Source organism: Maylandia zebra, linkage group LG14, assembly GCF_041146795.1.
Source record: "Maylandia zebra isolate NMK-2024a linkage group LG14, Mzebra_GT3a, whole genome shotgun sequence".
NCBI lineage: Eukaryota > Metazoa > Chordata > Actinopteri > Cichliformes > Cichlidae > Maylandia > Maylandia zebra.
This window is the reverse complement of record NC_135180.1, coordinates 6,447,866-6,519,954: the sequence shown is the minus strand read 5'-3', so window position 1 is coordinate 6,519,954 and position 72,089 is coordinate 6,447,866. Positions and strand designations below refer to the sequence as shown.

Genomic DNA, 72,089 nt, shown 5'->3' with positions numbered 1-72,089 from the left:
AAGCCATATTAAATGCAGACTACTTTAGGCCCGGAAGTAGGACTCGTCACGTCATCACTTAATAATCGGACTGGCTTTAGCCAAACTTCAGACAGCATTTGTTTTTTTGCTGCAAAGACCAATGGAGGGTTTTCCTCTCATGTTATGTTTTACTTCACTTTAAAGTGCCTATAGTGGCACTCAGTTTTAAAAAGTGACATGACAATGGAACTCCACTTGCACTTTCACGATGGGACTTTTGCTAACCAGCAGGTGACATTAAATTCAGAACTTGTTGTGAACTTCTGAGAAAGTTTTACAGTGTTTTACATACTCTATTACCGATGCAGATAAAGTGGAAGAGGCAAAGAAAACTTTAATTTGCTGTCCAATAATAGCAATGGTTTTTGAGATTGCATTTTGGCAAATGAACTGTTTACTTGCATGCAGCCAAAGCCTGCTCAAACATGATAGTTCAATACAATTCAGGCTCCAAGCAGTTTACACACACATTAGAACCTCTCTTTAAAGCTACACCAAGAAATATCTGTGCTTAACAAAAGTACAGAAATATTTTTCTATTTTCTTTACTAGTTTTAGTTATATATGTTGATGTTTTACAGAATTTCAGCAATTTCTACTGCCATTTGTTGCACTCTAACAAAAATGTCCTACTTCCTCTGGATGATCAGACTCTGACTCAGTGATGTTGAAGGCTCATACCATGTGTTTCAGAACTCATTGTTTTGGGCTTGTTGTCCTCCTGAAGTATGAATTTGGAACGATCAGATGGCTCCCTGATGGTATTGAGTGATGGATAAGAATCTGAACATCTAAAGTACAAACAACACAATGTGTCGTTCATCTTGACAGGTCTCCTGGTGAACTCACAAGCTATCCAAAAGAATTTCTTGCTAACTAGCTGTCTCATATAAATCTCTGAGCTACTTTTCCTATTGTCTTAGTGTCATGGTCCATTATGTTTCTTAGTGCTCTTAATGTTCATCCACATCACACTGGCATCATCACAGGCTAAAGATGAAAATACCATATCAAATGACATTGTTTAATGCTTTAATTATTTTATGTGAAATATTCAGAAAAGTATGTGTTGTGTTACAGAAGTGCTGTTGCAAACTGGCATGCCTGATGACAGGCAGGTTTTATTTTTGTCTTTGAATCTGCACACGGCGAGAGGAAAAGCAATGTGATGGAGCAGCTGTGTGTGAAAAACGTGCTTAGTGAGAGAGTGTGTGTGTGTCTAGACAGGAGATAAGACAGCTAGGCAGACATTGTTCATGAAGTATTCTGATAATGAATGACAGCTGCACACTGAGCTGCATCTTCTCCTAATTGGTTTTCAGTGTCTTCATTCTCAAATCTTTAAAATCCAGTGTTGTGTTTTGTTTTTTGTTTTTTTCCTATAGCAGTTTCCTTAGCAATTACTGACATCATGTGTGGTTCAGTTCAGCATAAGAAATATTATGTTTTGTTTTGTTTTGTTTTAAGTAGAGAAAACAGATCACCATCCACAAGCTTTGGGTAGTGACCGAAAGGATGAGATCATAGAAACAAGCGGCTGAAATTAGCTTCCTCCAAAGGGTGGCAGGGTGTAGTATTAGAGGTATGAGTATGAGGAACATTCAGCAGGGGCTCAGGGTAGAGCTGCTTCTCCTCCATATTGAAAGGAGCCTGTTGCTGTAGGCTGGGTGAGGAAGGGCTGAGTGTCTCAGCTTTAGACTGCTGCCGCAGGAGATGGATGGATGGATGGATGGATGGATGGATGGATGGATGGTTTCATAACATAATATATAAGTGGACGCAAATATTCCTTGTAAGGTTGCTGGATATAAAGTCCTTGTCTGACATCACTCACAATTTATGCTCGTAGTCTAAACCTCATTCTGCCATTAAATCTTACAACACCACTCCCAGCATATTTCAGAGTATTAAAGAAAATCTTTGTGTGCCTACAAGATCTTAATCTGCCCCTCACTAAGGAGTAAACTACCGGTTGTCTGTTAGAACTGGACCAATGAATGAAAGAATGAATGAGGGAGTAATTTCCATCCCAGCAAGTAAACCAGTCTATCCACACACCAGGGGATTTCTCTAATAACACCTCTAGCAATACATGATGTTAACACTTCACACACTAGATCATGCAATGAATTATCCTGCATTCACACGACACTTGGCATCATTACTAGTTATGCTTAAACATCCAGTACAATGGATTCTTGGCATAAAAATATGTCAAGTTAATGCAGGATAAATGCAACATGGTGAAATTGAAAATTGATTATATTTGCTGCTGCTGAGATAAATTCTAGATTTTTTTTAAACCCGCATAGAACTGAAGCTCAGTCTGTTCACATGTGTGGCTTGTACTGCTTTTCCACACTGTCTTTGAATTTTTAAAATAAAGGCAAAATCACAGTTAAGCTTGTGTACCCAGTATAACAGAAGGGCTGGTGAAGGTAATTACCACCAGTAAAAGCAATCAATTTGAAGACAGATGTGGCCTTGCACTGCACTGCAAGCTGAAAACATGACTCAAACCCATATATAATTCAAGCTTTGGTGCTGACTGATCAGTGGTTGTCATGTAGTGGAATACAAACCCAGTCATGCAAAGAACAGTGTTGGGGTCATTATGAATAAATAATATTTAAAAAATGTTTTAAAAAGGGAAATGTAATAAACAGTATTTCTTTGTATTACATTCCCTAATTACTTCTTATATGATTCAGAACACTATTTTTTATATTATATTTGCATTGCTTTGTACTTGTTGAATCCAAATCCCTATCCCAATGTTAGCACTTAGTTAACAGCTGTCAAAGAGACTGACTGTTGTATGTTTAGCACTGTATGGGTCTGAGTTTGGTCAGGATTTGCTGGCTCATCAACTCCTGGGGAGATTGCGGCATTGTGTTAACTCACAGCTGAATACTACACCTGAATTTCTGCTTTAATATAGGTGGTCACACTATAAGTTTAAATTTCTTTGTCTTCAAAATTGTGTACATTCTTGTTGTGCGGTTTTATGGAGTTTCTAGTATGTTGGCCCCTCCATGATTTCACACTGGTCACATTGATGGCTGTCCAAATCTGACGCAGAAAACCATAAAACTTTTGGATGCAAGATAAAGTGACTAAAATGGACAGTGAACTGAAACAGCTATTTTTGCATTGTATTATAAACAAGGAGGTGTTATATAAGTCAGTGCTAAAAAATTAACCAAGTAGTTAACTAAAATAGTTAGCTTTGTTAGGACAAAAGCATTGAATCTGTTACGGTCTTGGGTCAGTGACCCAGGCTTTTGGAATTTGTATTACTTTTATTATGACTATTATTGATCTTGGGTTTATTTATGGTTATGACTTCTAGTGTTATGGTTTGTGTTTTGTACTTCCAGCACTCAATTTTTTTCTGTTCTATAAATTCTAGTTCTTAGGTTTAGCTCTGGTTTATTTTGAAGGTCTTGTTGCCACGTTTCTATGTGTTTTGTTTACACTTCCTTGTTGTGTCATTATGGGTAATTGTGTCAGCTGTTTTCCCATGTGTGTTCACTTTCCCAAATACCCTCCACTGTACTTAGGTCTCGTGTCTTTTACTGTTGGTTGTCTGGTCGTCTGCTTATGTTCTCACCCGTAGTCATAGCCACAGTAAAGGTCATAGTTTGATATCTCTATTTGGGTCAAGTCACAGTTCAGTTTTGTTCCTGTAATCAAATAAATGGTTCGGTATTGTTTCGCACCTCAGCTTTCCATCTGTGTCTGCGTTTGGATCCACACCTCTCTCTCTCCACACAATTTGCCTCCATGACAGAATCAAAGACAGGTTGTCGGGTGGTTGGCATGAGACTCAACATAAGAGTTTCGTTGTATTTTTTAGCCCAGTTGTTTAGTCATTTTGGTTTTAATTTTAGTATTGCTACTGTATTAGCTGTGAGACCTGAAATGTTACAAAACAATGTAAACTTTTGTTTGCTCTTATTAACTTTAAAAACAATTATTGTGTACAGCATTGTGTAACACAGCGTAATTAAGTTTCATTGCAAAGCCTGGCCAAGACAGTATGATCTATAAATAACATTTGAAATTCCTTAAGAGGTTATTCCAAAATCTCATCTCAAATTTAAAAAAAAATGCCAGAAACATAAATAAGATCTTCAGTGGTCCAGTGCTGTTTGAGAGAGAAAGCACTGATCTGTTGATTGGCATAGAACTATTTAACTGTCTTAAGTGCATTCATTCAGCATCTTCTTTAATCAGTTCTACCTTTTTTGCCTAACAGTGTGAAGTTTTTCTTGGTTCTTCCATGACCAACCATTAGGAAAAATTTCATGCAAATTCATTCATGTGTTTGAGAGACTCTCCGCAACAAACAGAGAAGAGACAGAATAAAAACATCACCCCACCCAATGTTTGCTGGCAGAGGTAATAAACCATTACCACATTAATTCTGGAACAAGGGTATAATCAACATAAACAAACAAAACAGCTACTGAGAAGACTGGCAGCTGTGTCACCGCTTTTCATAATGTGTCACCTGGTTTGATCTTATTGGTAAGATGATGGATTGCAGGATTTTAGGAGCAAAATTAGTATCAGGTAAAAGGAAAAGCAAAGAGGCTTCAGTTAGTGAGGAATGCTTCAGCAGCAGCAACAACAACAACAACAACAACAATAATAAATACTAGCAAAAGAATAAGAATCATAAAGTTATTTAAACAGAAAAATACACAAGAAAACAAAAAAATGGCACAAATCACACAAAAAATAAAATATGACAAGATATAAGAGCAGTAAAACAAATGATAAAAAATAAAGCAATCAAAATGCAAGTCCATGAACGTGTGATTCTATAATCAGCTGGAAGCAAGTCACTGATTTTATGATCCTTATCTGTTCAGGCAGGTCATTCCAGTGTGGAGGAGCCCTGCAGGTAAAACCCACTTAAAATTTAAGTTTAAACTTTGTAACATCTTTTACAAAGGTTCCAATTTGGCTCATAAGGATGTCAAATTTTCTGCCACATGATGTATCTGTATGGTTCAAAGGTTAAGATTTGGGTTGTGATCGTAAGTTTCTGTCAACAGTCTTCACATTAGCCAAAGAAGAGCCTAGGACACATTCAGCTGACTGGTGTTAGTTGAATGATTAAACAGTAGGATCAGTTTGTTAGTGAAAAGTCCGTGCCACCCAGCAGCCGATATAACTGAGACAGTCGAAAACAGCTTTTTGTTTTTGTTTTTAATGTCCACCAGGTTTCAACAGTAGTTGTATATCTGTGTCATCTGGCTAGCAGTGGACAGAGACATTTAAAACTTGGAAGATTTGAACTGGATGAAAAGGAGAAATATAAAATAAAATGGGACCTAAAATCAAACCTTGTGGTGCACCACAAGTAATGTGAGATATATAGTAACCCATACTGCCCTTATTTAAAAAATTATAATGAAACAAATCAGTAATGATGATAACTGTGATATTTAAAAAATGAAGAAGTATAATGTTAAGAAGACACCTACAGTCTTCTTAACATGATACAGCTTATATAAGCTCTTATGGCATTAATGGAACTTATCCTTTTAGCCCATTCTTGTCCCTCTTATAGCCACTCACTGAGACTTGATTAAGTTACGTCAGTTTGGTTCTCTTTGAGTTCTCCATTTATCAATGACATTTGTTGTGTTTTAGTGTCCTATATACACTTTCTTTGCCCTTCTTAGTTTTTTAGTTATCACATTTATTAATCTTCTTGATCCACAAAACCAGAAATAAATTAGATGATGATTCTGATGGAATGCTTAAAACATTCTTACAGGTATTTGTAATTATTGCTAATTATTCTGGCCATAATTGAGTTCAGATATCATAACATCTTCATTTTAAACCTGAATGCAAGCTTTTCCTTAGCATTTGTACCTGTGTGGTTTTGCAAAATTTCCCCAATTTGTGCTCTGGACTAGACTCACTTTAACAAAGTGTATCTCAGAAGAAAGAATACTGTGCTTCACTGACCACTGCTCGTGTGATCAGGTAGATACAAAAAGGTGTTCATGAGCATCGATTGAAGTGGCACACTGAGAAAAACACCACCGCTCATCCATTTCCCATCTCTCTTCCCTCCTCTGCGCTCACCTGTTAACCTCTTTTGTGAAATCCAACAGTGCCTTTCTGCCTCACTGCTTACACTGTCGTCTCCCGAGATGGGATCTGTGATGCAGGCACAGCTCATATTTACTGGGTTGGATTGTGACAGGAAGTGAAGGAATAGAGAGCAGTATAGGCCAAGTGGTGGAATGCAGTTTTCTCAGTAGGAGTCAGAAACTGATTAAATATTGAAACTTATCTTGTATAAACCTAAAGTCAGTGGATAGCAATATGAATAGGCTGCTTTTGGATTGAAGCTACTTTGCATACGGGTTGATTTACCTCATGAACGGTTTATATACTATACCAATGAGCTTTTCAGTTTGCAAAAGTTCATCATTCAGATATATATATATGATAAACTTTATCATATCTATCATGATTTTGACCACACTAACACTGAAAAGTGATTGTTTTTAAGAAATAGGCTGATTAAATATTGGAAACTGAAAACTACTCCTAGTTATTTGCATTGCAAGATATAAAGAAAGAAGGAGAAATGAGGAGAGGGATGCTGGCCACAGCAGATGTATAAAGGACAGGTTAAGAGATTTGTGGACAAGGAGAGAAAAAGAGAGCTATAATAAGATGGGGAATGACTAGGAGTGATAGAAATGAGAGAAAAAGAGAGACAGCAGGACACATAACAACCGAGTGCAATAAGAAGAATGGGACGGAGACAAAGAAAAAAGAAGAGAAAGAAAACAAGAGAAATCGGGAGATGGAAAGAGAGAGAGAGGAGGAGCAGGGAATACCTAATGGAGAGTGGTGGAGTCTATCGATCTGCTCGGCAGCGCAGGCTGTTTCATTTGGTCATTCAATTATTCAGTCATTTGGTTGATGTTGTTTCCCCATGCGAGGGTTCAGGCCGCACACTCAGACATCCCATGCAGAGCGACCGAATCACACTCAAAAACAGCAAAGTTATGATTCTGTGGGTGAGTGATAGAGCAATACAGAGCTGTAGACTGGAAAAATGGATGGCTTTAGCAGGTTTAGATGTGTCTTTAGACGTTAGTCCCCAAATCGCTCCAATTCAGAGGTTGTCATAGTTTCTCTTCTTCATACATTTTTCATTTTGTCTCCCATTTTCTGGCTCCTCGCATTCAGATTACCGACGAACAAGTGTGTCTCTGTAGTGAATTGAAATTCAAAAAAATCCCACAATCGATTTGTGACTAAAAGCTTTCTAATCCTTACTCACAAAAATGACAGCTTTAATAGAAACACTTAGTTCCAAATAGTTGCTTGGAGAACATTTTTGCTTTAATAAAGAAGTGTTTATGAAAGTTCTCAATGCTCTGAATAAGAAATACCCTGCAAATATTTTGATGTTTAATGATCATTAACTGAATGTGAATTTAAAACATTGCGTCAAGGTTAAAATAAAGGTATTATCCTGTTGCCAGGTAGAATAAACAGTGACAAACAAACTGTACCAAATAGGAACATGAAGCTATGCAATAAAACATTCTCCCAACCTGGTCTCATGGCAGTTATATATAGTCACATTTGGAGGTTGGAGGGGTGGTCGAGCATCAAGTCAGGTTTGACTCATGTGTGCCACACCTTCTCACACATCATTTGTCTGATTTTCGAATATGTTAATAATTATAAATATGTTACTTTGTTGGGATTAAACAGCATGTTAGGTTTAGAAAAAGAAAATGGTTTGGTTTCATGAACTACTATTAGGTTCTCTGATAAGCTACAATCATTACTGACATCGTGTCTTAGACTACTGAGCTCATCACTGTCAAAGTAAATCTGCTACGAATGTGCTGATTTTGAGCTGTCCCAGATGAAAGGTGACGGGTGTTGAAAGAACTGTGAGGCGATATCTAGTTTGGCTCCAAAAGAATTGTTTAAAGATACTATAGGACAGAGTTCTGACAATGTCATAAATTTAGGGTGCCTAGTTTATAATGTGACTACTATAACCTTGGTTTACTAAGTGTCTGTGAAGATTCTCAATCATCCAGGTCATCGTAGTCTAAGGAGCTTGGAAAGAAAAGCATCTGGACTTCTTTAAGTTGCTTGACAACGTTTTATCTCTCATCCGAGAAGCTTTTCAGTTCTTCAGTTGCCTTAATGCCCACTCACACCCTGGGCCACCTGACCTCAGGAAATCACAGACAATATTTCACAATGAGCTCACCTGAAACCCTGGCTGATTGTGACCCACACCCATTTTCACACCTTGGCTCATGTGATTAGGTAGAGATCATCAGAGGGTCCTTTGTCCCTCTTTTGGGGGTTACTCCCAATGGGTTTAAATCTGGGACTCTCCACCATTTGACCTTTAGAACTGAAGAAGCTTCTCGGATGAGAGGTGAAACGTCTTCAAGTAACTTAATGGAGTCCAGACGCTTTTCTTTCCAAGACTTGGTTTACTAACCAATCAATAGAAAGACAGCGTGAATTGACATATTGGTCAACTTCTGAAGCAGCACAAAAAAACAAGTCTTGTTTATATCTTGTATCCTCCAGCTGTTATAATAATTGAGAAAAAAAGAGGCATACACAGAAAGAAATTCAGTGACTTGTAGCAGTAACAGGAGAAATGATCACTAGCTATGCAAAGCAGGCATTTCCCAAGTTAAACTTTTCCTAGCTGTGAAGTGACTTCCAATGGGAGGAAAAGGATACCGTTGATTGATATATGAGGGGGTGGTAAAGACATTAGAGGGCTATAGCAATGGGATCCTTGATATAGAGTGGAAGCAAATAGCAGGAAAATCACATCCATGTGTTTGGCGTGGGTCTTAGGATCCAAATGCAGATGCAAAGGCTCAAACAGAAAAACGAAAGTTAGCTTTGCTGAAAAGCCAATAGACCAGCAAGAATTAAAGATTAGCAGAAGGCAAAGCACCAAAACAAGCAGAAACTAAGAACTGGGTAGGCACAGAGGATGAAGAATTATCCCCAATGCCTACCTGTGGGCATTTTTCTTCTAATCTTCAATGTAATACAAAGGACAAATAACACCAGGACGTGAAGACTAATACTAAACAGATAATAGAGACAAGTCAAAACAGAAAGTACAGGAGGAAATATCACAAATGACTAAAAGGTCCACTGCAATTATAAGACTACATAAATCAAACTTACATAGCTTCCCATTGTAATTATTTCAGATCCATGTTACAGAGTGTGCTTTGCACTGCCTTGCTCAAATCATATAGTGTGTAGGAGCCTTTAAGAACCAGCAACACGGGTTCATACTGCTGATATATAAATGGCAAATAGAAGTTTGACTGTTCACATTCCCATACAGTAGAAATACACTCTCCAATCCATACACAACAGGATTGGAATATTACATGGAATATAACATGTCCTGCAATGTCCTGTTCCCTCAATTACTTACTAAAACCATTAAATGTGTGTTGACAACCTGCTGACAATAGTCAACAATAGTTTTCCATTTTTTATTTATATTTATATTCTTATTCTGTGTAAATAATCATTCTGTACAATACGATAATTTTTAATTCTACAACTGTTTATAACCTGCATAGTTCAAATTTCTGTATAGCTGTATATCTCATATTTCTGTAGTTTTTTTATTTCATATTCTGTATAGTTTTTCATATTTATATCCTGTTCATAGCCTGTACATAGCTTGTACTCAGTACAGCCTCTACATACTTATAGTTATAGCATATTCATAACATACTTCATACCATGTACATTATAACATACCATAATAGACCCATTTCTGTAATATACTCACATATCTATATTATTGCTAATATATATTGTAATATATCTATATCATGTCTAAAGCACTTCTGGATGGATGCAAACTGCATTTCGTTGCCTTGTACCTGTGACATGTGCAATGACAATAAAGTTGAATTCTATCCTATTCTATTCTAATTCTATTCTATTCTATTCTATTTTATTTACACCTTTAGGATGAAATCAACCTGATAAAAAACAAATGTTTGAAGCAACCTTGTCCTTTACATTCGACAATTCCCAGGCAGTTTCCTCAGTTATTACCAAAGTGTTGTTTCCATTTTCTTATAACACCAACAACCGGATTGGAGAGTTATTTATTACTTATAAAAAAGGCTGAGATACAACACCTCCTATTAAAACACAACATTTTAAAATTCCACCTGGCCAGTGACCCTCCCAGTGATTACAACAGGTGCCTTGAATACCTGAAACAGCACATACCTAAGCTAATCAGCCGAACATAACATGAAAAATAACTTACAGCACTCAACCTAATCATATAGCACTAACAGTAGGCCTGAGGCACAGACTGGAACTGTGCCAGCACTCACAACCCCTGGACACGATGCCAGCCACCATTTACATTACTGCCCTAAACTACACTATAAAAAATATGTAAAAAACAAAAAAACAGAAATTAAAAAAACACCTGGAACTCCTGGTAGCTTTCTACAAATGCATTAATTTGATGTAAGCTAATGGGCATTTATGTAAATGAAAGTAAAAGAGAAAAATGTATATGGACTACTCCCTCATTTTAAAAACAGCCAGTTAGGTATCATGGTCTGTGATAGTCTGATATTGTGAATGTTCTTCAAGTTTAACCTTTAATTTAGGATTTTCTGTGAGGACTCCTAGTCTTAGTTATTGTTTCTTTGAAATCTACGTTCTTTTAGCTTAGTGTCTGTGTCAGCATGTGTTTCCTGATTCCTTGAGTTTTGGTACTGTGCTTTAGTATTGAGCAACAAATTTTTTAAATCAGTTCGTAGTATAAGAAACATAGGAAGAATAAAAAAAAATCTGCTTGTTCCAGCCTTGAAGCCCGTGAGTGTCACTGACCAACAGGTGATATCTGAAAATCTTCTGATATCTGTTGGTTTGAAAAAAATATGCAATATAGAATAGAATAGAATAGCCTTTATTGTCATTGTACAGAGTACAACGAAATTGGAGTGCCACTCCCTTGGTGCAAGATTCAATAATAAATATAAATGTAAAATATAATAAGTACAATAAAACAATCGCAAGTACTCAAACAATAGTAAGTACGATATATACAGGATAGCAGCATTAATATAATGACAGTGACGGTATGGTATAGCTAAGCAGGTTCAATTGTTTTTGTGCTTATTTACTACGGTGATAGCTCTGGGAAAGAAGCTATCCCTGAATCTGTTTGTCCTGGTTTTATGTGACCTGTACCGTCGGCCTGACGGTAATAGTTCAAACAGTTGATTGCTGGGGTGAGAGTGGTCCTTGATGATATGAAGACAATGGTCTGGTCTATGAAGTTGTAATATTTTTTAAAACTATTTTCTGACATCAAATGGTTTATCAACAAAATGTATGCTTACTTTTAGCATTTAAGAAAAAAAAAGACTTGATTGTGATATTTTCTAATCGGCAAAATTATCTGAAAAGAATCTAGTTTACAGGTGGCATTGTTCTGGAATAGTGGCTGGAAATGGCAAAATCAAACTAAAACTGAATTAAAGTGAATTGTTTAATGCCTAAGAGTCTTAAGTTTTTTTGTATTTAGTTGACCTGGTCCAGATGTTCTTTATCATCGGCTGTCAGTACAGAGCTACTTCCTTCACTGTGGAACTTATCTTTATGTGTGCAGTCCCTTTCGTTTATCCCTAAACTGTGCACTGACATACTCCCCTGACCTTGAATACACATGCTGCCTTAATGTTTAACTTGGTCCTGTTGTCATTTGCCATTAGCTTCACATCAGTCCTGTGAGATTTGTGAACTGACCCCTCATCAAATCATTTACTTCAATGAATCAGTTTCTCCTGTCACACGCAGTATATTAATCAGCTGGCTTGGCTGGCTTAATGGCTCAATCAGAGGCAAAGGAAGGGGCGAGAGAATTAGAGCGACTTACTGAGGTCATGATGGAAAAATACTATCCTTAAGTAACCTTCTGCTGTCTGCGTGTATATTTCAACAGCTTTGTAATGTCTTAGATTGCAACCTGAGATGAGTTTTTAAAAAAAGACATTTTGCTTATAAGTGCAGAGCGGTTTTGTCTCATATTCTTTATGAACCATTTTGTGGTGCATGAATGACTAAAAATGTTCATATTCTTTTCAAAGTGTCTAAATTATTGTCATTCACATGTCTTATAATAGATCTGCATGCAGAGAAAAGATCACAGTAAAGGCAGTTTAAAACGGGCCAAATCAAGCCAAAACTATCAACTGACCTGCTAACAGTTGTTTAATTAATAAATAATTTGAAACTTATTTAGCCTGGAAGACTTAAAGTTAGTGTGAAGTGTCCTGACAGCCAGAGATAACTTTTATACTGCTCACGGCTGTTAATATTGTGAACAATATTACTACAGCACTTGACCCCAGAGGCACGCTGCCAAACATCATACCTGCTTAATATGGAGCTGAGATGAAGAAAATTATTTGATGCCCTGGGATGAGAAAATATGAATAAGCCGTATAAACAGTTCTAAGAGGAAGATGTCTTTGCAACTAGAAAATCGAGCTGACAGCATGGAAAAAACAACGTTATCAGCTTTTTCAATGGAGGAATGAATGATTAAAGCAGACTACGTTATGATGGTCCCACACTCCACATGGCAGCTAGATTATCCAAAGCTTTTGCCTTCAGTGCTTTAAAGACATGAGTCAGAAGGTGTCCAACCAGACCCAATCTGAAATCTGAACATCATCGTCTTTCTCATGCTACTAAAACTGCTTTACAAGCACCACCAGCCATTTTCCATCCTTGGAACATTTTTTCAGCTCATTCATGCACACAATCTCATCTGTGCCATGACTCCAAACTTGTTATTTAAGGTGCTGTGAAGAGACATTTTTTAAACCAACTTTAAACCTATGTTTAGTGCAAAAACTTAACCAGTGAGTTTATGTGAACGTAAAAATGAAATCAATCAATCAATCAATCAAATAAAACTGAGAAAAATGTATGAAAAGAAAAAGGGTCAAGGATTCCAAGAGAAAAGAGACCATTGTGAATGATCCCCCAAACTCTTTTAAACCTCTTAATGCTTAATGACTTTGTGGTGCCCAAACAAGCCCACCCAATGTCTATACAACCCTCCCATTTCTGGGCAGCTGACTACAACAACAACTAGTTAGAAGAAACATTATGCCAAGTAATCTTAGGCTTGAGTGACCTAAAAATCTCTCTTTCATTCTGAGAATGTTTCACTAATGCCGGCTAGGAGCAACTAACAGAGGCAACAGCTCGGGATATTCTCAACAGTTTACCTCAGCATCACTAAGGTAACTCGCTCATCAACTAATACTCACGAGTCCTTTCATAAAGTTTTACAGCCTCCTCCAGAGTAAATACGTGTGGACTCTAGTTATATTGACAGCAGAGCACAGAGAGCCTACACTCACTATAGGTGAATTACTGTCGGAGTTGTTTGTTCTACAATGACCATGCTACCTAAGAATAAGCACTTGAATTTGGAGGGACAAAAAGCAAAATTCACTGCAGTCTATTAACATCTAGAGGCGAGATTTTACACACTAAACCTTTTAAACCACCCTCTAACCTCAGTATGATTAATGTCCAAACATTTGTAGACCAGTACAACAGAATAAAAATTTAAAACATTTTCATTTTTGATTAGTTTCAGTCACTTATCAAATCAAATTTCAAGCTAAAATAGTTTACTGTTGACAAATGTATAAATGGATCTAGCATGTAAGGGTTAACACATTGGGACCCCACCATTTTGCCTTTGGTCCAATCAAGTTGACAGGTCAAAACATCATTGAAGTAATCAGGTCTTTACATCTGGACAAGCATCATGGCTTAAAGCGCGCTGTCATTGTAGGACATAATTTGCACCTAATGTGTAAGTAGTCAAAGCTTTATCTCTTCAGCCTAACTAAAGCTGAAAACTAAGGCACCACTATACAAACTACAACTTAAGCTAAAAATCATATATTTTATCTTATATGTGTTATTTATCAGTTTCTTTATCTGCTGTATCTGAAGTTATCTGAGCACAAAAACTTAAAAGTGATGTCTCAAAAAGCCAGGACCTGCAGATCTCACACGCTGTGGAGCTGTGTAAGATCTCCAGGTCTTGTTGACAGCCTGTTCCTGTGCTCTGTTATTTTGGTCTCTCCTCCCTCTCCTTCTTCTCAGCATCCACTCCTTGACACAAACAAACATGGCTGAGTTGACTGCTGGCAGCAGCGGCAAACAAAGTCCTGTGTTAACACGCAGCCTCGCACGCCACCTCATCACGGGCCGTTAATTCATTGACTGATGGTGGCGTTTAGCGTCGTCCATCCATCCACAAGCCATCCGTCATTGCTCTCTCCATCTGTTCTTACACTCTCTCCATTCTTCTTTTCCCCTCCTGTGTTCTGTCTGGCTTTATGGAGTTTTGGAAATGCAGGGCTGGTTGCAACTTTGCCAACACATCTATACGAATATCCACAATTTTTCTCACCAGCCACCCCCAACCTCCTCCACTTGCCCTGTCATTTTATTCCCATCTTCATTCTCATGCACCCTCCTCTGCTTCTATAGTGAATCCCTTGCTTTCTTCCTCTCATTTCCTCCTCCCCGCTGTTGGAGAGGCATCTCACAGACGTGTGGAAAGCCCCTCTGTCTGGCGTCTGGCTGCACTGCTTTCTTTGTGTACAACAAGCCTTCACCATCCTAATCTTTGGCTCGCACTCCGTAGGGGCCCGTTAACAACACATGCCTGCTTCCATGTAACACCGCTGTGAATAGGGGAGATTACACTCACATTAACACTGCGAGCTAAGACACTGGCTGGCTTTCAGCACTTAGACAACGTAGCGAATTCCTATCCAGCAGCTACAGTATTCATAAACGCTTTGTCTAAAAGAATGCTTACTGTAGGTGAGAGGGTGTTTTTTTTCCCAAGTGTGTCTTCAGAAGGTTGAACACCGCTTTGTTGGCATTTTACTTTGTTCTTTGCTGTGTTGAGATACTAAATGCAGTAAAGATATTTAGCTACTTTCTCTGTTTTCAGTCCTGTTTGTTCATCTCTTTCAACGCTGTTCCAAACATGAACTTTGGGCAATGACAAGAGAATGAGGTTCTGGCATTTTCCAAGGCTGCCCTTTCTCACATGTGGTACACAACAGAAGATCTGTGTCTGTGTCAGGGGGGATTCTCAATTCTAGAAATACTCATTTAGGTTTTGGCAAGAATGGAGCACACAGGTGGGAGGACTCATGGCTTAAAGTCACCGGCTTGGAATTCAGCGAACGATTATCTGTGTTCCTACACAGGTGCGATCAGAAATCACAAAGACTTTGCATTACGGAGCAAACGTTGTTTAATGTTAGATCTATTTGGACATTTATGCTGTCCACAGTCAGCAGAAGACCAACCGACTTTGACAGGGGGGCATTTAACTCAAGTCACTTTGCTGTTACAAAAAAGTAAAGAAAAAAGCTATGCATATTTATAACCATACACACAAAGTACAGTCACAGAGAAATATAGCCAAGTGTGAAAAAACATCTGTGTAAGATTATAAAGACAAACAGGACATTGGCTCTGGGTGCAGACGTGGATCGATGAACTCACCACACACACTATGACAGTTGACTGTGAGACTGTGGGCTTCATTCACTAACAGTGTGTGCGCACACATCTGAGCTGAAATTATGCAAATGGTTGTTTCACACAAAATCTGTAATTTATTAATGTTTTTGTGCCTGAGTTTGTTCTTACTTTAGGAACAGCTTCCTTCTGACAAATGAGGCCTGGCTGCCTTAGGAATTTAAGCACAAGTCTTTAAAATGAATACTACTACTTCTACAACAAATAATACAAAATAAAAATGATTATTGTTTTTATTATTGCCTTTAGATTAATTATGTACAGTTTTCCAAAACACTTTAAGTCACAAAATTCTCATAATTACATTAAGAAAACAAAATACTAAGATTTGTAATATAAACATGTTAAATAATTTTTATTGCACTCTAAATGTTCTTATCTTTAAATAAAAATGACTTCAATATGATTTCTTGACACTGTCCAATGGATCCTGGGGAATCTGATTTTTTCTTTCTTTCAATTGCAGTAAATTTCTGGACGAGCTGTCTCGGACTGACAGATCAGCTTCTCCTCGTCCTCCACCTGTTTTCTTCTTTTTCTTGTGTCCTAGTATTTTCCATTTCAACTTTTTTTTTTTTTACTTGGGCTATCGTGAGTGTCTCAGGGGAAATGATATTCAGCACTCCTGTTATTTCAGCCTGAGCATCCCTTTTTAAAAATGTATTTATTTTATATATATATATTTTTTTAAAGCTGTCATCACTCCACTCCACTTTGGGAAGCTGGCTTCTTCCTTGGACCTCGGATACTATTATTATTCAGTTTTCTCCAGTCACACTTAGACTTTCTTGACTTACAGTGCAGGCCTCTCTTTTACAACATTGTCACATCTTTCTCCGCTTTACCTTCAGGTAAACACGTATAGAGAAATGGGGATGCAGCAGTATGTAGATAGCATGTAGCATGCATACTGTATGAACATTGCGATTAATAAATTCAACTCATTTTTTGCACTGGGTAATACCGATTCCATGCAAATATTAGTAAATAAGAACCAATATCCTCAACACATTTCCATGTGTTTTGCAACTTTTGAGTAGTATCTTGCTTTAAAACTAGCTCCAAAAATTGATAAATGGCCCCTTTAAATTCAAAGAGACACAAGGGGTACGTCCCATTACTTCCAATGGTAATTTTCATGCTTTCTTAAGGTATTTATACATTTATACAATTGCTCACATCTGAGCAATAGAGGGAATAAAAAGTCTGTCAACAGCTGGCAGAGCACTCTGTGCTCCAATTGGTGAAGCACAGAAGGTTAATCTCCATCCCCCTAAACCTCATTCTTGTCCACTGGCAGATTTTTATCACTTTTTCCAGTTTGTTCACTTTTTTTTTCTTTTTTCTTGTTTTTTGCATGATCCCATAATTGGATCTAAAAGAGACCATAAGAGCAATGGGAACCACAGTTCTATATGATTAGCCTTAGTCTAACTGTGGACGTTATTACTGACATGAATATGCAAAATCAACATTACATAGTGACAAAGTCTGCGGTCCACTAAACATGAACCTTTAACAAAAAATACTGATGATCAGTTTGAAATTGAAATGACTGACAGCATTAAGTGTTAAAGCATGACTAATGTGAACTAGTGGTTACGATAATCATCACAACAGGTTAGGACCTCCGATGTTAACAAAATAGCAGTTTTAGCTACGCTGCCTTTAAGTCGTCATAGATGGTGAGAAGTAATCTTACTACTGACCCAATGTTTTAGAGAACAACAAACAGACTTTCTTAATCATTTCAGTTACTTTTTTTGTGTGTGTTTTGTTTTGGTCTTTTTTGTTGTCCTCTGATTGCCAAGACATTAAATTAAAAAAACACCTATTTAATATAAGGTTAGGGGACTTCACAGGATTATGTTTTTCCTAATTTAAGGTTTTGTAGAATCCGTCTTTATTTAGATGCAGTAGACATATGAGGAAAGAGAGCAGAGGAAGGTGACTCAGCTGTGTCCAGCTGGCCTATTTTAGTCCATGTGGTATTCAAATATAATCACCTTTACCTCTTCCACATGAGATTTCTCATGTGGAGATTTCTCTCTTTTTAACCTAAATTTAATCAACACTTTTTGTCAGTCTGCCCCAGGGCAGCTGTGGCTACAACTGTAGCTTGCCTTCACCAGTGTATGAATGTGAGAGTAAATGAATAGTGGAATTGTAAAGCGCTTTGAGGGGTCCCGAAAAAGCACTATATAAATGCAATCCATTATTATTATTATTTATTTATTTATTTTTTAATCTATTTTGCAGCAATGGTGTGTAAAGATTTTCAAAAGCAAACGATGCTGTCCTCTCTTCTGACCCTTGTCCTGTTGCAACACATGCATTTTCCCAGTGTGAGATTAATAAAGCCTGTGTCTGTTTCCTGAGAGGGTCAGAAAATACTTCTATACATTATTCTATACAGCATGCAGTTGTTATCTACAGAAACGTGCTTGTCTTTGGACTGTGGGTGGAAACCTACACCTTACAGAAAAAGGCCCATCGAGCGATAGGCAGTATAAACCACAGTACATGATTACTGGTGAAGCTTGTACTCTGATTTAGATGATCTGATGATGCATGAATCTAATCACAGGTTGAAGATAGCAAACTAATGGACTTGCCCCAAGATTAAGTATTGATGAGCAAAAAATTAATAAATACATAAATAAATAAAAGCAAAAGTGCTCAGACTCAAGAGACCAAATGAAAGGAGAAGAAAAGTATTCTGGAGTCTTCTCATAACCCTTTTCATGCCGACAACCCAAAAATGTCAAGCACCCTCCTCATGCAATCTTAATCCTCCCTGGCACTTCTCATAATGGCTATAATGTTTATGTTGTTCGGCAGCAGAAAGCCTCACTAACTTTGTTACGGCAGGACCATCCATTACAGGGCAGAGCTTGCTGTGATTATTTATGCACACTTAAGCCCGAGTGCGTTGCTGCGTAATTCACTGTAAGCAGGCTTCATTGGAATTGCAAATCAATGCCCTGGTACGCTTTACCTCAATTCCCTTTGGAACCATCCCTCCATCACTGAAACCACACCTCTCCCTCCTTTTTTTCCCCTCCCTCCAGCGATGCATCCCCCTTTTCTGTCTCTATCTGGTCCCAGCCTGTATTGGGTAGTTTGTCTTCCAGCTCCCGTCTCGCCAGCAAAGTCGGCCAGCACTTGTTCCCGGGCAATTGGCCAAGGCCAGTCTGAACAGTTTGCTGAGGGTAGATGGGAGGAAAAGCGATAGAGGGATGGGAAAGAAGCGACCAGAGTACAAGCTGCACCCCGGCCCTCTCGACTTCCAATTTAGAAGTTGATTTTGGTCTTTCTGTTTAGTTTTTGCAACAGGTAGCGCGGAGGTAGCTTCCTATCTGGTGATGCTTGTTAAGAGTCACTGCGAGCGACAGATGGGGGTGGTGTCCTATGATAAGTGGTGAGAGGCGGGCGTGGGAGGTTACTTTAAGTGCTCTACTGGCATGTGGTCTCGTGGTTATGAATTGATGCAACATGGTTTACAGTTAAAATGTCTGGGCCGCAGTCCCTCTTTCCGCTCTCTTTGATCATCCCTCTTTATTGAAAAGACATCTTGCTTTCAAGGTTACCATTTCAATAAGTGCGCAGACTGTAGCTGAAAGAGCAAAATGCCAGAATTAAGAAGAAAGGGGAGCAGAAGACGAGGATGATCTAAAGGCACGATGAAGGGAAGATGCAAAATGAGAGAAAGAAATAAAGAATAGAATGGAGGAAGACTTGGGGTGTTTCAAACAAGAGGAGTAGGAGGAGATGCAAAGAGGAACAACCCTGGGAAAACTGTCTCTCCTCCACCACTCCATCACTTTTTCAACTCTGCCACTTTCCCCCCTTCATCACCTCTAACAGAGTGTATCCTTCAGGCTTCTTTGCAACGATCTCCTCACCACCCGCTGTATTAGAGGAACCTTTTACTGCTGCCTCGGCTGAATCAGTCACACTCGCTTCCCTCGCTCTTGCACATAGTTTCTTCCCTCTCTCTCACACGCACAAACAGTCAGAAATTCTCCTCAGTCTTCCTCTCTTCTCTCAAACACTTTGTTCGTCACCATTTTCTCTCCACACCACATTCTCTCCAATCTTTACCTCATCATTCTCTCCCCTTCCGCTTCATTCTGTAATGCCACCCTTTGGTTCACCTTCCAACGTGCAATATCTTTCTATCCTAAGAACAAGCTGCTATCTCTCCGCTTATCCTTCCTTTAGCCCTATTTACTCTTTCAATCCATCCTGCCCTGAAGACACATTCCTGGTGATCCACCTCTACTCCTTTGCTTCCACTCTGTCTCTCCTACCTTCACATCTTTCTCCCTTCCCTTCCTCCCTTTCGATTTTTCCCCCTGCAATTTCCTGTCATTTCCACACATTCGTTCTCTCTCCTCATCTAGCTTAAGTCCACCATATCCCTGACACTTTTTTACCCTCGTATTTGGTGCCATTTTTACCTCCACCGTCTTGTCTCCCCCCGCCTTCTTGCTGCTATTCACTTTTTTTTCCTATCAAGGAGTCAGGCCTCCAGTCCCGGAGCCAAATGAGATTTGGAGGCCGAGGCCCGTATACTCTTCGCCTTCTTCAGATTGGAGTCAGTTACTGTAGGCTGCATGCAGGTATAAACCATTTATGCTTCCAAGCACTTCTTACTTTGCTGCACACTCAGAGGAGAGAGGGAAGGTATGCTTGTTTTCGTTCTCTTTTCCTGCCAATTGTTTCTGCTCAAGTCTTTCTCCTCTGCATCTCACACATGAAAACTAGCTGCACGGAGCATTTGTGAAAAATAGCTTAAACTTCAATACTTGAAGCCAAATTCTGCACTTGTGGTACAGATTTCAGGACACACACTCTCCAGATGTTTGAAATAAAAAGCTTTTTACTTAAGTTTTAAATAAGTTGGCCAAAATTGTGAAAAAATACATATATATTTGTTTTGCCGTGCTAACTAGTGCTGTGCAATACTGCAAATTTTGGTATTGATCCTATACCAGTATTACTGATATCAATGCTTATACCGATACTTTTTACTTTATAGGCAGCTTATGTAGGGGAGAGCAGTGTGTCAGGATTTCTGAGATGAACACATTTCAATGACCACAAAATTGCTGTGACTTTTACTTTCTACAACAATCAGTTAACACAGCAAAAGATACCTTTATGTATATTTAAACTGGGTTTTTTTGGACACATGGAATCTAAATGTACCTGCCATTGCTAAAGGACACCGGGCAATCTTATGTTGTTTAAGATTTGCTATAGGGTAAAAATAAAATAGATATGACAACATACATACAATACAACAATTATTATTATCAATATGTGTTAAAAGAATGCAAATGTGATGCAACATTTTGTGTGTTTCTCTCATGTGTCTTGTTAAAAAATACACCCTTACGTCACTTAACCGTCATCAAATTTGTTTGGGTCACCACTAAATGGGGAATGAAGAATTTAAACAAGCACCATAGCCCTATGATGCTGCATATGTTTGCTTCACTACAATGCCCGCTATCAATTGAACTTGGATTACAGAGCTTGCCCAACAGGGGGCGCTTGTAATATAACTCATAATGAAAAAAGCTGAAAGGGGAAATGTATTATTTACACCTACACCTACACAGCCCACATTTTGCTTAATTTTCATGAATATATGTCAGCTACAGAGATGGGCAGTAACGCGTTACTTGTAACGCGTTACTGTAATCTGATTACTTTTTTTCAGGTAACGAGTAAAGTAAGGGATTACTATTGCAAAAACGGTAATTAGATTACTGTTACTTTCCCGTAGAACTCTGCGTTACTGCGTTACTAAAACCGTGATTTTTTTGCGAGAATGTCTCATGACAGTCACGTAAGCGAGTGCGACATTCTTGACAACAGCTGTGTGCAGATCAACAATGGATCATATAACGAGTGCGGGAGAGAGTATGAGCGTGCAGCGTTTAAAGCGTGGAAGTACTGACCTTACTTTGAGTTTGATTCCATAAAAAGTGACAAAAACATTAGTGTCCGTTGTGCGTGGGAAGAAAACTTGTTTTTACAGCGAAAAAAAACCCCTAAACTTCCGAGCAAGCACCGAGTGCGCTACCACGTAATGGGAAACTCACAGAGAAACTCACGGACTCTTTAACTGACCACTGCGGCACACCTGCACCGGGGTAAACCTCCGCCTACCCAACTCCTGCTTTACAGGTGAAAATAGAGCAACAGGACCGCTAGTCTTTGATGTTATTTATTTTCTGCTCTGTTTTATATGCATCTATTTGAAAGAGTGCGTGTAAACACAATATATATATATATATATATATATATATATATATATATATATATATATATATATTGTGTGCTGGAATGTGCAGAAAATAAGTTTAAATGATAAACAAATTTCTTCCAGTCAGAGAATGTTGCATATAATTAAATTTTTGCTTGATGCATAAAGTTAAAAGGTTAAAACTAATAAAACAAGTTTTAAAAAGAGACTTTTCCATTTGATTACATTTTGTATGATGGATTATGCAGAAAATGTAGAATTGGGCTGAAAGATAAAGGTATCTTTATCACCTATTCAGGTTGTAAATCGTGTTTTTAAAAAGTAACTAAGTAACTAAGTAATTAATTACTCTTGAAAGTAAGTAATCAGTAAAGTAACGGGATTACTTTTTTGGGGAAGTAATCGGTAATTAGTTACTGATTACTTTTTCTTTTTTATGTCCCATTTTGATCTTTGTGGATCATCATGGCCTTGCCATATTGGTCCATTTGATTGACCTTTATTATAATTATGTATTTATTTTATTTTTGGTTGCTACAAACGGGACAGACATGACTGGGGGATAGGAGAGGGAGAAAGAATGAAAGAAAGAGAGGGAGAGAAAGAAAACCAAAGGGGAGAAGAGACGGTGAGAAGGGGGGGAAGAAAGAAAACAAAAACAAACAAAACAAAAACAAACAAAACAAACAAAACACCTGGATCACCTGTATGGAGAAAAAAAAACAGAAGAGAAAGCAAACAACAAAGAGCAACATAATAAAAAAAGAAAACAGCACCATCACAATAAACTAGCTAGCAGTAGATAACAGTAGATACTAAATAATAAACGATATTGTGCAGCACGCAAGATAGACAGCGCACAATGTGCTTTGAGGCAGCAGCCAAGAAAGGTGTAGTCCGCATCTGTGAACACCCGTGTGTACACCTGTGTGCATACCTGTGTGGATCAGCATGCTTGTATTCCAAAGGTTTCTCCATGTAACGATCTGCTAGGGAGTGTGGGGAGCCACAGCCCCGTCCACCAGGGTATGAAGCAGGTATGGAGGAGATCCAGGCCCCAGATATCCAGAGGCCCCAGAGTACAAGGACCCGAGGAGGACCACCAAAGGGGGGGGAACCGTGCCACCCTCCTGGGAAGAGCTGAGTAGAGCCCCAAAGGAGAGGTCACCCCGCAGCTACGGAGCAGAGACCAGAGGGGGTTGCAGTGGCGTGCCCACGGGCTCTGCCGGCAGCCAGCTGTGCCAGAGAGGACCGAGCTTCAGGCCCAGAGGCCTGAGGGCATCCCACCCCCCGGAAGGAGCCCAGCTGGGCCACAGGCGCCCGGCCCCACCAATCGGCCACCAGGAGTGAGTACATACATGAGCGCCCAGCCCCAGACGACAAAGACCACCAACACACCAACGTCTGAGGGCATCAGCCACCGGCAGGGAGTGTGGTGAGGGGAGATAGGCCTCCGTACTTTAGAGGGCCTGAGATGTACCCAGAGAGGTTGAGTCTAAGACCCAACCTGACATATAGACACAGACGAACAGGCACACGCAGACACAAACGTGCATTCCCACCCCATATGCACAACCAAATACTCGGCACTCACCCAACGTGTAGACAGACACAAATAGACACTGCACAGACAGTCGCACTCCCCAAACATACTCTATATCCCAGGTCCAGGTACCCCCGCCCCCAGAGGGGCAAGCCGCACCTAGACCCAGGAGATGTAACCCTTCTCTCTGGGGTGGAGGCAAGCGGACCACCTCCTTGTCTGCAGTAGCAGGGAGGCCCCACATCCCAGACCTCAATCTGACGGCCAGCACCTCCTCCCAGCCCCCCAGCCCTGACGGCTAACAGAACCGGGGTGAGTGAAGAAACTCAAACCTCCCTATGCCCGCTAGTGATGGGTCGTTCGCGAACGAAATGGCTCTTAGAGCCGGCTCTTTGACGTGAACGACGCGAGCCGGCTCCTTATCGCGAGCCGTCACGTGGGTTTTTTTTTTTTTTTCTTTCTCTCAGCCTCTCTCTCGCACTTTTTTCCCGCTTCACTCTGCACGCGAGCCTTGTGCTTTACGCTGGGCAGAGGGGGGAGGGGCGGTAGTTACACTCAGTAGCACAGGAACAGAGCCAGAGAAAGAGAGGCAGGGACAACAACATTAGAAAGGTATAGTAATCATCCACAACTATTTTCGGTTGCAGATGATAAAGGATTGAGAAAGTTTATTCATGCAGGTCCATATGACAGAGAATATGCATGTTCTTTTAGTTTTCATATTATAATTTATATTTAATTGTGTTGTGGTTTGCAGTGTTTTGTGTTCTTTTCACTTTAAATTTGTGAAAGGAAAAAGCTGAAAATTTAAATAGTTAAAACTTGAAATGTGAATAGTTGATTTTTGTATTATATGATTTATTTATTACATTTTATGTGGAGTGAATAAATAAAAGTATATTTACGGTGGCCCCTAGAGACAAAGCACATACAAACTTCAAATCACGTACAAACTCTGAAGCATGTACAAACTCCAAAACACGTAAAAACACGTACAAACTCCAAAACACGTAAAAACTCCAAAACACGTACAAACTCCGAAGCACGTAAAAACTCAGAAGCATATAAAAACTCAGAAGCACATAAAAACTCAAAACACGTTTTGTCTCTAGGGGCCACCGCATATATTTATATATAAACATATATAAACAAAACCACTTGTTTTTACGTTAGTAATTCCTTTTGTGCATAATTTTATATTATTGTTAATAATAAATTAATTAAAGCAACAAAACAACCTGAAGAGCCGGTTCGGAGCCGAAAGAGCCGGCTCTTTTTAGTGAGCCGAACTGAAAGAGCCGGAACTCTAAAAAGAGCCGGAAATCCCATCACTAATGCCCGCTCATATGTAGTGTTGCTGTGTGCTGTTCTAAAGTGCATTTAAAACTCAGGAGAGCATGTTAAAACTCAGGAGAGCATGGCTGATTGCTGAGACTGATTACTTTTTTCAAGTAACTTGACCAACACTTTTCCGCTACAGCAAATCCAGCATGTCCAAATTAACACTGTCGGATTTGATTTCAACACTATTAAAGTGTCTATATGGGTCCACACCAGAGAGTGTTAATTTAACTCTTTTTGGAGAGTTGGTACGTTAACTCTGATTTAGTGTTAAACACCAAATCTGTCTGGAGTTGATAATTTAACACTTGGTGTTAAGAGTTTATATATTAACTCTCAAAGAGTATTTTAGTTTAACTACGTAAGAGTTTTCTTCTAATTATTTCTAAAAAGCGGGAATTTTACTGTTCTGAACTTCTAGAAATTTCTTTTGGAAATAAACATTTACTAAAAAGATGCAATGGTTTTTGAAAAACATTTATTCTGAACTGTGCACCACAATTTCAAAACATTTTCTGAAAGATGTAACAGTGTACATGTTCTCACTTTCATTAGAATTTTGTTTATCAAAAGGTCTGACATAGGTGAGCTGGCAAATGCAAATAACAGCATTCTCATCACTTATTTCTTCAATACAATATGCATGTCCTTCATTCATCACTTTGTGGAACTTCAACGCACTTCTGCTCTCTCCCATATTCCATCTTCACAAGCATATCCTATGTGGAGATTGAATAAAAATTAGTTGACACTAATTAATGGCAGAAATAATCCAGTAATCAATTGCAGCACAGTAAAAAAAAAAAGAAATCCTTTTTGAGCCATTACTTGTGTAAAGTATTTTTCCAAAAGACACAGGCAACAGGTAATACTGAACTAAATGTAAAACCTCAACCTTTTTCATTTTTACCTAAACCGTGTGCACAAAACTCTGGAGGGATCTATGCTAACGTAGAACCCAGTCAGGACGCCTGCTACTGCTGTTTGCTCGTTTTTTTATGGGAGATCGTTTTCAGACTTCAAGTAGCACCATTATACCAACATTTCACATTCTAGGCATTGTTTTAGGTGTATTTGACCAAAAATTTGACTGAAAATTCACATGCAAGCTTTTTTTCAAGGCTGTGGTATTTGCCTGCAAACAATACCTTTCAGCTAGCTAAAACAGAATATTATGCTATCACCGAGCAACATGGCTAATGCCTTTCACACAGCTTTGTCTCAACTCCAAAGAGCCACAGAAGTAAAAGCTAATAATAATAATTGAAACAATCTTTGAAAAAATGACTTACCAAGCATGGCAAACAACTCAAATATGTAGAGCAAAATGTTCTGAAACGGCTTCACTTCAGCTTCGATTGGAGCCTATGGTGATGGGGGCGGAGTTTGTGAATTTACTCTATTGGTGTCATAGCCCCTGTAGGAGTTCAGAGTTAAGAGGTCAAGAGTTAATGTTTCCATTGTAACACCTCCAGATTTGACATAGAAACACTCATTTTTAACACTCGATTTTAACTACTATCATTTTACACCTCAGAGTTACATTAAAAGAATGTGACTCTGCTTAGAATAAAATTAACTCTACTTTTGCAAGAAGACTACTAACACCAAAACATTTAACACTTTTGAATTTGCTGTGTACATGTCAGAATTTAAATGAAGCAACATTTATGTCTTGTTTTTTAAGGTAATCTGATACTACCAGTGAAATTAATTTTCAGCTAATGCGTGCTGATTGGTCAGGTTAACAACAGGACAAAACTCCCTGACAGCACCTGTTTAAAAACTTGAGCAGCAGGGTGTGGTGATTGGTGGTGACTGCTCTACTGCTTGCTTCATATGTGAAATCAAAATATCTGAGATGACCTTGGCTTAAGATTTAAAGTGTGTCATCTACTAAACAGAAGGTCCAGTAGTTTGATTCCTGACTCCTCTAGTCTATGTGCCACATTACCCTTGGGCAATATGACACTAAATCCTAAGCCCTTGTATCAAAAGCACAACCAATCAAGCTTTTCAGAAGAATTATGCTATCAAAATTTACATTTTGGGGCTATGCCGCATAGGGGTCTGTTCCTTCTGGAAGATCTTATCCGCGTCCCCTATTTAGTCAAGAGTATTTAGAGGTTTTTTGACATTACCAAACCTGAGAAAAAGAAGTTATTTTTACTTCTTAGACAATTAGATATTAAACAGAAGTATAGAGCTAACCTTGATACAGTCCAAGACAATGAAGATGCACCTCAACTAATTTTGTTATGACTTTAGCTTCCAAACAGAAAATTAAGCTGATGACATCATAATAACCAGTAATAAACAGCTGCTGGTTTAACAGTCATGGGGCAATGCTAAAGCTTTTAAAATTTCTTTCTCTGCTAAATATATATTATTGTCAGACATATGTTGGGTGTTCAAATTTAATGCTGGTTCCAACAAGACCAGGGGTCTTCTCCTCTGTCATGATTGCTAGCAGAGTACAAGTTTCCACCTTTCTGAAAAGACTCTGTATTTTACATGCACTTACTCACACAGCCACGAGATGTGTGGGTCAACAGTGGCCAGTTTGCCCACACCGACAAGTAAAGTTAAAGCTAAAGCCAATGTTGTTTTAACAGCATCAAAGGCATGCCAGTTGATCTAGTGTTTGGTCATGCAGACCTTTCTTTCTGTGACCTCTCTTTTATTTTCCACAGAGCTGTGTTAAAGCTAGGACGAGTATAGAGTCAAGTCAGACAGCAAACACATCTTTTTTTTTCTTTTTACCATGCCTGTGCCTCTGAATAAGACAACTTGAAGTACTATCAGAACAACAAAGAGTACATACTCTACTAATTTCTCTCTGAGTCAGAGGTACTGATTCAATTCTGCTTTTTTATTCTCCTGACTGTTTGCATGTTTACAGTAACTGTGTGTGTACCTGTAGGTGGTTATATTTTATTTGTATGAGCTGTTTTCTGAAGGTTCCATGACCAGTCCTAACATCAGTATTCCCAGCACCACTTGAATTGTGCCTCTATACTGAGCGTACTCCACAATGTAAGCAAAACAGTAGTAAGCTCCCTCCAGCAGGCTCCTGCCCTGAGTCATTTGAGAACTAACTGTGCATGACAGGTCATGGTGGAGGGGATGTTCAGTGTGGGAAAGTGGAGCATGTATCCATATTGGCTTATTTAGGTCAGAAAGAATTGTGGGACAAGAAAGGCTTTTCTGCACTGCTGGTTACAGTGCTAAGGGAAAAAAAGACAGCAATGCTTACTGTGTGGATCTGTACAAGTAACAGCGAGTGGGGAATCAATAGCTATTTTTGGTGATATTTTGATAGACGGACATCCAAGCATTCATGTAAAGAAATGGGCAGGGACGTCTAACCCTCTCCCTTTTTCCATCATGGTAGTATTACTGTAAAACGGTAGGACTGAAAGCAGTTCATGAGCTGAAACAATTGCTTTTCTAAACCTTTTCTGTATGTGCTATTGATATGGATTGGATGTGTCCATTTGTGATTTTTGAATTTATGAAGTTGTGAAGCTTAGTTAAAATGCATGGTTAAGATTGCAGCTATCATTAACAGTAATGACAGTATGTACTGACCACACCCAGACTACAGTCTCTGAAGAGAGGTCTAGCCCAAACTGTTTTTTAGTTGATGTATTTACAGTGGTGATTCCCTTTTTTTCAATTTTAAAGATCCAACAGCTTCATGCTATTCCACAGTTTTGTAAAAAACTGTAAGTTGTGTTTTGGTGTAGGGTATTACTGCTGTGGAAAAGATTTGAAAATGTTTGTCTGTTGTTAGCAGAATGCTTTATGTTATAGTCACACCAGGGATAAATATGATTGTGGCTCAAACAAAATTACCGTGACTGTGTGCAATCAATATGGAGTCTTCTTGTTTGCAACTAAGACTGGAAGCAGCTCTGCGACCGCTCACAGCCAGTTGCCATCTTCAAAGTTACTTGGTGCATCAAGACTGAAAAAAGAGAGCAGAGTCATTCTGCTCTAAGTCTGCTTTCACTTTACAATTGCGGTGAGTTTGCAATTAGATGCAACCATTATTTCTGATAATATGGCAATTAATTGTGATAAATTCACTGATATGTTGCCCTCTGTTGCAAATTGGTTAGCATCTATATGCAAAGACATTCACAAACAGAAATTCACGTTAACTACTTGCGTTACAACCTCATAGATTTAAAACAGTTGCTGTAAGACAGAGATTTAACTGCAGAATGGCACAGAAGCTCAGTGGCCTTACTTTCAGAGTGGAATAACCAGAATAGTTGACAGCCAGCTGAGACGAGTCTCTTGTCAGAAAGAGAAGCATCTGAGATGAGTTGCACTCATCTCTTCTGACTGACTCAGATTGATGGCAACCTGTTGGCAAGCTGTCTGTGTTTATAAATTCCAAATTATTTGAATTTGCAATCAGTCTGACTCAGACTGCAATTGTTTGGAGACAGGTTGCCTGATGTTGAGGGCGCAATCTTTGGGCAACAAGATGCCAACCACAAGTACTTGAAATCTGTTGGCAGAGATGAAAAAAATCAATGCAATCACTGGGCAACCGCTGATTTTTCAAGATACTCAGAACAATCTATTTTATTGTAAGCTCTTGACCACCAGCGGAAATAATGTATAATTAACTGCAAAATGGTTTGCATAATGAAATCTGGCACTTTGTTTTGGCAGTTCCCCATAGTGGCCAAATCCCAATTTAATGAACAGATTTGGAAACAAGCAGCATTTTTACTTGCGTGCAGCTTGCTGACAGAAGATTTTTCTAGGTATTTGTTTGGCTATCGCTGTGTAAATCTGGTAGAAGGAAGATTTGATAGCAACCAATTTTTTCGTGCTCTAAGGCCCTGTGGACCTCAATCAGCCATGAACATAAATGAACCTCTGAGATGATGACGTAACAATGTAAATATAGCACCAGCTCTAAGGTGACTTTTTCACAGAGAGTTGCCTACATAATGCGATTAGCTGATTAGCTGTGACTTGTTGCAAGTAGATGTGTTTTTCCTTTTTCTTTCCATGTTCGTCTCCCTGTTCATATATTTATATCTGTTTTCTTAAAATTAGCAGAAAGTTTGGTGATTCATGACAAATATATATATATATACATATATATATATATACATATATATATATATTTTACATTGCTTGCCTGTCTGTGTCTGTCTCTCTCCACCTCCTGTGACTTGGCCTCACACTGTCTCTATTTCCCACTTCTCTGTTCCTCAGCAGGAGGCTGATGCACTGAGCCAGAAGCAGCAGGATGCCAACTTCGCCTATTGCCAGTATAACTGTTGGCACAGCGGGTCGGCCCTATGCCACCTCATGCCAGGAGAGAAGATTAGAGCCACTTCACCTCACCCTGCTGGTACACCAGCTTTACTTCACCTCAGTTCCCTGCCTGCCGGTGAAGAGGTGCCAATCCAGCTGTGCCTAGCCCCCTTAAACACTTGCGTGAGTGTGTGTGTTTGTCTGTGTGTGTTAACAGATGAGTGGACAAGCTTAGTGGATAAAGAGGTCACGAAGACGAGGAATAAGACAGTCCATTCTTAAGCTGTAAAGATGTGAAAGTTCCTAATGTTTACCTTTAATGTGAAAGTTAATGAGATTTGATTTATGACATACTTATACAATAATTAAATTCCTGAATGGCATCTATGGGTAGTCATTTATCATGCATATATGCATGTTTTATTAACCCAAGCCAGGTTTCTCTGCACAGTGAGTATTTACTGACTGAATTTTTCAGACAAAATATGCGTGGATCACCCATGTATGGATTTAGTAAATTGAACCCCTTCACCCTGGAAGCCCCTGTACTAGAACACATTGTGGCAGGCAGTGTTGTGCAAGTTGACACATCGCTAAAGCTGGCTCCCAGTGTAAATCCAGTTTCATCCCCTTGCAGTTGTACCTGTGTGATGTAATGTGGATTTCCTCCAGCGGATCAGAACTGCAATCCTTCAACTTGATTTTCACTCTTAGAAAGTAGATGAAGTTGCAGGGATGCAAATTGGGCAATCGGGCAAGAAGGGTAGGTTCTTACAGTGTTGGTGTGAACAAACAACTCTGGGCACACAAGGACATGCTGGCATTAGCCAAACTTCAGATTGTTTCTACTTAGATGCTTTGGGATATTAGAGTAGAAGTCTAGGCTGACAGTTTCACCCTAGTGGATAAATGTACGGTGCACAACCCTGTGAATATGATCCTCCAAGTGATCTCAGGAAAAGGACCAATGTACAATAGGAGAGGACACTATGGGCTAAGTATTTTAAATATAATTTAGCAAAAGACTATCACTGAATGAATTTACAACTAATGTGGCTGCATTGTCTGGCAAAGGACTGATGGGAACATGTTTTCTTAAATATACTGAAGACTGATGAGTTGATGAGAGACAGATGTGTCGCCAGAGTTCCAGCTGAGACGGGTAATTGAGCTTCATCTGACAGAGACTTCACGAGACTGCAAGGACAAGAAGGCTCAGCCAGCTTTTAAGAATGGAACCAGTACACAAGAACACTCTCTGGCTCTCTCCCTCTATGTCTCTCTCTCCCTCTATGTCTCTCTTCTCTCTCTCTCTCTCTGTCTTACCAAAAATGTTCTCTGTGTTACTTTTCAGCATTTTGTCTGTGATTTTTACAACTTTTGTTAATTTATCAAACAAATGACACTTCTGTCAGAATCAGAATCTTATTCATGAACCTTCTTGAAATATTAATGTGGACTGTCTTTAGCAGTGGTAGCTGTGCTGTATGAAACATGTGTGGCATCATAACTGCTAATGTTCTGTAGCTAAACACAGTACTCCCTCGGTTAACTGAAAACAATGTCTTGAGTGGCACAGTACTGTGTACTGGTTCCAGTTTTAATAGCTGGCTGAGCCTCTAGGCATTTAAAAGGTTGCATAGCACTTCTATGATTGTGCTTCATGTCTGTCACGGGTCTGGGTCCGTTGGACCCAGTATGTGCAGTTTCATGTTTTTGTTATTATGTTTTGGTTTTGGTTTGCATCAGGGATTGTTTTCTTGTTCTCTTGTTGTGTTTATGATGATGGTTATGATGTTTATTATTTGAGGTTCATGTTTAAGGATTTGTTCTCGGTTGTATCTCACGTTTAGTTTAGTTCAGGTTCCATGTGTCATTCTGTCTGTCTCTCAGTGTCAGGTCTGCGTCTTGGTGTGGTGTTCTCATTTCCTGTTCTATTGTGAAGGTCTGGGTCTCATGTAAGTGTGTTCGGTTTTACCTTTGTCTCGTCTTGTTGATTATTCCCAGCTGTGTCCACCACCTGTGTGTAATTCCCCTGTGATTCTCTGTGTATTTAAGTCATGTCTTCCGTCATTGTAGTTGCTGGTCCGTCTGTGTATTCCACCCTGCCTCATCTGCGTTTCTACCATGTCTCACCCGTGTGTTCTCCCTGCTGTCCGCCGTTAGTCTCTTCTGGTCGTTCTCGTTAAGGTTTGTGCTCTGTAGTTTAGTTGATCCCAGTATAGTTTAGTTCTTGTCATGGTCCTGGGCCATGTTGGCCCAGTGTTCTTAGTTTTCTTGTATGTTTGTATTTTGTTCCCTATTTAGGCCATGTTTCCTGAGTTGCCCTGTTGTGTTGTTCCCTAAGTGTTTTCCCTTCGTGGCTTTTACCCCCTGTGTGCCCCTCTGTGTATCTGTGAGCCCTCGTCTCTCCTTATGTTTTATTCCATGTTTCCCCTGCCCGTTATGTCTAAGTTCTCCCCGTGCTCTCTCTCCCCCCTGTGTGCCCTCTGTGTATTTATGAGCCCTCGTCTCCCTTTGTGGTTGTTCCATGTTTCCCCAGCCCGTTATGTCTGTGTTTTCCCCGTGCTCTCTCTCCTCCTGTCTGAACCTCTGTACTTCCTGTTTGACTCTGCCCGTCTCCCGTCAGTGTTATGTTCACCCCGCCCTGTCTCGTTATGGTTATCTGTGTCAGCTGTGATCCCCGTGTGTTCCCACTTTCCTCGTTAACCCTCTGTGTATTTCTGTCTGCGTCTCCCTCTGTTCGGCGTCGCGTTCTCCCTCATTGTTGTGTGGATTCCCTGTGTCTCCCTACGAGTGTTAGTTTATTGATTCCCAGTTTAGTTGAGTTCTGTATTTCCTATGTTCTGCCTGTCAGCAATAAAGCTGCTTTTGAGTTCATCCCCGTGTTTGTGAATCTTGCGATTGGGTCCTCCTCCCGCCTGCCACACAGCCGATCCATGACAGTTCTAGCTCCATTTGCCATTTGTATTTACTTTCATGTTCAATAAACCACCTTTACACCTTCACGACTGCCTGCATTTGGATCCTCCTTCATTTCCTCCACACGGCTCACCTCACTCGCCGTGACAGTACGGACCAGCCAGAAATGGACCCAGCGGCATTCACCCCACCCACGGAGCTTCGGGACCTCATCACGAACTTCGCTTCAAAAATAATCAACCTGTGGCTAGAGCATGAGGGAGAAGCATTCCTCCACGTTCTGGAAGCCAGACTGCAACAGCTGCTCACGGATTATCCCTGGCTATTGGACTCACTACACCCACTCGTGCAAGACTTCATCCTTCACGAACTTCACCTACACCCACCAGCCGCTACCGCTTCCCAACCCAGCCGGACGCCGGAGGTTTTGCCCGGCCCGCCGGAGGTTTTGCCCGGCCCGCCGGAGGTTTTGCCCGGGAGGAAGCGACGATCGCGCCGTCGGCGCTTCGCCCCACAGCCGGAGATTAGGACTTCGGAACTGCCGGCTGTGGTGAGTGGAAAAGACGCTCCGTCTGTTTCACCAGTTCATATGACTGTTTATACCGGGGCTGTGTTCGTTGAGTCAGCTGCTCAGCCGGTAGCTCGGTTAGCTGCCCAGCAGTCGCTAACTCAGTCAGCTGCTCAATCATCACCTCCATTACAGTCACAGTCAGACCCAGTAGACACCATGTTACAGTCCATAACCCAGTCAATAGCTCAGTTGGCAAGAGATTCATCAGCCTTATTGTCAGTTCAGCCAGCCACTCCACCACCTGTTACTACTTCGCTACCTGTAGCTCAGTCGCCACCAGTCCAGCAGCCTGTCCACTCTTTTACCCAGCCTTTATCCTCACAGCCTCATTACAAGCAGGGAACACACTCCACACACGCTTTAGCTGGTTCACCTAAGCTGGCCATCTCAGAGACAGCTGCTCCCACTAGGGCCTCCCCAGAGGCTGGGTGCCAGTCACCAGCCACCTCTGGACCCCTAGAGGTCGAGATGCCAGCACCAGTGGCTTCATTAGAGGACTTTACTGAGCAGTCTCAGCCGTCATCCCCCACTGAGAGCTCCAGTAAGTCCGCCCCTCTGCCCCTGTCCTCTACTGGAGGACCAGAGGGACCCATTCAGCCGTCAATCTCAGCTGGAGGGCCCGAGGAGCCCGTCCAGCCTCATGCCACGTCAGCTGGAGGGCCCGAGGAGCCCGTCCAGCCTCATGCCACGTCAGCTGGGGGTTCAGGAGAACCGCACCAGCCTCATGCCACGTCAGCTGGGGGTTCAGGAGAACCGCACCAGCCTCATGCCACGTCAGCTGGAGGGCCCGAGGAGCCCGTCCAGCCTCATGCCACGTCAGCTGGGGGTTCAGGAGAACCGCACCAGCCTCATGTCACGTCTGCTGGGGGTTCAGGAGAACCGCACCAGCCTCATGCCACGTCAGCTGGAGGGCCCGAGGAGCCCGTCCAGCCTCAAGCCATGTCTGCTGGAGGGCCCGAGGAGCCCGTCCAGCCTCATGCCACGTCTGCTGGAGGGCCCGAGGAGCCCACCCAGCACATCCTCACATCTGCTGATGGTCCTGGAGGACCCAGCCAGCACGTCCTCACACCTGCTGACGGTCCCGGAGGACCCAGCCAGCACATCTCTACATCATCACCTGCAGCATTCACGCCACCGCCTGCTGCATTCACGCCACCGCCTACAGCATTCACATCATCGCTATTCGCATCACTGCCTGCAGCGTCGCTGCCGTCAGGTTCCGCAGCCGTCCCGCTGCCGTCAGGTTCCGCAGCCGTCCCGCTGCCGTCAGGTTCCGCAGCCGTCCCGCTGCCGTCATCCCTGCCTCGCCTCTGCCGGCCGTTTTCCGGGCCTCTAAGATGGCATCATGGCCTTCGGGGACGGCCTCCGGAAAGGGTTCGTCGCCGCCGCTGGCATCGCGGCCGTCCTCCGGACCTACTCAGTGGCCGCCACTACCTTCCAAGAGGTCAGCCTCCAGAACTGTTTGCCCGTCGCCGCTGTTGCCGTGTGCACGGTCGGCCCCCAGAACTGTTTGCCCGTCGCCGCCGTTGCTGTGTGCGTGGTCGGCCCCCTGACTGTGTTATGGACTAGTGAACAGTCGTGTTTTGGTTCTGGACTCTCGTGCTCCTGGGTTTTTGTGTTTCGGGCCCTCCTTCCTGGGCCCCCTCCGCCCGCCCTGGCTTGGTGCTTGTGCTTTTTGTTTGGGGCTGTCGGGAGCCAGCCCTTTGAGGGGGGGTACTGTCACGGGTCTGGGTCCGTTGGACCCAGTATGTGCAGTTTCATGTTTTTGTTATTCCATGTTTGAGGTTATTATGTTTTGGTTTTGGTTTGCATCAGGGATTGTTTTCTTGTTCTCTTGTTGTGTTTATGATGATTATTATGATGTTTATTATTTGAGTTTCATGTTTAAGGATTTGTTCTCGGTTGTATCTCACGTTTAGTTTAGTTCAGGTTCCATGTGTCATTCTGTCTGTCTCTCAGTGTCAGGTCTGCGTCTTGGTGTGGTGTTCTCATTTCCTGTTCTATTGTGAAGGTCTGGGTCTCATGTAAGTGTGTTCGGTTTTACCTTTGTCTCGTCTTGTTGATTATTCCCAGCTGTGTCCACCACCTGTGTGTAATTCCCCTGTGATTCTCTGTGTATTTAAGTCATGTCTTCCGTCATTGTAGTTGCTGGTCCGTCTGTGTATTCCACCCTGCCTCATCTGCGTTTCTACCATGTCTCACCCGTGTGTTCTCCCTGCTGTCCGCCGTTAGTCTCTTCTGGTCGTTCTCGTTAAGGTTTGTGCTCTGTAGTTTAGTTGATCCCAGTATAGTTTAGTTCTAGCTCCATTTGCCGTTTGTATTTACTTTCATGTTCAATAAACCACCTTTACACCTTCACGACTGCCTGCATTTGGATCCTCCTTCATTTCCTCCACACGGCTCACCTCACTCGCCGTGACAATGTCTGTTTCATTTTCAATCATGTTTTTTGTTTTATCAAAATATTTAGGGGAACGACATTTTCTGGAACTGATGCTGTTAAGGTTTTAACTGGAACTGGCAGACTCAATAATCCAGAACACAGGGTTCTAGGATTTGGTAAGATTTTCTAAAGAGGGTTAGAGGCCTTCTGCGGCGGGAGCAGTAAGGAGTATTGGTAAGGAAGCAGGTAGATTTCCGCAGCGAGAACAAGGACACAAGGAGCATCACAGGTGAACAGCAGGAATCACAAGAATAACATGGAGCATGAGTAAACCTGGATGTGCTGTTGCTTCAACCACTGTGGCAATCTTGTGGAGGCTGGGTGGATGAGCCACTCCTTAAATACTGCCCCACAGGAACAAAAGAGAAAGCCAATAGTAAGCTTATAACAACCTGATCGTTGGTAGCAAGAAGCGAGGCAGTGATGTGATGTAGATTTGCTTGTTTCTTGTATGACTTTCTGTAGCAACAAATGGTGGTGTTTATACAGAAAACAATGCTGTTTCTGATATAAGTGGGCAGACAAATCCAAATACTTACAGCATCGATACTAACCCTGGTATTGGTATCGGATCAATAATAGCACAGTCAGATCTGTTGTAAAGACTCCTCTTTCAGCACACTCACTCACTTCACCAGATTCGCCTTGTTTTCTTTTCCTCACCTTTGATTGGGTGTGGTGCTTGCCCTTAATTGCACTCACCTGTCACACGTTATATAAGGACTGCACTCACCTACAGCTCACTCTTTCTTCACTCCCACATGGGGTGGCAGCTGAGGTGATTTTTGGTTTTGGTGTCCTGAGTTCATCTATTATTTTAAGTTAATAAAATACTTAAATCACACTTTATTTCGTTTCAGAGTTGCCGGTCCATGTGTGTCCTTTAATACTGATTATTCAAATGAAACGAGAAACCTGCAAGTGATTGATGATTGTTCATTCTCATTCTGACCGGACGAGCCCATGATGGTAACAAGCTCCAACTTCCTCTGAACCTCCTCCTTAACAGAGCAATAGTTTTGTCCTCTAAGCTCAGTATGTAGTCACTGGATTGTTTTCTTGTTGTTGCTGTTTGTTTGTTTTTTTGTTTGTTTTATTTTTGGGAAATAAAATATATACCTGCACTATGAAAATATCTGAATCTGGTTGTGTTGACTGTCACGTATATTTTATTTATAGCTGCTTTGGAGACAGGCATATGAATATATATTCCAGATCTAAAAAAACAAAAGCAAAAAAACCTGTGGAAAGTAAAACTCAGTCGTCATTAAAATTAGTTCAGAATCTGCAATTTGATGATGATGATTTATTGATCATCAATGACACACTGCTCTCCCCTACATAATCTGCCTTTATAGATTACAGTATCAGAATTAATACCGGCAGCACTGGTCATATAGTTACTCTGTATCAGATCGATACCATCAAAACCAAATTTACATTATTGCACACCACTAATTTCTGATGACATAACACTAAACTACATTGTAGAACTCAGGGAAACACCGAAGGAAATAAAAGTCATTTATGTGACTGCTTTGCATATAGTTTTTAATATATTAAAGGGAGCGTGCCCCCTGGTAAGTATTCGGCCATCTGTCTTTCTGATTGGTGCTGGCCCAGTTTCACAGCTCAACAATGAGATAAGACACAGTCCCCACAGTGCTTCTTGAGGGGAAAAAATGGTTAAATGTTCAATTACTTGAAGAAAGCTAGAAAACAAACAGGAAATTGAGCTCTTGCTGCCTTCCCAGCCATCAGCAGTTTGCTTAATCACACGTGGAAACCTAGCTGACCCGTATGACTATTAACAATGGTCAACACCATTTGTTTATTAAGTTATAATGTTTCAAATATGCCCGACTCTTTATTTAGTATTTCCTTTATATTTTATAAGCTGTAGAGAGCAATGAATGTGATGGACAGAGGCAACGTGAGGAGGGAGACAGTGAAAGAACAGGTGAATAGAGGTGAGGAGATAAACAAATGGAGGGATACATTGAGAAAGACAGATATCACAAGGCAGAAGCAGAGATGACAGAATGGGGGTGGGCTGGGGTTGAAAGAGACAGGTGAAAGGAGAAAGACTTATCCGGGCTTCCATCTTCTGTTCAGTGTACTCGGCTGGAAAAGAGGCAGAGTGAAAACTAGAAAAGAAAATGAGAAAAACACATGAAGAAAAAAATGGAAGCGCAGACGCCGAAACGATAGACAGTGAACAGATAACAGGTGACGAGTGAATTTGTGGTTGGATGGAGAGGTGGGGACAAGGAAAGAGAGAATGATAAAAAAGGGGATCCGAAGTTTATGAGGACAGAGAGGGTGGAATTATTCCTCACTAACAAGTAATGAGAGCTCAGGAGAGATAGAGGAGTCGGGAAAGTAAAGGGGGAAAAAGGAACAAAATAGAAGCTGAGATGGGGATTTTGGAGTTGCACAGATTATGACTGTGATAGTGAGAGATAAACCTGCAAATGAAAAGATTTATAAGGGGCAGTCAGGGACCAACACAGACACACAAACACACACAGTGGTTTCATCACGTTTTTGTCATGTTTTCTAAGGAAGGTTGTTGGAATTTGAGTTTCACTGCTGCTCTTCATCACTTTTTGCTTATCACTAATCACTAACTCTTAGGGTTTTACAAGGTATATTCAGATATTCTCCAGAATTATACATTTTTTCATAAATTTATCTTCAGAGAGAAGCTAAATCACATCAATTTCCCTGAACATTTGGGCCTAGTGTTGTCTGAGTTCCCAGATTTTAGGACACCCAATATAACAAATATAAGGAAGACTGTTTTGTTTGTCTCAGTCACACTAAAAATAACAGGATGGCAACCACCTTGCAAGTAGGAAAAAAATAAGTGGAGTTAGTTTTTTTACGATCAGTGACCAATTGCAAGAAGTTCCAATGACCACATGGAGCATATAACACCTTAAACCTCTGAGCACCCACTTTGGATCACAAGGTGACCAGCAATCGCCCAGTGGAAGGCAACCTGTCTCTAATCACGGTTCAACACTGACTGCAACTACTCGCAGGCAGATTGGCAAAGCTTGCTGTCTAATTTATACGTGCAGACAGATTGCCAACACTCATTCACAACATTTCTGCGATGCAGCTGTTCACAGTAGGAGATTCGATTCAGCTGGTTGCCAACTGGTTGTGTTCTGGTTATATAGCCGTATATCAGTGTTTGCCCCCTTCCTGATTTCCTATTTTTGGGTATGTTTGTCAGAATTTTTTTCAGCTCAACAAACAAATTAAAATATTACACAACAGTAAGACAAATAAACACAAAATGCAGGTCAGCCACTAATCAGAAGGTCGGTGGTTTGATCCCAGGCTGCCTCCTGGCTGCATGCCAAATATCCTTGGGCAAGATACTAACCCCATGTTTGCCTACTGGTGGTGGTCAGAGGGCCCGATGGCGCCAGTGTCCGGCAGCCTCGCCTCAGTGCGCCCCAGGGCAGCTGTGGCTACAATGTAGCTTGCCATTGCCAGTGTGTGTGTGTGAATGGGTGAATGACTGAATGTAGTGTAAAGCGCTGTGGGGTCCTTAGGGACTGAGTAAAGCGCTATACAAATGCAGGCCATTTACCATTTCTGAATAAAGGTGTTTATTATTCTGGGGGGGAAAAAATCCAAATCTTCGTGTTCCTGTGTGAAAAAGTTATTGTCCACTAAACCTAATAACTGGTGGGGCCACCCTTAGCAACAACAACTGCGATCAAGGGTTTGCAACAACTGGCATTGAGTGTTTCGCAGCACTGTAGAGGAACTTTGGCCCACTCATTTTCCAAAATTGTTGTTATTCAGCCACACTGGAGGGTTTTCAAACATGAACTGCCTTTTCAAGGTCATGCCACAGCATCTCAGTTAGATTCAGGTCAGGACTTTGACTAGGCAACTCCAATGTCTTCATTTTGTTTTTTGCAAGCCATTCAGAGGTAGAATCACTCTTTTGTTTTGGATCATTGTCCTGCTGCAGATCCCAAGTGTGCTTCAGCTGGAGTTCACGAACAGATGGCCGGACATTCTCCTTCGGCAGACAGTAGTCCTCTAGGTCCAGGCAGCAAGACAGCCCCAGACCATCACACTACCACCACCATATTTTACTGTTGGTATGATGTTGCTTTTCTGAAATACTGTGTTATGTGTTACTTTTACACCAGATGTAATCGGACACACACCTTCGAGAAAATATGTCTGTGAAGGTTCTCAGTCATTTGAGATCCCTTCCCAGACGCCTTAACGCCCACTCACATCCTGGGCCATCTGACCTCAGGAATTCGCATGATAAGGTGGGGCCAGGTTTCACAATGAACACACCCGAAACTCTGGCTGATTGGGACCCACGCCCAGTTTCCCACCTTGGCTCAGGCGATTAGAGGATCATCAGGGGGTCCTTTTGTCCCTCTGTGGGGGGTCACTCCCACTAGGTTTATATCTGGGACTCTCCACCATTTGACCTTAGAACTGAAGAAGCTTCTCGGATGAGAGGTGAAACGTCTTCAAGCAACTTAAAGAAGTCCAGACGCTTTTCTTTGCAAGCTCCTTTGACCACCTTCGAGAAAGTTCAACTATTGTCTGATCAGTCCACAGAGTATTTTCCCAATAGTCTGGGGGATCATCAAGATCTTTTATAGCAAGACTGAGACAAGTCTTTATGTGCCTTTTTCTCCGCAGTGGTTTTCATCTTGGAACTTTGCCATGCAGGTCATTTTTACTCTCTTTCTCTTTTGAGTCATAATCACTGACTTTAACTCAGGTAAGTGAATGTTGTTCTAGGGTCTTTTGTGACCTTGTGAATGAGTCGTCACTGCACCCTTACTAGAAGAATTCAGATTGGATATAGAGGATATGACCTAATGCCAAAAAAGCTTTAAGAACTTTTGACCAAAGACAGTAGATGAGATGGTCACAAAAAGAGGCAACACAATGTCTGACACAAAACAGCATGGTGATGTATGTACTGCAATATTAAAAATGCTGCACCATCGAAAATGAAGCGCAACAAGCTATTTTTATCACCTCAAGCGTCGCCATTCAGAAAAGCATGCCTGGTGCAAGTGCAGAGTATAACAGCAATTGGACACATCCCTTGAGATCGCCTGCAATAAACTGAAAATGTTGATTATGACCCCATTTCCTCTCCAACTTGACTCCACCGTTTGCCAAGTAAGTGCCTCAGGTTCTGATTCCTCTGCTGTGTTGGTCCACCACATGTATAAACTACCCCCACCCCCCTCTTTCTACCTTGCTTCCCTCCTTTACCTCTGCTACATTTCATCATTTTCTTCTTTCACACTGTTTCCATCTTCTCCATCATCTCTTCCTCTGCTCAACCAGACTCTGCTCTGCACTGTAAAAAAATTCATAGACATGCACAGCCAGAGGTGAATGCACAGCATGCACACACACAGGAATGCATTCATTGTCGCTCAACCATGTTTTCAAAGTCTGAAAGCAAATACATACACACACTTAGAGATGGACAGTGTTCAATCTGACAAAACCTACAGGCAGGAGTTGACACTGAACCAGTCTGACTAATGCCTTTTTATTATTTTGCAAAATCAGCAGCTTAGTGGGTTTTTTTTAGAATGGCAGGGGCTGGTCTACATTACTGAGGGGGGAGGTCAAACCTGTAAGCTGACTGGTGTCTTTTTGTGTGAAAGGCTTTGTGAAGCTTCATGTGATGAGCTTCATGGAAACTAAGACAAAAGATAGCGCTTGGCCTCATTGGGATAGGGATTTGTGTTGGTCTGTGGGGCTGTAGCGGGTTATATTGTTAACTGGTAGTTATGAGACAGTTTTTTTCAGATCATTTTACAGAGTACCATGAAAATAAGGTAACAAATTTATAACGAATGTCTTTATAATCAAGTAATAATTAAGTAATGTACTGCATTACTTCTAAGAAAAGTGTTCTGTGTAACATGTGTAATAACTTTAATACTTTTACTTTTTTTGAGTAATAACAACATTGATCACAACACAGAGGGGAAATACCTCCAACATGCACAAGCAAAATTAATTTGCATGACTGTAATGTCTTTGATATCCTGCTTAGAGATGGTGGTGACTCTCAAAGCGGAGCCAATGAGAATCGATAAGGTATCGAAATCCCAAAATTCTTATCAATTCCTATCTCTAGATGCAGTGGTGTAAGGTATGCTGCCACTGGGCTTTGGAGCAGTGAAGATGTGTTCACTGAAGTAATGAATCACGCTTCTCCAACTGGGAATCTGGACAAGTCTGTGTTTGGCAGTTGCCAAGAGAATTGTACTTGTCTGACTGTACTGACCCCACTGTAAAGTTTGGTGGAGAGGGTATTATGGCGTGTGTGTGTGTGTGTGTGTGTGGGGGGGGGGGGTTCATGAAGTGGGCTTGTCACCTTAGTTCCAGTGAAAGGAACTCTTAATGTTACAGCAAACCAAGACATTTTGCACAATTTCATGCTCCCAACTTTTTGGTAACAGTTTGGGGATGGCCCTTTCCTGTTCCAACATTACTGCTAACCAGTGCCCAAACAAGCTCCATAAAGACATGGATGAGTGAGGTTGGTATGGCAGAACTTGACCGGCACAGAGTTCTGACCTCAACCAGACAGAACATCTTTGGGATGAATTGGAGCGAAGACTGGGAGTCAGACCTTCTCATCCAACATCAGTGTCTGACCTCTTAAATGTACTTCTGTAAGAATGTTCAAAAATGCACGCTGCTAAACCAACTTTTGGCAATATAGTGTAACCTGATTTTTTTTCCCAAGCAGTGAACATGTACAATGTTCCATGATCACGTGTAGTCAAAACGTTCATATCATGTTATTAATGTTCCTCATTACAAATGAGCAAATGAGTTTTTCTAATAATAAAAAAAAACTCTCCCACGTAACAATACAACAATAATAAGTACACTTACTTGCTTGTTTCTACAATTGTTTCCGTGTTAAATGTTAAAAAAGCTGTTCTGCAGGGAAAACTAGAGAAAAAACATCTTGTGTGCATGAGTCTGTGTCAAATTATTCAGCACAACTGATTCATTCACTAAATGTAGGCTTCATTGTACAGAATTATGCCAGATTTATTACCACATTGCTACCTCCACTCACTAGACTTTTTTCCTCAAGTATTCCTGAAAAATATGTAACTCACCAAAGTAAATCAGAAAAATATATATATATATTTTGCACATTCATTTTTGTGCTCAATACATGTGAGGATTTTAAAGACTACAGAAATTACAGCAATAACACAAAGAACTGGGTCTTTGTGAAATGCTATTTTTTTTTATGTAAAACAGCAAAAACACTGTCATCACATTGTTCTATGCGCCACTGTCTGTCACATGGATGTTGAAAAGTGACGTGCAACCTTTTTTAGAAGTGAAAGCAGCAGAAATATTGCTGTTTTCTTCTTTACACTGGCTAGCCTTGTGGTTAGAAGGGAATAACCTAAAGTTAAAACAGTGAAAGAGTAGTCAAGATGGCATTTGTTAAAGGTTTATTTTCTGCTAGTTTAAAGCTCTGTTTCAGACTGACATTTAATTTGAGGGAGAGCTAATCCCTAAGCAATAAATAGATAATAGAAAAAAATGGGAACTAACCTAACTCCAAAGAAAATAAAAATATAAAACCTACAAAAATAACCTACCTAACCAGCACATAACCAGGAGAAATCAAGGGATCACAAAACACAGACACATAAGTCTAAAAATACAAATCAAAGGCATGTACAACTATGGCAGTCAAAATGGCCAGAAGGCCCAGAAACACAGCTCCACAGACATTATATAGGGATCTGCTGATTGATGACTGACTTGATTCAGGCAGCAGCACCCAATCAGGACAGAGGTGGAGCCTAGACAAAACACAAGGCATTATTTCATAAATTAAAAACTAATATCCTCTGAGGGATGTAACAACCAGTCAGCAATCCACTGGTAACTTCTGGTCACTGTGTATTTTCCAGTGAGTTTGGCGAGTGGTTGCTGAAGGTTGCTTACTGTCGCTTCGTGAACTAAGCTTCAGTACGCTTATTGAAGTCAAAGGAGCTTGCAAAGAAAAGCGTCTGGACTTCTTTAAGTTACTTGAAGACGTTTCACCTCTCATCCGAGAAGCTTCTTCAGTTCTAAGGTCAAAAGGTGGGGAGTCCCAGATATAAACCTAGTGGGAGTATCCCCCCACAGAGGGACAAAAGGGCCCCCTGATGATCCTCTAATCGCCTGAGCCAAGGTGTGAAACTGGGTGTGGGTCCCAATCAGCCAGGGTTTCGGGTGAGCTCATTGTGAAACCTGGCCCCACCTTATCATGCGAGTTCCTGAGGTCAGTTGGCCCAGGATGTGAGTGGGCGTTAAGACGTCTGGGGAGGGAACTCAAAACTGGATTATAGATGGCAGACAGTTGGTGTCGTAAACCACCGCCTCTGTTCAAAGATGGTCACTCACAGTGGACATAGATGGCTTCTTTCACTCCTCTTTCAAACCATCTGTCCTCTCTGTCCAAAATGTGAACATTGGCATCCTCGAAAGAGTGACCTTTATCCCTAAGATGCAGATGGACTGCTGAGTCTTGTCCTGTGGAGGTGGCTCTTCTGTGTTGTGCCATGCGCTTGTGAAGTGGCTGTTTAGTCTCTCCAATGTAGAGGTCTGGGCATTCCTCGCTACCCTGTACAGCATACACCACATTGTTAAGTCTGTGTTTTGGAGTTTTGTCTTTCGGGTGAACCAGTTTTTGTCTGAGCGTGTTGCTGGGTCTGAAATGCTTGGAGAAAACTCTCCTGAGTTTTTCTGATACACCGGCTACATAGGGGATGACAATGTTGTTGCATCTGTCCTTCTTATCCGCCCTCGCTGGTGTCTGTTCTTATTGAAGCTTATTTCACTCAAAACATCTTTGTGAATGCTTTGGTCACTAGCTGAACACTCTGCAAACATAAAAGTGCAATGCAAACCAGAAATGGAGAATGTCATCTTCAAAGTAAAACCTTTGTCTTTCAGCTGAAACCAATGCATTTTAAAAGGTCCTTGAAGAGCAACATTCTTTGTTTGCAGTTTGCATCACACCTTTCACAGTGTGACTATCACTTGGCAAGTAGTTGGTGAGTGTTTGCAGACAGGTTGCCATCTTCCATGACTGCAGCACCCTGCTAGCAACCACATCCTATGTAGCTGATTGTTATCAGAGGGCTACAACTGGTCTGCAGACCTAAAAACATTTCATCTTGGACCCACAACAAAGATGGCAAACAGGGAAAAATGTTTTCATGTGTGTCTTTTATTCTTTAATTGCTATATGGATGTTTGCAATTCAAACTGAGTCAACTTTCTTCCTGTTAAAGGTGAGCTCTTCCTTCTGGCTTTTGCCAAGCATTTGCTCATCGGTTTGGGTTCTCTGTCCAGAACTGTAGACTTTACCTTACAATATAAAGCACTTTAACACAGTTGCAACAAACTGATGCTATGAAAATAAAAATTAAACATGCACCAATCTTAACATGTATATGAGAATGTCTCACCCACATCATCACACTGCTTTTGTCACTCACTTTCCCTTTAATGTATTTGCAGTCATGCATGTTTCTAATCATTGTCTTTAAGTGTGCAGAAAAGGCAAGACACCTTGGAAACTTCATGGCCAGTTGGCATCAAGTCAGTTGTGACTCTAGCAAGGGGCACAGGAGAATGCTATCTATTCGTTTCTGCTTCCCTCATCCCACCTGCCTCCCTCGCTCCCACTCCAATTCATTTCATTTCCACGCCTCCCTCTCTTTTTGACTCCTCTGTGAACCGTGAGGAAAACACTCGCTTCCTCGTTTCACGCCAGGGTCCCTCCCAACAGCCTTTTTTTAGAGCATTAGCGGGAAGTCAATGCCTTTTACCTGATGCCTGCAGACGCACATAGCATGCAAGCCTGAGTGCACATACTGATGTGGTTCTCTGAACTGATTAATTTGAATTAAGTAGGTGTACAATTTGCTCTTTCAAATGAATCCCCCAACAGTTTTCGCAGAGAAGGCATGTAAAATGTAAACCAAATCATACAGTATGCAAGCAGATTTCCAGCCAGTCATCACACACAGCAGCGTAGTCGGTGCTGTTTACAGAGAAAGCAGTGTAATTATTGAGTTTTACGGCTGTAATTACCACAGGCAAGGACTTGAAGCAGCGATATTAGTACATCTATTCGTTTCCTCTCCTCTTTTCTCTCTCTATGGCTCGCCTCTGTTCTCCTCTATTGATCTTGTTTGGACCACAGTGCAGAGGCAGGCTGTGAAGCTATATCAACTAAATGACCAGCCATTCTTACTTCTTACATTAGCCGAGGTATCAAAGGCAACCCCCACTGCGTAAATGGGACTGTCACACATGTCACATCTGGACTAACACACACACACACACACACACATGCATCAGCAGACTGCTCCTAGCGGTAGTTAATACACTATCCCACTGGGCCAGCAATACTAGAAATGGTTGGGTGTGACAGGACACTCTCCATCCCATCATTCCCTCCATGCAGTCGGTGTGAGTGTTTTTTGATAGGCATTCATTTTGCTCAAGTGTGTTTTTAAAAGATGTCAATTTGTAGTAACTTATGTGTTTGGTACATGTCCGGGGTTTTTGTGGTGTGTCGCATACATCTCCAAACATGTTCACAACTCTGTGTAGTGTGTTGCACTCAGGTCAGTATGTGTGAGTGTGTGCATGACAGGTGGGGTGCAGCATTTGCCATTTTAATTTTAATGATGAAGTCAGTGGAGTAGAGATAGTTCTAATTTGCTGCTGCCTCCCCAGTGGCCGGGCATAATGGACTGAAAATGGGCTCTGAATTAAAGTTAGGGCCTTCAAAACACAGCCGTTTTTCCTGGTCTGTAAAAGCCTCTTGCAAAGCAACACACACATACATACACGGACACACCACTGCACTCTAAACTCAAACAGAACTGTATGAGGTGAATCACACCATCAGCCAGGATAACTGAGCTGAAATAGTTATTGATACTGTTCATAGGATATTATCATAATCTCAGGCCAGAGCTAAAACATACTTCATGAGCATGTTTAAGGAGCCTGGAAAGAAAAGTGTCTGGACTTCTTTAAGTTTCTTGAAGATGTTTCACCTCACCATAGGGCTTAAAATCTGGGACTCTCCACCAATTGCTCTTAGAACTGAAAAAGCTTCTCGAATGAGAGGTGAAACGTCTTCAAGAAACCTAAAGAAGTCCAGACGCTTTTCTTTCCAAACTTTTCTTTCCAAACTCTTTTAAACTACGATGACCTGGATGACTGAGAACCTTCACAGACATTTAATGAGCATCCAGTAATGATTTGACACAGCAAAATGCTTCATCACTGAGTTTTGGTTAGGTGGAATGTTAAGCGGTTTAGAATTATTTAAAGCCCCATTTAAAACCTCACTGGACTTGCTGTTTTTGTTGGACCATAACCCACCAGCTGGTCCACACACCAATGCCACACATCAACCAAACTAGTAAACACAGGTGAATCATCCCTACAAACATCAATAATGACACTGGTGTTGTTTTTAAGCTGTTCTCCGGAGGTGTTTCCACTTTTTTCTTAAGTCTTTTTCCAGTGAAGGATGCCCGAATACTTATTGTTGCCAAATTAGGCTCTTTGGCTTAATTTGCAAATTATCTCATTGTAATCTTTGTGAATTTTCCTCTTTTTTCTTTAATCTGTTGTAGATGCCAGAAATCAGAAAAGACAAATTAGCAAGACATTGCATGCTGGAAGGTTTTGGAAAGGATTAATGCAATTCTCAATAGGTTTGTACAGGTTGGCTGTTTATTTTATTCCATTTCGTTCCCTATACGTCAGCCAGGACCTTAATAGTCAAAAGAAGGTGCACATTTTTACCTATAATACGTTTTTTTTGGCAGCAGGGCTTTTTTTCTGTTACTTCCCCATTCTTTCATGTGCGTGGAAAACAGCAGCAAGACCCCAAGCACAGAACAGACAACACTGACTAGGTCAGACACATCATGAAAGCAGGAGCCGTGATGGAGCTGGGTTGCAAAGTGGCTTGCACATGGGCAGAAACTACCGTTAGACTAAAGTAGTTCATGTGCCCCAAATTACAAAACAGCCAATCACATGTGGCAAAGATCAGCAACGAAATCACCAGATATGCTGGTTTTGTAATGAACACATTGGTGTGCAAAAAACTAAAATGTGATTTTTATAGTCAAGTTCTTAAGTGTCTTTTATTCTTTAATTGCTATATAGATGTTTGCATTTATCTTTTTCACTTTAGTTTAATCTTGTTACTGTAAATGTCTATTGCAGGTCATATCTTGTAATTTGTAAGTTTAATTACCAGGGACCAGCTGATGCCCAATTTCCCTGCTTAATGTCAGTCCCACCTGAATGGGTGCAAATGTAAACAAATGATTGTATTGCTAATAAATAAATATCAGTGACAGCTAATGAGAAAAATATTGCTTTTTTAATAAAAAGCTTATCACACTGTCCTACTGTCTGCTTGCTTTTTAAAGAAAAATTACTCTTCTAGTCATGTACACAGTTCATTTTCTTTATACCTTGGTTCTCAGATATGCTGCACATCTATCACCACCTAGGTGCAATGGAGGTGAATTGAAATTCATTTGTATTGTCTGGATAATGCTCAGACCTCCCTGACTTCTAATTAGAACTATTTAAAAAAATTAAAACACACAATACTATTTAGGTGTTTAGGGGAAGGGGGAGATGTCTGGGGAATTTGCTTCTCTGAGCAGCACAATTCTGTTCATAATTATTAAATTATTTACTCCTCAGTAGTGAAGTAAAGTTGCAAGGCAGGAAAAAGTGTGAAGGCTCAGTTAAAGGAAGGAGGATGTGATAGGTGATGATCGTGTCATTGTTGCTTTGTGTCTGTCTGCTTTTTCTGCTGGCGTCACCCTGCTGTGAAATTGCTTCATATTTTCTTGAAAAATAAGGGGGTGTTAGACCGTCACACTTCGGCCATCATGAAAACTAAAATGGCAAAATGATAACTGTCAGTCACATCATGTGCTATTGAAAGACTTTCTTTTCACTGCCACAACAAAAATGGTATGGTGTGCAGAGGTAGAGATATCCAGCTGCTCAGATTGTCTTGATGAGTTTGTAGAGACGCTGTGCCTAAATAACAGAAATATAGTGAAGCTTTGAAATGTTCTTTTCCGGATGTTGAGCTTGTCATTTTATTTAAACTGAAATTACATTTTTGCAAGAAGAAAGATAAGTAACAACCTTCCCCACCTAATTCAAGTGGGAAATGAATAAAGAAATGATACAGGTTTAAGGGGATTCTAAATATCACAATATCGTTCTGCATTCAAATATCATGTAACATGACCTCTGATCTCACTTATATCAAAAGTACCTTTCTTTGAAGTTGACCCCAAAATGTATTATATAAGAAAGTATTGTTAGGAGAATGAGAATGAGCTACCTAGTAAGTTAGAAATTTACTGTAGTATGATATTATATAATATGCACAAGTTGTTCATGTCCAGCTATTTACAAATCAATACCTGTCACCCATCCACTCTCTACTCCTACAAAATAGTACCTTTATCTCATTTTGATGCACTACAAGCTTTTTAAAGTACATTTAAGAAAAAAACCTAAAAAACAAAATGAATATATAAAAACATGCAATACTATTCCCTTAGAAGTACATAATTCAGAGAAAGTGAGCAGGCCTCTGTACTGTGTTTAGTACCAGACCTCAGCTCCCCCCCCCCCCCCCTCCCTTTTCTTCTGTAAGAAAAATGTAAGAAAAATTGTGTATGTTTCTGTTCTGTGTCCTGTGTACTGTTTGTTTGTTTGTTTGTATATGTGTCTTTCTGGCTGCTGTTACAACCAAATTTCCCCTTGTGGGACAATTAAAGGATTATTCTATTCTATTCTCTTGTGAAGCAGAATTCATAAGTTCTGAGGAAAAGACAACCACAATGCCCAGTAAAACCACGCTACACTACACTTACACTCAGCTGCTTCTGTTATGGTGCTGGTTTTGGTTTATTCTTTTCTCTTCCTCTGTCTCTCTTTCTTTAGTCTCTTTAAGTCACAGGTGCAGTTGTGGGCTGGCCCCGCCTTGATGGCCTACCTGTGGGCTCTCCTTTGCTCACCTGTTCAGAGTTGAAGCTGTTGGTATTCAAAGGTTGGGTGGTGTTGCTGTCCTCCACCAGAAGGTTGGGCAGTATTGTTGTAATCAGACTGTCTTTGTGACCTGCTAGTTTTTGTGCTCTTCATTCTGTACCCAATTTGTTTGTGTCCTTCTGAGCAACCTGTTTGGAGCCTCCCCTGTAAACCTGTTCACCTGGATCCCTGCTTCTCTGAGGAGTGTTGCAAGCACCTCTACCCACTCTTGCCTACTCCAAGCCAGTCACTATTAGTAATTACAAAGGAAAGGATGTACCTCCACCTCCCTGCTGTGTATCCCTCCAAAACCAACAACCAAGAGAGTGGAAGCAAATTACAAACATTACAAACAAATCTGTAATATCCTGTTAAACTCACCTTGGTCGCTTTTAACACCATTTCTCTTATTAGGTAGAGCCCCTGGTTGAAAAGCCAACCTCTGTAAACACTCAGCTGATTTTCAATAAACAGTTAAAAATTGCTGATAGTTTGTGGGTCTGGTCACTGAGTAAAATTTAAGCCTAAACATGACAGCTTCATACTGTGATGCTGAATGTTGTTTACATGGTTCCGCTGTGTTGAAAACTACAGTGTTGTAAATACAAATGCAAAAAGGCTCATCTTAGATACTTTTCCCCACATGTTCTTGGCATATTGATTTATGCTAGTTATATAAAAGGGAACAAGTGCTAAAGAATTTATTTAATATCGCTATGTTCTTCAGGCAATGATAAACAATTTTACGACAACCACATAATGTTTAGCATTCACCTGTAGGTTTAGCATAGTCTCCCATTGAAGGATTAAAACATATCAGCAGGTTATGGTATAATGGTGCATTGCTTTATCTTCTTTACTTTCTGACAGGATGGTCCTTTGCCCAAGGAGGTAATAAAGCAAGAACTGAATCAAGTATTTAGATAATTCAAACAGTGATTATTATGGCTGCCATGCATTCACTATCACTATCAGGTCTTTCCTGAGTCCTGTTACTTAGTTAGAAAACTTCCAATGCAAAATTGACTATTCGATCACAGCCCAGGTTTCAAATCTTTAGATGGAAGGATTTCACCACACATTTAGGTTTATCGAATAAGCCACTGTCTGTGGATGTTGCTCCATTTTTGCTTCACTGAGCACAAAAAAACTAAAGGGCCCGGTGTCTTGAGGCAAATTAGATTTCTCTCACATCAAGCAAAAGCACAGGGAAAGAGTCAAGTGACTGACTCTAAGAAAGAACACTGTTGGTGGGGGACAAAAAGGATAAGACAGGAGAAAAAGTCAACACTCTTTTTTTCTTTTTTTGACACTGGCCTGCTGTGTCAATTTCTTTGTAATTTTAGAGGCTTATTAGTCCTGGAGGAGAAAATGACTTATAATTACTACTCTGTTCCAAAAAATAGTAATGTCAAAGTATCTTACTGTATATTTTACAGTTTTGTACTGTCTTTCTAGAATATCATTAAATTTACATAAGAAGACTGTGATTTTACATGTCAAAGGTAAAATAACATAACATCACTGTAAATATAGTAAGACACAATTTACTTGTTTTTTAAATATATTTTTTGTACATATGCATATTTAGATTGTAAAAATACATTTAGAAATGTATCATAATTTGTCTGTTATGCGAGAGAATGATCTGTTAAATTCAAAATTCAAATGTAATACTATGGAAAACTATATAAAATGATCGAAAAATTAATGAGAATAATCAATAATTAAAGGAGTATTTGAATTATAATTTGCTGAAAATTTCATGTCATCTAGGTCTAATTCAATAATTCAGAGGTAACAAGTTAAAATATAATTAATAGGAATAAAAACGTAAAAAAAACATAAAACATTGCACGGCCACGCTGTGCTAATTTTATATTTTAAAAAATAAATGTAGAGGTAAGAATTGCAATTAATATAAATCTCAAAGTATTCACAACATTCCTGAACAGAAATAGGCCTCTGCACCTGGGGTGAGGGTGTGGCCATGAAAACAATGTGACATGCCATTGGATGTTGGGACACATAATAACATGACGCTAAGCATCGGCCAATGAATGTGAACTAACAACCACAAGGTCGCGGGTATGGCTGTACTGTAGGAAAAAATCCTAATATAAGTATTTTACTGTGCATTTTACAGTTTTGTTCTGTTCTTCTAGAATATCATTAAAGTTACGTAAATAGACTGATTTCACATTTCAAATGTAAATTAACGTTAAATCACTGTAATGTAATAAAACATAATTTTCATGATTATTAAATACATCTGTCTGTACATATGCATATTTAGATTGTTAAAATACATTCACAAATGTATCATGATTTCACAAATATCTGTCCGTTATTTGAAAGATTGAACTGTTGAATTCAAATGTAATGCTATGGAAAAGTATATAACTTTCATTACTGAAAATAACTGTATTTTCATGAGAAAGTTATTTTCTGTTATTTTACGGTAGTATTTTGGCGCCCCAGCTGCCGGAATATTACCATTTTTCAAAGATGTTTTTAACAGTGTAGGACAGAGACAGAAATACAGGGAGTGCAGAATTATTAGGCAAGTTGTATTTTTCAGGAATAATTTTATTATTGAACAACAACCATGTTCTCAATGAACCCAAAACACTCATTAATATCAAAGCTGAATGTTTTTGGAAGTAGTTTTTAGTTTGTTTTTAGTTTTAGCTATTTTAGGGGGATATCTGTGTGTGCAGGTGACTATTACTGTGCATAATTATTAGGCAACTTAACAAAAAACAAATATATACCCATTTCAATTATTTATTTTTACCAGTGAAACCAATATAACATCTCCACATTCACAAATATACATTTCTGACATTCAAAAACAAAACAAAAACAAATCAGCGACCAATATAGCCACCTTTAACTGATCAAGCACAGTTAAAGGTGTGCTTGATCACCTTGAAACTGAAACTGATGCAATGCCACAAACAAACTCCAACAATTAACATCACCCACATGGTTCGTGTACAAAACGCTTGTGGTAACAGTTTGCAAATTATATAAAAAAGGAATATTATTAACACTTATGTATAATACTAAGTGCAATAATCCTTTCTGTCATCGTTGTATTTTTACTCAGTTGTATATAGTATTTGTATTTGTATTCTATTTTTATCTTATTGTATATTTATTTTATTTTATTCTACTGTATATAGTATTTTATTTTATTCTATTCTGTACAGTTGTGTACTGTATTTATTCTTATTGTATTCTAATTTTTGCCTCATAACTTTTGCACTGTCCACTTCCTGCTGTGACAAAACAAATTTCCCACGTGTGGGACTAATAAAGGTTATCTTATCTTATCTTATCTTATCTTATCTTTCTTTGCAAGGACACTCAAAAGCCTGCCATCCATGGATTCTGTCAGTGTTTTGATCTGTTCACCATCAACATTGCGTGCAGCAGCAACCACAGCCTCCCAGACACTGTTCAGAGAGGTGTACTGTTTTCCCTCCTTGTAAATCTCACATTTGATGATGTACCACAGGTTCTCAATGGGGTTCAGATCAGGTGAACAAGGAGGCCATGTCATTAGTTTTTCTTCTTTTATACCCTTTCTTGCCAGCCACGCTGTGGAGTACTTGGACGCGTGTGATGGAGCATTGTCCTGCATGAAAATCATGTTTTTCTTGAAGGATGCAGACTTCTTCCTGTACCACTGCTTGAAGAAGGTGTCTTCCAGAAACTCTAAGGACTGGGAGTTGAGCTTGACTCCATCCTCAACCCGAAAAGGCCCCACAAGCTCATCTTTGATGATACCAGCCCAAACCAGTACTCCACCTCCACCTTGCTGGCGTCTGAGTCGGACTGGAGCTCTCTGCCCTTTACCAATCCAGCCACGGGCCCATCCATCTAGCCCATCAAGACTCACTCTCATTTCATCAGTCCATAAAACCTTAGAAAAACCAGTCTTGAGATATTTCTTGGCCCAGTCTAGACATTTCAGCTTGTGTGTCCTGTTCAGTGGTGGTCGTCTTTCAGCCTTTCTTACCTTGGCCATGTCTCTGAGTATTGCACACCTTGTGCTTTTGGGCACTCCAGTGATGTTGCAGCTCTGAAATATGGCCAAACTGGTGGCAAGTGGCATCTTGGCAGCTGCACGCTTGACTTTTCTCAGTTCATGGGCAGTTATTTTGCGCCTTGGTTTTTCCACACGCTTCTTGTTGACTATTTTGAATGAAACGCTTGATTGTTCGATGATCACGCTTCAGAAGCTTTGCAATTTTGAGACTGCTGCATCCCTCTGCAAGATATCTCACTATTTTTGACTTTTCTGAGCCTGTCAAGTCCTTCTTTTGACCCATTTTGCCAAAGGAAAGGACGTTGCCTAATAATTATGCACACCTGATATAGGGTGTTGATGTCATTAGATCACACCCCTTCTCATTACAGAGATGCACATCACCTAATATGCTTAATTGGTAGTAGGCTTTCGAGCCTATACAGCTTGGAGTAAGACAACATGCATGAAGAGGATGATGTGGACAAAATACTCATTTGTCTAATAATTCTGCACTCCCTGTAGAGAAAATTAAAAGTTTCAAGAATTGTGGCAGGGGGTGGTCTGCTGCAGAGGATGGGTGGTGCAGTAGGTTTGGAGGGCTGTGCAGAGCAGTTGGGACTGATTGTGTAATCATGTGCTCTCTGTTCTAGTAGCTAGCTTGGAACAGACCAGGTCGGAGCTGACCAAAGCTGTTTTCAGACACACCAACTGCAAAGTTGCAGAATGTGTGTGATTGTGTGATCGTTATTCTAAATAAATGGACACTCTCCCTGCAACGCTACCTGTGTATGCATCAGTTCCTTGTCACAATGGTCCTGAAACCCAAGCAGGCATCTTGGTGCCACTCGCAGCGCACTCAGCCCAGCTGCTGGCGCAGATGGTGGTGGGGCTTTCAGCAGTGCAACAACTGCAGCTGCAAGACAATTCTGGGCCTCTCCCAGAAGATCCTTGCATTCACTCATTGGCTTCGTAAGGCTGTGGCAAGGTAGCCACAGCTTGGGCCATTGTGAGAGGAGGCACAGCAGGAGGCAGACTTGGTCCTCGAGCAGTCTATGAATGGGCTCCCCAGGAGGACAGATGTGTGGGTAATGTGCAGTCATCTGACACTGACTCTTGGGAGGAGGAGACAGCAGGGCCTTGTTGGGAGGCCCCACTACTCCAGTGATTCACTCCATGGGAGATTTGCCACTAGAGCACACTTGTGATGACAATATGCTCAGCATTTGACCAAGTGATGAAAATTGATGGTCAAATGGTGCGCCCTGACATAGCCACATTTTGTGTTGATTAGATACTGACTGTATTGAGTGAGTCATGACACCCGCATGGAAGAGGAACACACAGTTGCTGGTGCCAAAAAACTGCATGAAAATGATTTTTCAGGTAGCACATTATAACCCCATAGCGGAGAATATGACAAAACTCTTGAGCGAATAATGGCTGATTTTATTGGCTGGGCAGCCACCAGAATGTGCGTCAGTGGTGGGCTTCCTGCCAGAAGTATCAGCTGGACATTCCAAAAGCGCTAGTGTGCCCATTACCATTAATGGATATCCTGTTTGAGCACACTGGCATGAACCTCATCACGCCATTTCACAGGAGTGCACGTGAATATGGCTTTGTAATTACTTCTAATTCATTATGCAACTCGATATCTCAAAGCAGTGCCACTGCACACCATTTCTGCAAAGAGTGTGGCACAGGTGCTCTTTAAGATGATCTTCCAAATTGGGATCCCAAAACAGATTCTGACTGACCAGATCATGTCATTCATGTTGAAAGAACTGTAAGAGTTACTGGGCAATAAATCTCTTCGGACCAGTGTCTACCAACCTCAGAATGATAGGTTGGTGGAGCAGCTGAATAAGACTTTAAAGTCTATGATTTGTAATTCACAAGGATAAATGCAATTGGGATCACAGGATAGACCGTGGGAAGTGCCTCAGGCCTCCATAGGTTTTCCTTCCTTAGAGTTGCTGTTCGGTAGGAAGCCACAGGAGGTGCTGGACCTGATTAAAGCAAAATGAATGAATGAAATTTAATACATCCCACACCTGAGAGCAAAGCTGCACACATTGGGGAGGTTATCACAGGAAAATTTGCTCCAGGCCCAGGAATGTCAGCAGCGCCTGTACAAAGAGGCTAGACTCAGGCAATTCTCACAGAGAGACAAGGTGCTTATATTGCTCCCTTCTTGTAGGTCAAAGGTACTTGCCAAGTGGTGAGGACCATTCGTGGTCACACAGCCAGTGGGAGACATTGACTATGAAGTGGAGAGGTCAGACTGGGGTGGAGCTATACAGGTATATCACCGCAACCTCTGAAAAGCAAAGAGTGGCTGAAACCGCTTCTCTGGTGAGTCCGATGAAGGAAAGAGATGAGTTGGGGCTGGAGGTGCCAAATTCCACTATTCCCACCTCCCTCTATTGTGTTAACCATCTTACACAGGCCCAGAGAGTGGAAGTTGCTATACTGCAACATCCATCCATCCATACAGCCATCCATTTTCTTCCGTTTATCCGGGGCTGGGTTGCTCGGGCAGCAGCCCAAGCAGAGAAGCCCAGACCTCCCTCTCCCCAGCAACCTCCTCCAGCTTTTCCGGGGGAACACCAAGGCGTTCCCAGGCCAGCTGAGAGATACAGTATAATTTCCCCAGCGTATCCTGGGTCTGCCTCGGGGCCTCCTCCCAGTGGGACATACCCGGAAAACCTCGCCCAGGGGGCATACTTGTCAGATGCCCGAACCACCGCAACTGGCTCCTTTTGATACTGCAACAGCGTTTTTCAAATGTGTTCTCCCCCCAACCAGTCGTACCTCGCTTTTAGAGCACCCTGGCTTAAAAGTATGTTCACATCCCCATAGGTTACCTGAACAAAAAGTCAAACAGTTCAGAAGGAATTGGCTGCTATGCTGGAGAGGGGAGTAATAGAAGAATCCCAAAGTGCGTGGTTTTGCCCCATTGTTCTTGCGGTGAAGATAGATGTGTCTATACAGTTCTGTGTTGACTAGGTGAATGAGGTGTCACAGTTGGATGCTTATCCCATGCCCAGGGTTGACGAGCTCCTGGACCAGTTAGGGACCGCTTTTTTTTCACAACACTAGATTTAACCAAGGGCTACTGTACCTCTTTTATCACACTTCCGTTCTGTTGGACCAGGTGTTACATCCGTACGCTGCATATGCTGCTGCCATCAATAGCAACACTTGAACAGAGTCTGTGCAGTGGGTGGCCATGGTCCTGCAGTCCTGCAGGAGCGGCTCACAGCCTACCCAAAGAAGTGTGCAGTTGGATGGAGGGAGGTACAGTATCTGGATACCACCTGGGAGGTGGGCAGGTGCGTCCACACAGGGAGAAAACTACAGCCATTGCATCCAGCCTGCGTCCCATCCCACCCCACTTTGCAGTTATTTATTTGTAAAAAATGTTTGGAATCATGTATGATTTTCGTTCCACTTCTCACGTGTACACCACTTTGTGTTGGTCTTTCACGTGGAATTCCAATAAAATTGATTCATGTTTGTGGCTGTAATGTAACAAAATGTGGGAAAGTTCAAGGGGGCCAAATACTTTTGCAAGCCACTGTATATAAAATGCACTGGAGTTCAATTGGAATGGCACTAAGACCATCTTTTCCAAAGGGTCTCGTTGCTGTAGTTCTGGTCAGCACCCAAGTACGATTACTATTTCCTTCTTTCAGCTGTTTGGCTCATCAGGAGTACTTTTCAGTAAATTGTTCAACCACTTCTCTCCTTGAAAAATACAATTTAAAATATAACAGAATCATTAAAAGTAGGATTTTAACAATGATCTATCAAGTCTTCAAGGACCAAATATCACGCAGCCCTTTTCTAGAATGCTAGTTACAGTTGGGTATTATACAAAGGTCTCTGTAAATTTGAAAGAACTGGAAAAAATAAATACAGGGGAAGGTTTTCACACTTCATGATGCTGTCACCTTTCATACAGTCTGTTATGTTTGCTTGCCTTTTTAACAGATTAGGCTGTTATATCAAATCCAACCTGACTACACTACATTAGGGACACCTGGGTTTTAATTTTAGTTTCTTTAAAGTTTGCTATATTTTAAAAAGCTTCAAAAAGTCATATACACTAGAAACAGGATAACAAGGGTCCACCTATTGTCATTCTGTCCTTATTGACACATCCCAAAATAAAGACCACATACAGTGGGGCAAAAAAGTATTTAGTCAGCCACCGATTGTGCAAGTTCCCCCACTTAAAATGATGACAGAGGTCATTAATTTGCACCAGAGGTACACTTCAACTGTGAGAGACAGAATGTGAAAAAAAAATCCATGAATTCACATGGTAGGATTTGTAAAGAATTTATTCGTAAATAAGGGTGGAAAATAAGTATTTGGTCACCTCAAACAAGGAAAATCTCTGGCTCTCACAGACCTGTAACGTCTTCTGTAAGAAGCTTTTCTGTCCCCCACTCGTTACCTGTATGAATGGCACCTGTTTGAACTCATCATCTGCATAAAAGACACCTGTCCACAGCCTCAAACAGTCAGACTCCAAACTCCGCCATGGCCAAGACCAAAGAGCTTTCGAAGGACACCAGGAAAAGTATTGTAGACCTGCACCAGACTGGGAAGAGTGAATCTACAATAGGCAAGCAGCTTGGTGTGAAAAAATCAACTGTGGGAGCAATCATCAGAAAATGGAAGACATACAAGACCACTGATAATCTCCCTCGATCTGGGGCTCCATGCGAGATCTCATCCCGTGGGGTCAAAATGATCATGAGAACGGTGAGCAAAGATCCCAGAACCACACGGGGGGACCTGGTGAATGACCTGCAGAGAGCTGGGACCAAAGTAACAAAGGTCACCATCAGTAACACACTACAACGGCAGGGAATCAAATCCCGCAGTGCCAGACGTGTTCCGCTGCTGAAGCCAGTGCATGTCCAGGCCCGTCTGAAGTTTGCCAGAGAGCACATGGATGATACAGCAGAGGATTGGGAGAATGTCATGTGGTCAGATGAAACCAAAGTAGAACTTTTTGGTATAAACTCAACTCGTCGTGTTTGGAGGAAGAAGAATACTGAGTTGCATCCCAAGAACACCATACCTACTGTGAAGCATGGGGGTGGAAACATCATGCTATGGGGCTGTTTTTCTGCCAAGGGGACAGGACGACTGATCTGTGTCAAGGACAGAATGAATGGGGCCATGTATCGTGAGATTTTGAGCCAAAACCTCCTTCCATCAGTGAGAACTTTGACGATGAAACGAGGCTGGGTCTTCCAACATGACAATGATCCAAAACACACCGCCCGGGCAACAAAGGAGTAGCTCCGTAAGAAGCATTTGAAAGTCCTGGAGTGGCCTAGCCAGTCTCCAGACCTCAACCCCATAGAAAATCTGTGGCGGGAATTGAAAGTCCGTGTTGCTCGGCGACAGCCCCAAAACATCACTGCTCTCGAGAAGATCTGCATGGAGGAATGGGCCAAAATACCAGCTACTGTGTGTGCAAACCTGGTAAAGACCTATAGTAAACGTTTGACCTCTGTTATTGCCAACAAAGGTTATGTTACAAAGTATTGAGTTGTATTTTTGTTATTGACCAAATACTTATTTTGCACCCTAATTTACGAATAAATTCTTTACAAATCCTACCATGTGGATTCATGGATTTTTTTTTCACATTCTGTCTCTCACAGTTGAAGTGTACCTCTGGTACAAATTACTGACCTCTGTCATAATTTTAGGTGGGGGAACTTGCACAATCGGTGGCTGACTAAATACTTTTTTGCCCCACTGTACCAGAATAATTAGTTTTTTCTCAAAAAAGAGGATTTAATAGCCTCAGTAGATAAAATATTTGCAGAGTTGCTCAGACCCCTTTCCTCTATTAGCGAACAGTTGTCTTTGTGTAAGAGAGTGAGGGGGAACAGTTGGTCTGAGACTTCAGTGTGTGGTCTTTCTTCCAAACAGACAACAGACTCCGAGCCAAAGAGCCTGTAAGCCAGATATCTAAGCCTGTGGCCAAGCAATCACTGAGTCATTTGTATTGATCATCAGTCCTATCAGCTTATGGTGATTATTTTAAATTCCTGCTTTTAAATGGGAAAAGTGTGCTGCTTCAAGGAAAAAGGGTGAAAGGATGATAGCGCTGCAGCTCAGCTATAACTATTTGATCTTGATTCCTTTGTAGTAACTCAAATTCAGTTTGTCAGTTTGACATTCAGGACACAAAATACAGGCAAGAGAAGACATGTCATTAGACAAATACACAACGACAGACAGCTTCACAGCGAGAGTACAATAACATGAAGAGCTGTCCAAACTAATTCAGTTCAGCAACACTGAAACAAATAATATCTGTTCATTTCCCTATGCTTAGCCAAAGCGCTTAAATCACAAACAGAAGTTTGGTTTGAAACTTGAACACTCATATGCCCACCATCAGCAGTTCGTAACAGAAATAAGAATGGTTCAGTTCTGAGTGTCCAAGTAACTTTCTCATGTGCTGGACACTCACGATGTGCTGGTATTGACAATAATAGTGATATTTAAAAATGGGGGGAAAATATCACAAAGCATTAAAATTATGCATGTGACAATATGAACAATCCAGGACCAGCACAGTCTGAGTGTGTAGTCAGTTTGTCAGTTTATCACTTTTCTCTTTCAGAAACAACTTTACTCCTATCTCAGTTTATTTGCAGACTGGAGGACTAAAGGATGGTGACATTGCTAAAAGCATTCACTTTTCTGTAGCACATTTCTATCCCACTGCTTGTTGTGTTGTTGGATTAAGTGCTAAAACTGTTCATTTCGTTAACATTGTTTTTCTAGTTTTTTTCTTTGCTTCTACAGCATTTGAGCTAAGACCATAGACGTTAGATGGGCATAGTATACATGTCATGTGCTTTAAACGTCATATTTTCAAGTGTCAGTGTTATTCTGCATTTCATTTGCCAAAGAAGTCAGACCAGTAATGATGCATTCCAGTAGTAAAATCAGAAAGGCAAAGAGAAACATGATTGCTTTTGCTTCTTAGCAAGGTAAAGCCATTCATGCATCGCTAGCAATGCAGCACAGTGCTTTTCCCCCTTTTTTTGGCACCTAAAAACACCACTGCACCACATTCATGGATCGACCCAGGACATTCCTGTGTATATGGCTTATTTAATGAGTCACAATAGCCATACAGTTTAAAAGTTTTACAATTTTACTAATGTTGACAAGCACTGCTGCTACTGCTGGATTGTATAGTGAGGGTTGGTAGGGCTGCTGTGACTTTCTAGGTCGGAAACTTGTGTTCCAGATGAAAACTCAGAAATTCCAGCTTCTGTGCTATTAGCATTTTAGCTACTGGTATATACGTTTTCTGAGGCAAAGGCAAAAGTCACCTTGTGTGGACAAAAGGCTGGAGTGCTAAGTTAGATACTAATGCTCGTTAGCTTGGTTGGCATTCATTCTGGAACCATATGACTGCAGAGCAGACTGCATTTTAGCATCATAACATTTTATGAACAAAATTATTGACTATTGCTTATACTGGCTAGTAGGGATGCACCGATACCACTTTTTTGGAAAACGAGTACGAGTACTTGCATTTCAGTACTCGCCGATACCGAGTACTTACGCATTGACAAATGCCAGCCATTTGACTTTCTGGTAGTAATAAGGGAAATGTATTTCATATTATATATATTGCATATACTTGTATTTGTGTATTTTAGTTACAAATATATAATATTTCAGATGTAAAATAATCTTACATTTAGTACTGTAGCTATACTCATTGAATACCTATAGCACACAGACTTTACCTTGGGTCAAGTATGGTGGAGATGAAGTATAGTGGGTTGGTCTCGACGTCACTGAAGCGCTTCTTGACAGCTGCCTGTAAGGTTGCTTTCATTGCCTTGACGCTGTGGTCCTCGTCTGTTTCTCTGTTTAGAAGTCTCACTAGCACAGTCACAGCTGGGATGACATCAGAGGCTAGTGCATCGTAGCTGCTCACTTTTTTAGTTAGTTCCTCAAAGGGGGCGAGGATGGTAACAGTCGTCTCCATAAGAGCCCAAATATATCCATCATGGATGGATATATTTGGGAATCACCTTTTCTCAATGCAGCCGTTTACACATCGCGCTATTTTGCTGGATGAATTTGCAGCATCTATTTATTTATAAGTAATACCAGAATCAAATATAGTAAATAAGCTTTTAAGAAATAATTTTGTTTTACAAAATATGGTAAATGAAATTTAAATTTGAATAATAACAATATTAATAATAATAGCAATAATATTAATATCTTTAGATGCAGTACAGTAAGCTTTTATTACTGGGGTCCTAGTTAGGTGTCTGAAAGCCATAGATGAAACCAGTCATCATGTATTTCATTACCTACACTTTTAGGTTTTTAATACATTTTTTTATGTGAGAGAAAAGATCCAAAATGAGATCAAACATAATTAACAACCTCATTCCACAGCCTCAGAACCTATAACAATTGATGTACTAGATAATGCCAATACAGTCAGAGACAGATGGTAAATGCAGAGTTTTAGGATGTTCAGCATAACAACAGAAAAAGAATCAAAGGTTTGTGAATATGTAAAAAAGTATTCAACAGTCTATTCCACTTCCCTTCATTGGCTCCCTGCTAAATCCAGAGTTGAATTCAAAATCCTGCTCCTCATATACAAGCTTTTAAATAATCTGGCCCGATCTCATCTTAATGACCTTGTAGTACCATATCTCCCCATTAGAGCACTTCGCTCTCACACAGCAGGCTTACTTGTTGCTCCTAGAGTATTTAAAAGTAGAATGGGAGGGAGAGCCTTCAGTTATCAGGCCCCTCTTCTGTGGAACCAGCTTCCAGTTTGGATTCAGGAGACAGACACTATCTCTACTTTTAAGATTAGGCTTAAAACATTCCTTTTGTTAAAGCATATAGTTAGGGCTGGATCAGGTGACCCTTAGTTATGCATGCTATAGGCATAGGCTACTGGGGGATTCCCATGATGCATTGAGTTTTTCCTTTTCAGTCACCTTTCTTACTCACTATGTGTTAATAGACCTCTCTGCATTAAATCGTACTTGTTATTAATCTCTGTCTCTCTTCCACAGCATGTCTTTTATCCAGTCTTCCTTCTCTTACCCCAACCGGTCGCAGCAGATGGCCGCCCCTCCCTGAGCCTGGTTCTGCGGGAGGTTTCTTCCTGTTAAAAGGGAGTTTTTCCTTCCCACTGTCGCCAAAGTGCTTGCTCATAGGGGGTCATCTGATTGTTGGGTTTTTCTCTGTATCTATTATTGTAGGATCTACCTTACAATATAAAGCGCCTTGAGGCGACTGTTGTTGTGATTTGGAGCTATATAAATAAAATTGAATTGAATTGAACTTTGTTCTTTGCTTGATCAGCGCTTTTCACTCTTCAGTCTGCCACTGTGTCCCAATAAAGTAGAGTGGCTGGCTTGCCTGCACCGATGTGACAACACATGGGCAGAATCAATCAACACTTCCAATCAGATCTAATGGAAAACAGTGCTTGATCTATATACAACATGAGGGTGTGGCTGCATTGCTTTCTGAGAGTGTGTGCATATTCGTAACAGCCGCAAACACACAATGACCTCCCACAGCGCTAATTAACATGCACAGTAATTATTCTACTGGCAAGTTCTTGTTAACTGATCAATATTTATCTCACATTAATAACCCTAGCCTTAGTTCTTTCTCAAACCTTGGAACTTTTTCAGTTCAGCCGAAAACCTTCAGCATCAAAGCTAATGACGGCCATGGCGTTCATTAACTGGCAACAACACAATGTGAGGGTAATGAACCTAGTTTGTAAACTGACACATAAACAGAGGAAGCCTTTTCCAGTTGCCTCACTAGAGAGAAGATAAAGGGTTTATTCCTCCACGAGAGCAAATGCAGCAGATACAGGTATAGCAAGTAAAAGCACACTGTTGGAAGCACATAAAGCACTTTTTATTATGTTGATATATATTTCACAAATGTTGCTCCACTGACAATGTTCATGTTTTGACAAATTTGTCTCGCAAATGTGTGATTTCGAAATGTTCTATGCAACAGGCAAACCACAGTAAAAGTTAAACCAATGGTTTTTATAATATTTGTGTGCTTTGTGTACCAGTAAGCTCTAAAATCAATAACTACAGTGCTGGGTGGTATAGTACATACTTTTCTGCTTTTGTTAAAGTAATGCGTTGCTTTACTTATTTATTCTCTCTAAAAAGTAATTAATTACACTACTGATTACATCCTTGTAGTGTAGCATTTTGTTTCTCTGCAACGATCGGTTTGCATTGGAATCGTAGATATGGAATGATATTTATGTCATAACTTATGCACAAGAAAAACATAAACCAAGCAAATAATTTCATTTTGTGGGTGCAATTAAATTCCTCGTGCGTAAATTCAACAACCCCGCATGTAGAACTCAGCAGACATGCGCACAAAGACACCATCGCGCAAGCAAGAGCGTCTGCTTTGCACACAAAGGTACAGTTTTACGCTCTCTTGGGTAAACTGTCTGGAAGCGGAGCCCAAAGAAGGATGGGTCCCTGATGTGATTGTTTACTTTGATGGGACACTTCAGGTTACTGTATTAAAATGAGTTACACTGTCACAGCAACCAAAAATTTGAAAAATAAAGTTTGTCTAATTAATTATCACTGATTATTGTTTGCAGTTATTACTTTAATGTTGAAGAAATATTTTAAGGCAAGTACTGAAGCCTCTGCACTGCTGAGTCATAATGACAAGCATGCCTCATTCCTAAGAAAAATGGTAAAATTGTTTCTTAGTCAACTGATTTATAAAATGCGAACAAATATAAAATGCATTTATGTTGCTGCCAGTGAGTGCCACTCAGTGAAACAGCTGTACACACCTGGCTGCAGAGCTCCAGTCACTGTGGGTTCAGACTCCACTGTAATAGTTCATCCAGATAATATTTCAGAATCTCTGAATAGACAGTCTATGGAGTGGACAGTGTTCTCTTAGACAAATAATCTTTCATAGACAAATATTGTATTTATGCAAGTATTTAATATGACAATATGACATGGCATATAGGAAAACATGCATAATAAATGTACACTTTTTTCCTCATTTGTAGAGATCTTTTCATATGGATATTGAGAATGCTACCCCTGCCTTCAATATATTTCCTCATGAATGAAGCACTCTCTTTATGAACCATGTTCCCACAGCTATGATTACATGGACCACATGAAACACAAACAGGTCATTATTTTTTAATTACCATCACGGCATAGCATCTGCCAACACAGCTGCTTTGTGTCAACAACTGTTTGTACTGATGATAACACTTCCGCTGTCAAAGCTCAGGCCTATTTGCCTGTGAGAGAGCTGACATTTAACTATCTCCTGCATTCATTCATTTGGACTTTCATTTTGGATGAAATGTTCATTGAACATCCAGCTCTACAATGCTAACCTGAGCTAGCAAAAATGTAATTTATGGTGTTGTAACCTTTCAGGTTCTCTTCCTCTCCCTCTGTTGGGAGGGCATTTCCTGTGTGTTTGGATATAATTATTGAAGCATACAAAAAAATTTCACACATTTACACCCACAAACACATTGCACCAGGTCTGCAGCTCTCTGCCAGGGCTGGTGTTCGACCTCACAATCGATATGTGTCAGAGATAAACCTCAGCACTGGCCAGAAGGACCTCATTCGTTTTCACTCACTCATATTTACACGTCTTCACTGACTTTGTTTGCATCTTGAAAATTCAAAGGAAGTCATGCTATGCCTATATATATATATATATATGTGTGTGTGTGTAGATAGATAGATAGATAGATAGATAGATAGATAGATAGATAGATAGATAGATAGATAGATAGATAGATAGATAGATAGATAGATAGATAGATAGATAGATAGATAGATAGATAGATAGATAGATATGTTTGGGGTGGGTTTTTCACCATCTTTGACCAGAGGATTAATTTTTTTTTAAGTATGTCCTCAAATGACAACAATGTTTTTGTTGTATTTTTTTGCAATATAACACAAGAAGGTAGTTTTTTCAAGCAGAATGATATATAAGGTGTTAGAAAAGCCTAATGGAATGCCCCCATATGAGGATGTAAGACCAACCAGACACTGTATTGCTGTATAGCTGTCCATAATCACCTCATGAGGTCAACAAAAAAATTATGTTTCAATGATTAAAAAGGGATATACCCTCTAGTTTATTCCATTTCACCTACCAAACACTCTCTGACAAACTTCCCATTAGAGAATATCATACTGTTTTTGTGATTTTGTGGGAAACCACAATGTTTGTTTTTTTTATCATTTACAGACATACATTTGTCCAAATGAATGTAGCTTCATTGTAAATACATTGGAACAGATGTTTATGAGAGATCTGAGTTTGCTAGAACCAAAAGATGTCGAAAAAGAGACTGATTTAGAATGTAGAGTTTTTAACAACACATGGACTTCTGAGTATATAGTGAAGTAAAAGGTAAAGCCATCTGTTTAGTTCATGGAGAGCAGATCGCTGTGTTTAAGGATTATAGTTTAAATTGCCATTACAACACTAAACACTCAGAGAAATACAAGAACTTGCCTTGCTTTACACATTCAGAGAGGGAGCATCCAATACCAACTTTGTGATTTCCTCAATAATTGCAAAGTAAGCCATTCTCTGAGGGGGAGTTTATCAAAGAGCGTTTGGTGGACACCAACGGTGCTAATATGTAAGGGGCTAGCCCAGCTATATAGGGCTAAAGAGGCGCACAGGCTGCCCTGAACGACTAAAGGGTGGTGGGATCTGAGTCCGTGACCCCCCCCCCCTAGCACAGTTGACCCGGATACTTACTTCTGTAAGAATAGTTTTAGCTATCTGGCTGCTACAGGCACAGAAGAAGGGCTCCGGGGCCCAGACCTGCGAAAGTAACAGTGCCCGGCGCGCTGAATATTAACACAGCCTCGCTTAACTCCGTTTTTTTCTGTACCTAACCAGACAACTCGGGTGCCCCTACTCCAAGGCAACCTGGGTTGGACAGAAGCATACAACAACGACTTTTTAAACAACGTGGCCCCTTTTATTTGTTCGGATGGCCCTCATGAACCAAGACTGATTACCAATGTTAACAGGGCCCTGGAGAGCAAAGGGCGACAGCAAGGAAACTCCCCAAGACCAAAGAAATAAAAGAAATAAAATAAAATAAAATAAATCAAACAGGCCGGTGTGACCCAATGTTGTGAGTTCTCGACCCCGCCCAAACCACACGAGTCACAGGAAAAGGGCACAAAGATCACAATACAGAAGAACAATTAAGGTTAACACAGAAATTCTCTTATCTAGAATGGTTAACACAGTTTCATCACATTACTTGCAATGTCCAAACACACCCAAAAAAAATAGTTCCAGTCTTTACAGTTCGATCCAGTGAATTGTCCCTGGTATGTGGAACCGATAAACAGTTCTAGGGGTAGCTGTCGTGAACCAGAGTTCCAGTCTGTTAGGCTGTCCAGAAATTCCACAGCCAGAGCAGAACATCCAGTCTCAGGTTTGCAAAAACACAAAGAAACAAAGAACACAGAAACTGTACCTTCGCCTCCCGAGAAACGGGGCGCGAAGAATCAACGGGTTAGAGAAGAGCGATGCTCTCACATACGGCCAGCTGGAGCAGGGTGAACGACCAGAACGTCGTCTGAGTGGCAGGGTAATCCAAACACCGCCGACTCCTGAGGTCCTAAACGTCGGGTCCGCGGAATGTATCGGAGCTCCAGCAGTCCCCGGGCAGTGTGAAGTGAAACCGTCCAACTCCTCTCCCGGAAACACGCTAGCCCTTTGCCAGGCAGCCGGCCGTGCTGCCTCACTTTCTATATATGCTCTACAATCAAATTCTACCTGTAGCGATGGGAAACTGAGGTGAGTTGGAGGGGAACGGCTGCTAGCCTTAGCTCTCGATTAGCTCCCCTGCTCACGCTATCTCCGTCAACACTACACCCCAGCGCTGCTAAAGACCCTACATGGCAGTTTTGTACAAGTTATAAGTATATGCCCTCACAAATAGGCCCTGTGAAAAGAGAAGCATTTGATAACGTGCCCCTCTCCAGGTGAAAAAACAACAAGATGGATCAAGAACATTACAGGAAATTTGGTGTTTAGCTGCACTTTTGGAGGAGGATGAGACTGAACATGATGACATAGACTACCAGGTAGTTCAGCCAAGGTAACATGCTAAAAGAATATGGTAAATGGTAAATGGCGTGCATTTGTATAGCGCTTTTCTAGTCCCTAAGGACCCCAAAGCGCTTTACACTACATTCAGTCATTCACCCATTCACACACACATTCACACACTGGCAATGGCAAGCTACATTGTAGCCACAGCTGCCCTGGGGCGCAGTGACAGAGGCGAGGCTGCCGGACACTGGCGCCACCGGGCCCTCTGACCACCACCAGTAGGCAAACATGGGGTTAGTATCTTGCCCAAGGATATTTGGCATGCAGCCAGGAGGCAGCCTGGGATCGAAGCACCGACCTTCTGATTAGTGGCTGACCTGCTCTGCCACCTGAGCTACAGCCACCCCAATGGTAAATGGCCTGTATTTGTATAGCACTTTTCTAGTCCCTAAGGACCCCAAAGCGCTTTACACAACCTGTCATCCACCCATTCACACACACATTCACACACTGGTGATGGCAAGCTACAATGTAGCCACAGCCACCCTGGGGCGCACTGACAGAGGCGAGGCTGCCGGACACTGGCGCCACCGGGCCCTCTGACCACCACCAGTAGGCAACGGGTGAAGTGTCTTGCCCAAGGACACAACAACCGAGACTCTCCAAGCCGGGGCTCGAACCGGCAACCTTCCGATTACAAGGCGAACTCCCAACTCTTGAGCCACGATCGCCCCGAATATGGGATAAGGGAGCAGACATTTGAGAGTTTTATGAAATGAAATGCAAGGACTTCTGGAGATGTTAGCAGCAGAATGGAAAGCAAATCTTTTTATTTATTTATTTTTAGAAGGTCCATCTTGCTTTCGATGTGAGTGTCCTTTGCATTTTGTATTAAACTCAACTTTAATGCAGTTGTTCAAGCCCAAGCAGATTCGATTTCTCTTACTGAACAATGGGAAACTGATAAACTGCAGATGAAGTCATTAAATTGCAAACAAAGTGGCAACAAAGTTAAATGTCTTTGAAATTTTCCAAAAACATCCACATTTTGTTAACAGTTGTTTATACAATGCCTATTTAACATTTCCATTGCCTACAAAGATCTATTGTTACTAGTAACCGTTTACATGGAGATAATATAACACTAAGCAGGCTAAACTTTTAGGAACAGTTTCAAAATAAGATCGAAGCAGATAAAATCACTAAGCTGTCAACAGTAAAGCATCATAATTACTGCAGTGAGTGAAAGAGATTACATTTCCAGCTGAGATAGTGTATTTCCACTTAAAAAGGAAAAAAGATCTACACAACAGACAAGTATCGGAATAGTAGAATAACTGCATTACAACCCTGTTAATTGACCACTTGTTTTTTTCTCTATTAAAGGGTTTGCTGTGGTTTTAAACTACCACACAAATATGTTATGGTTCTTGGTTCAAAGCTTCTGCTGGCTGGGGCCTTTCTGTGTGGAGTACTGTGGGCATGTTCTTGTTGTGCCTGCAGGGGATTCCTCTGGGTGCTCCACCTTCCACACATGCTTTTTACACTAAATAGTTATTCTAAACTCAATAAGGTTTAGATGTCAGAGTGTGTGAATGTCTATCTCCTGTCTGTGTTAGGCTTATGACAACCTGTCCAGGGTTTACCCTGCTTTCTGTCCCGTACCAGCTAGGATAGGCTCCAGTTTCCCTGCGTTGGCCCAGTAGTTAAGAAAATAGATGAAGATATAAAAGACTATTCTAACGGTCAAAAATGGTCTCTACTAGGCTGAAATAGTACAGCATTAAATAAAAGGCAGCTGCAATACTTACATGATACCCCCTACCTGGAGGTTTGAATACTTCCCCATCCGTTAATCAAAGATTGCAGCTCACTAAATTGTTCCTTGTTAAATAAAAGGTTAAGTTAAGGGGACAAGGAGGGTTCCTGACCAGGTTTTAAGTAAGAATATCCAGGTCTATATCTCATCAAGCTCTTCCCTGTCGTCTCTGCTGTTCTGAACTAACAAAAGATGAATAAAATCGAACTGAATCAATCACTTGTCCACTACTTCATTAAAGCACTGTTATTAAAAGACGAGTAAGTACCTCATCAATTTGAGTCTTTCATAATTATTGGAAGCATTCTAATGATTTTCACTGGGCATGTTGAGATGTATGCAGTGATTTTATTTCAATGTAAGCTAAATTTGCACTATAGAGCCACAAAATTAAACCTAAACCAAAAAACACACTGCACTGAAATACACCATGCATTGAGTAATGATTTTATTTTGATTATATTTCTGCAGTATGCAAATTATACCAAAACATGTGCACATTCCCACTGATCTGCTGGCAGAAGGAAACTGAAAAACACTTCTTCAGAAAGAAACTGTTAGTGTAAAAACTTTGTCAGCATAATGAAAAATAAAAAAGACACATTTGCAATTTATTACTTTGTCCAAACTTGGACAAAGTAATAAAGTAGTGCTGACAAAACTTTGTCAGCACTACTCCTGGATGATATTTAAATGAATCTTTTCGATTCCCAAACTCGCTTGTTCATGTTTTTTTGCAGCATGTTTCTCCTTGATTTTGTATAAAAACTGCACCAGAATGAAGTTTAAAGGGAACCCGTGGTACTTGTTTCCATATTTTAAATCTGGACATCAATAGAGCAGCTTTGCATGAGTCATAACTTCAAAATAATGTTTATGTATCTTCTACTGGACCTTGGTACAACTCTTCAGTTCATCCTCATGATGTTTTAGTTGTTCTCACTTTAAAAATAATTCCCAATACTCTACCTTTGTTTTCACTGGCTTCCTTACAACCAGAAAATTTGAACTACAGAGGGACATTGTATTGCTGTATTGCTAAAACTTTTAAACATGCAATGAATTCAAAGGTTTGTGTGTTACTTTGGCACAGACAATGGCAATCACTGTTTCGCTATGTACATTTGTGGCAATATCGTCAGAAGTAAAAAAGCCAGTTTACAGATTTAAGGCTGTATATTAGGTATATGTTAGCTCATACCTTACATTGGTTTGAATTACGATAATAATTCTCAAAAAATTATTTTTTTAAACAAATGTCACAATAGTTTATGATAATTCTGTGCGATAATGGTCATTTAGGCATGTTAGAGCTGTTTTCTTGGTTAAAGGGAAAATCACAGTGATTGAAAGTTTCTGAATTGAGCAGGTGGAAGTCCACAAATAACTTCAACTCTCTGAACTTTGTTGTATTTAAAAGATGCATTGTAGTGTGAAAGATGCAATTTGTGTTTTACATTAGTGATGAGGAGAGCGGCAGATCAGAACGCAATTCAAGGTTTCTGTCAGTATGCTGGGTTCAATAATACATAATTTGTTTAGGTATCATTTTGAACTCAAAGCATTTAATTTACTTGGCTCTATAGAACACTTTGCTTTTCTTATTGGATGAGGCCTTGTCTGTTTGTGTTGAAAGCTTCATTTATTTCATAAGGTTATTTTAGCAAGAGTTTATCGTGAAAGGGAGACACTGTCTTTGAACACATAGTCAACAAGTGTATAGCCTAGAAGTTATGTTTCTTTCTAAGAGAATCTGACATCATTTATGTGAG

At 40.7% G+C, this 72,089-nt stretch overlaps 1 long non-coding RNA gene across 1 annotated transcript; it reads left to right on the top strand.

Moving 5' to 3' along the window:
* The first annotated feature begins 23,894 nt into the window (after positions 1-23,894).
* Positions 23,895-37,206, top strand: LOC143421922 (uncharacterized). The gene is made up of 3 exons (XR_013101523.1): positions 23,895-24,155; positions 30,129-30,353; positions 36,967-37,206. It is a non-coding gene; the product is annotated as an uncharacterized LOC143421922 (long non-coding RNA).
* The last annotated feature ends 34,883 nt before the right edge of the window (positions 37,207-72,089 follow it).